The sequence below is a fragment of the Aristolochia californica genome, unplaced genomic scaffold (assembly GCF_029961685.1).
Source record: "Aristolochia californica isolate CCGP_79_NKW_82.1479 unplaced genomic scaffold, dmAriCali1.0.hap1 SCAF_9, whole genome shotgun sequence".
NCBI classification, from domain to species: domain Eukaryota; kingdom Viridiplantae; phylum Streptophyta; class Magnoliopsida; order Piperales; family Aristolochiaceae; genus Aristolochia; species Aristolochia californica.
Window position 1 is genome coordinate 24,434,954 of NW_027182290.1, and position 72,089 is coordinate 24,507,042.

Sequence of the window (72,089 nt, forward strand, 5' to 3'; positions counted from 1 at the left end):
AAAACTTTGAATGAGCATGCTAAGAGCATGAGTTTACATGCAAGATTGACAAAGATGTTCTACTCTGAGGCTATTGGCACCACTGCCTATTTGATTAATAGAGGTCCCTCAACACCATTGGATTGCAAAATACCAGAAGAGGTCTGGAGTGTCAAAGCGGTAAACCTTTCTTTCTTGAAAGTTTTTGGTTGTGTTTCTCATATTAATACTGATTATGTTGTTAGAAATAAACTTGATGCTAAATCTAAGATATGTTTCTTTATTGGCTATGGTGGTACCGAGTTTGGTTATAGCTTCTTGGATGACCAAAGTTGTAAGGTTATCAGGAGAAAGAATGTGATCTTCAATGAAGGTGCCATGTATAAAGATATGTTGAGAGTCTGATAGTACACGCGATGAAGCCAAGACTTCTAAAGTGATTTAGTTTAGAGATCTTCTATTTATTGAGATGGAGAATATCGCTCAGAAAGACTAGGAAAACATACCCCCTGAAGTAAATCAGGACATTCTTGTGACTGAACTTAGGAGATCTGCCAAAACTAGCAAACCACAATAAAGGTATTCCCATGCACTGAATTATATTTTATTGACTGATAAAGGTGAACTAGAAAATTTTGAGGAAGCTGTGGAAGTTGATGAATCAACCAAGTGGTAGTTGGCCATGAAGGATGAGATGGATTCACTGCTATCTAATCAAACATGGCAGCTGACCGAGTTACCAAAAAGGAAGAAGGTCTTGCAAAATAAATGGGTGTACTGAATAAAAGATGCACATGATGGTATCAACTGGTACAAGGCAAGACTAATGATAAAGGGCTTTCAACAAAAAGAAGGCATTGAGTACACTGAGATTTTCTCTCCAATAATGAAATTGATTACTATTAGACCAGTGCTTGACCTAGTGGCAAATGAAGACCTGCACTTAGAGCAGTTGGATGTAAAGACAACCTTTCTTCATGGTGATTTGGAGGAAGAAATTTACATGATCCAGTCACAAGGTTTCAAAGCACAAGGAAAGGATAAAATAGTGTGAAAACTTCTAAAGAGCTTGTATGGTCTTAAACAAGCTCTAAGACAGTGCTATAAGAAGTTTGACACCTTTATGAGTAAAAATGGTTTCTTGAGGTGCTAGGCAAATCATTGTTATTATGTGAAGAAGCTTGATGACTCCTATATCATTCTTTTACTATATGTTGATGACATGTTGATAGCATGTGCTTGCAAATGTGAAATAGAAAAGTTGAAAAGGGAGTTGTCCAAGAAGTTCGCACTGAAGGATTTGGTGATAAGGATGGCAACTCGTGATAATCAAGGTGGGTCCTAGGTAGTAGAGTCCAATTAAAATAAAACTACCTTTGTCCCAATTACACCCAAAGTCTAACACTTAAAGATAAGTCCTAGCATAATTAAATAACTCAATATAAATAGAAGACAAACATAACTCAAACTAGAACTCTTCTATGACATGACCATAAGATAAAGATGCCAGGTCATGGCTATCTCTGTGAGTCCTTGATCTTTCAACTAGCTCGTGGTTATCTTTATGAGTCCTTCTTGATTTTGCAACTTATGTGATAAGGATGCCAACTCGTGGTAATCATGGTGGGTAATACTTCTTATGTGCTTGGGCCCATCTTGTGAGCCTTCCTTGTTCGTGTGACCCATCTTATAATACTCTTAGATATGTGGGCCTTCCTTGGTCATGTGGGCTGGAACCCATCTTCCAACACTCCCCCTCAAGCTGGGGGTGAGAGAACATCATGAACTCCCAACTTGATACAAATGATGTATATAAACTTTTTGTGTAAAATGGCAGCCCTCCCATCTTCCAACACTCCCCTCACGCTGGTGTTCTCTTCCATGAGGCCCAAATGGCCAATTCAAGGGAGGGGGGGGGGGGGGGGGGGGGGGGGGGGGAGAGTTCCTCCGTCATGGGTTTCCAACCATGATATTTTTTGACAGGGTATCCTTCATCATGGTTTCTCGACCATGATATTTTTTTGACAAGGCCCGTCATAGTTTCCCATTCGTGATATTTTTAGACAGGGTATTAAGTTCCTCTATCATGGTTTCCCAACCGTGATATTTTTTTACGGGGTATCCTCTGTCATGGTTTCCCAACCGTGATATTTCTTTTGATAGGGCCCATCATGGTTTTCGAACCGTGATACTTTTTTACGGGGTGAAATAAATGATGATATGAGAAAGGATATCGAGGCTACCTCTTTTTCAATAATAATGTCCCCAAAGAGATGTAATAGTTGCAGTTGAATATAGCACGACCATCTTCCAACACATATAACACGAACCAAAATAATAAACCTTGTAGAAGGACCTATGAAATAATCATAATCCGATATAAATATTTTTTATTAGATGCAGAAGTTTCATCTTTTGTGCTCCCCCTTTCTTAAATATTTTGATCACATAAACTTATCCACAACATATGGAATAAAATACTTCTTGTACTTGTTCTACTTCTCCCCTTCAAGCTTGGAAGTAATGCCAGTGATCCCAGCTTGAACAAAATATCATAGATGTAGCAATAAGCCAAAATTATAGAGAATAAGCGCTTAAACCAAGGAAAAGTGAGATATTTTTCTGAAATATCAACTCAAAAAGTGACGCAAAACAATGGGCTTAAATTCGGATTTTTCAATACTACAGAATACCAACATGACCTTTGATTATTCCAATGTGAATATATCTTAAACTATAAATCAGATTGACATGAAATTTTTCCTTATGAAACTAGACTTAAAATAAATTTCATCCAAGTATAACTTATTTTCATAAAATATAATTATCAGAAGATAAATAATCTGATAAATTTCAGTCTCTGTCATCTGGCCAAACTAAGTAATGTTTCTTTTTTTTTTCTAGCATGACCATTGACTCTTCCAAGATCAATATATCCTTATAAAAAACTAAGATTGAGAATTGGTTGAATAAGTAAGAAAATAGACTTACATATATTTATTTTGATATATAATTATCCATATTAAATTTCGTTCTTGATATCATAAAATACCCCAAAAGTTGAAGCTTTCTGTTGTAGCTTGAACCTTTTTTTCAATCTAACCTTCGCTGCTTCAAATATCGATTTCTCTTTGTAGATAAATCCGATTGAAAATTGGCTCAATATGTAAGAGAATAGACTTAGATATATATATATATATCAATATAAAGTCTCGTTATTGATAGCATAAAGTACCTCAGAAGTTGAAGCTTTCTGCTGCTGCTCGAACTTCTTTTCCAATTTGACCTTCGCTCATTCAAATATCGATTTCTCTTTGTAGATAACTCCGATTGGAAAAAATTGTTTTTCATTGGAAAGAAAACTAAAATATATTTTTATAAATATATAATTTGTTATATGAAAAAAATCTATTTATAGAGGTGAAAAATGCAAAGCAAACTAAACGTGTAGGAACTGACAAAAAATAATTACGAACCTAGACTTAGGGTTTAGAGAAAAGGATCTCATTATCTATGTGGGTTGACCAAGTCAAGTCACAAAACCTGCTTTGATACCATGTTGAATTTATGGAAAAGAGAAATACTTCATTGACTTCATTAACTTATTATAATCAGAGTACATGAACCTCTATTTATAATAGAGGAAGGTAGTAGAGTCCAATTAATAAAACTACCTTTGTCCCAATTACACCCAAACTCTAACACTTAAAGATAAGTCCTAGTATAATTAAATAACTTAATATAAAGAGAATTTAAACAAAACTCAAACTAGAACTCTTCTAGGACGTGACCATAAGATAAAAATGCTAGCTCGTGGTTAGTTTTGTGAGGCCTTCTTGATCTTCCAACCAGCTCGTGGGTATCTTTATGAGTCCTTCTTGATCTTCCAACTTATGTGATAAGGATGCAACCTTGTAGTAATCATGGTGGACCCTATTTCTTATGTGCTTGGGCCCATCTTGTGGGCCTTTCTTGGTCGTGTGACCCATTTTATAATACTCTTAGATATGTGGGTCTTCCTTGGTCATGTGGGCTGGAACCCATCTTCCAACGGAAACCTAATCAACACCCTACACCAAGTTGGTCCACGATATATTAACTATTGTTTCATTAAGAACAGTTTTGGAAATTTACTCTTGTATTGTGGTTGCCCTAATTTTCTCTTTATAATTGAGGGGCGCCACTATTAGGCTTTTATCGTCACCAACAAGGCGTCAAAGTTGCATCCCGAGAAAGGTTAGAGAAAACACCTGTAAGTGTGTGCGATTTCTCTTGTAAATTATTTCATCATTATAGTAGATTACTATAGAGGCAGAAGATAGGACGTAGTCTCACCTTGAGGAGCATTGGAATATGGGCTCAAGCCCACAAGTTTAAGGCTAGTCAGCCCACACATCTAAGTGGTGGCATATGAGTAAAATAGGATGTTTTTCATAAAGATGGCAGAAAGGTGTAAATACTTGTTCTTTTTATGTCTCTTCTTTGATAAAGTTGTAGCCCTAAGGGTTTTTTAAAGTTATAAATAAAGGCATTGGCTAAGAGGTAGAGCATTGAAGCTCTCCCCTCCTTTCTCCAAAATTCGTCCAGCCTCTCTCTTTCACTTGGTCGGCGCACCTCTCCTTCCCCTTAATCCAAACTCTCTCCTTCGTTGGTTCATCTCTTCTCTCTCTCTTCTTCTTTCTCTTCTTCTTCTTAGTTAATCTAAGTCCCCAGATGGAATCCTAAATTCTACATGGTATCAGAGCAAGAAATTTAGGATCCCACTTGATGAAGTACACAAGCAAATATTTATGAAGTCTGTCCAGAATTTATTCATGCAAGGAGTCCAGCCATGAAGAGATATATCAATTCTAGTTATTATTTACATATTCTTCTTCTATTTGATGAATTCTTGATTTTTGGATTACATCAAGTCAAGATAATCTTCAAATGATAAGTTGTGAAGATTTATCTCTTGTGACTAAGAAGATGGTATAATCTTGATCTTCTTGTAGCTAAATTACATGCTTGATCAAGATTAGTTGTTACTATTGTCTTATCAAGATTGATAACTTGATGATATACGATTCGGGTACCTTTCTGTAACTTGGATCAAGTTTTTATGAGTTGGAATTCCAGTACATGTTGCTGTAAGTTCTATCACTTGGCGATGCTCATGGGTCTTGTTATTTTTCAGGACGACTGTCATATGGTTAAAATTCCAGCATCTACTTACCTCTACTATTTTGCTGCAATTTCCACTCTCTTGAACTCCAACGATTATTTTTATTTAAGTTGGATTGTTTCCATGAGCTGAGAAGTTTTAAGCGTCCTAACTTGCTTCTAAGACTCTCAAAGAAGATTATGGGTCTTAAGTGTTAGACCATGGTTCATTTTGATGTTTGAATTAAGGCATAAGGGTTTAAATCTACTCTCTCTCTCTCTCTCTCTCTCTCTCTCTCTCTTTCGTTAAAAGGATATAAGAAGAATTGATTGATGTTTGGATCCTGTCTCCACTTGACATAAGCACAAATATTTTGATGATTTAGTGCTTTCTCTTGTGGATAAAATTCTATATCTCCCTTTGAAATTGCACGATTTTGTCCATGGTTTCTTCAAATTGCATGAAGTGGAATTTTTTAGAGACACCCCTTGAAATAGATCTCGACAATTGATTTACTTCATGATGGAGATTGGACATACAAGTAGTAAGAGCAACACACTTCGCATTACTACTATCCCATTGAGGGAAATCTCCAATTACCTTAGCTGGTCCCAATCAGTAGGGCGGGTTCTCATTACTTGTGACCTCTCGGTCACTTAAACAAACCCTCTTCTCCAATTGATGAAGAAGAAATCACCTACCTCAAGTGGGTTAAAAATGGTAACCTGGTTATTAGTTGGTTCATCAATAGCATGGAAGAACATGTTGCTAACAATGTGGTCCACTTGGAAACAACCAAGGATATTTGGGATACATGTGCTAAGCTATACTCTTGCATGGCTTCCTTGCAAAAATTATTTGATGTCTTACAAAATATGTTGAATACTAAACAAGGAGATAACATTCATGAGTTCTTGGCCCGACAATGGGAGGCCTTGGCAGCATCCATTTGCTTGACATATATCAAACCCCACCTTGAGGTTGCTAAGACCCACCTTCTTAGCTCCTCCGCTCTTTCATGCTTTGATGACCACGTTGCTATAGATCCCTGATCCATCTCCTACTTTCCCTATTGATGCTCCATTTGCTATGTACTCTGGAAATAGAGGGTACATCATCCTACAACCAAGGACGCCATAGAAATATTAGAGGGGGCCGCACTAGAGGTGGTAAAACGGATCTGACCCATTCACGCACTGAGCCTTGCCTTTCCACCTACAGTGGTGCAAAGAATCACCTTGAGGAAACATGCTGGAAACTTCATGGCAAGCCTAATTGGGCCATGGTTAACTTAGCTTCAGTTAATGTTGATAAAATGGAAGAAAAGGTTGACTCCCAATCCGGAAAAATGACTCTCACTACTGACGACTATGCCACATTTTAGAAGATGAAGTCTCTTATGGAATCTTCCCTTCCACCGTTACCTACTACTGCTACCACCATTGCCTCTGGTATGTTTCTTCCTCTTCCTATTGGATCATCAACTTCGGGGCCTTCGAACATCTATTAGGTAACAAACACATGCTTCATTCCTTATCTCCATGTCTTTCCCATAAATTTTTTACTATTGCTAATGGTACCCAAACCAAGGTGATTGAAAAGGGTTCCTCGTCTCTTACATCTTCTATCCTTCTTCAAGATGTTTTATTTGTCCCTCAATTTCCTTTAAACTTGCTTTCAGTTAGTAAATAACAAAAAAATTTGAATTGCTCTATCACTTTCTCACCCTTGTCTTCTACATTTCAGGATTTAACGATGAAATGGGTGATTGGTGGCGGCCATGACAAAGGGGGTTAGTACTACTTGAATCTTCCTCCATTAGTTGCCCTATCAACCATTGCATCCGAGGTACAACTTTGGCACAACCGTCTTGGCCATCCATCTATACCTTCCTGTTGAATTTATGGAAAAGAGAAATACTTCATTGACATCAATAACTTGTTGTAATCAGAGTACATGAACCTCTATTTATAATAGAGGAAGGTAGTAGAGTCCAATTACAATAGAACTACTCTTGTCCCAATTACACCCAAACTCTAACACTTAAAGATAAGTCCTAACATAATTAAATAACTCAATATAGATAAAAGACAAACATAACTCAAACTAAAACTCTTCTTTGACGTGACCATATGATAAGATATTTTTGTGAGTTCTTGATCATCCAACTGATGTGATAAGGATGACAGCTCATGGTAATCGTTGTGGGTCCTACTTCTTATTGGTTTGGGCCCATCTTGTGGGCTTGAGCTTATCTTCCAACACTTCCCTTTGCTATTTACTTCATTCGTTAAAATCACTCTCTACTTTTAATTGTGAGGTTTGTCAATTAAGTAAACACTATAGAGTACATATTCCCCTTGCTTTACAACTACCAGTGTTGCTCCTTTTGCTTTAGTACACTTTGATGTAAGGGGACCTTTGTGTGTCTCTAATATTTCTCAAGTTAAATACTTTGTTACGTTTGTTGATAATTTTACTCGAGTCAATTGGTTATATCTCTTTAAAGAACGATCTGAAATCTTTACTATCTTTAAAACCTTTCATGCTATGGTGTTAACTGAATTTGGAAACATAATTCAAATCCTTAGGTCTGATAATGCAAAGGAATACTTATCTAGTGAGTTTCAATATTTTTTGTGAGGGTAAGGGGTTTATCCATCAAACATTGTGTGCCTATACCCTCAACGAAAAGATGCTGCTGAAAGGAAGAATCATCATCTTCTTGAAGTTGTGGTTAGGGGCAACAAAACATATTTGCATATACAGTTTGTTTTGTTTTTTAACGATTCAAAACGTTCGGGTAGAAGAGAAGAGGGGAGGAAAAAAAGTATGTTTTTGTTTTATTTTTCCGTTATTAATGCAATTCGGTTCAGCTCTTCAACACGGATGGTGAATGTTTTATTGTTTAATTGAACGACATAGCTCTCCTTTTTAATTTTTTATATCTCAATTTTTTCATAAGATTTTAATTTTTTTAATTTTAATTGATGTAGGGAATGTGGAAAAGATTGACAGAACATGGGGGAAGAGTGCTAGGGAAGGGATTGGTAGGACGGAGAGGGTAACACAAATGGGTGCATCATACCAGCACTAATGCACTGAATCCCATCAGAACTCTGAAGTTAAGCGCGCTTGGGCGAGAGTAGTACTAAGATGGATGACCTCCTGAGAAGTTTTCATGTTTGCACCCCTTTTTTGCGCTTTGTTCCTCTACCACTAGCTAATTTCTCCCTCACAATGCTGCGGTTAGGGGCAGCACAACATATTTGCATATACAGTTTGTTTTCCTTTTTAACGGTTTCAAAACATTTCGGTAGAAGAGAAGAGGCGAGGAAAAAAAAGTAGGTGTTTTGTTTTGTTTTCCGTTATTAATATAGTTCAGTTCAGCTCTTCGACACAGACGGTGAATGTTTTATTGTTTAATCGAATGACATAGCGCTCCTTTTTAATTTTTTATTTCTCGATTTTTGTCTAAGATTTAATTTTTTAAATTTTATTTGATGTAGGGATTGTGGAAAAGATTGACAAAACACGGGGGGAGAGTGAAGTTGGGGAAGGGATTGGTAGGACAGAGAGGGTAACACAAATAGGTGTGATCATACTAGCATTAAAGCACCAGATCCCATCAGAACTTCAAAGTTAAGCACGCATTGGAGAGAGTAGTACTAGGATGGGTGACCTCCTGGGAAGTCCTTGTGTTGCACCCCCTTTTGGCAATTTGTTTCTCTGCCACCAGCTAATTTCTCCCTCATAATGCTACGGTTAGGGGCGGCAAAACATATTTGCATATATTGTTTTTTTTCTTTTTGTTGGAAGACAGGGCCCAAACCCAAACAACCAAAGAAGGCCCACATATCAAAGTGTATTAGAAGATGAGCCCAAACCCATAAGACCAAGGAATACCCATGGATCCAAGAGAAATAGAAGACAAGCTCAACAAATCAAGGAGAAGGCCCATGACCCACATACAGTGATGGCATGATGGTAAAAAAGGGTCATCTCATAGAGATGGCATTGATATAATTATGTTAAAGTTTCAGGGTTAAAACCTTAAACCCGAAGTTCAGGGGTATTATTGTAATATTGTAGTTTTATTAATCTATAAATAGAGCTTCAAGGGGAGGTTAGGAATAATCAATTCCATAACCCTACCTTTCTTCCTCCAGTTTTCTCCCAATAGGTTTCTTTCCCTTTTTTCTCCATGAACTAAATCCATGGACTCCTGAAAATCAACATGGTATCAGAGCTTTGATTTTTAGGATTCCCATCTATGGTTTTCAGATTCAAAGAAACCTGTTATTCTTTTTCTTTTCTTTACTCATATTTTTTTCAGTATGGTTGATTATTCTCTGTTATATGGATTATTCTCGTCTCCTCTAATAACTCGTGATCCCAACAACTATGGTAGCTCTGATCCTCATCATTGGAGCCTCCTCCATCCTATGTTTTTTTTCCTTTCATCGGAAACTCCTGCCTGACGCCGATTTTTTCTTGATTGTGGATCACTTCATTGCAAGTTGTTCTTGTTGCAGAATTTGATCATTGGGTGTAACTAGCTCTTCACCCAGAAAGCACATTACTGTTGCTTCTTCATAAAATCACAGTTTTTCATGTGCGAGCAAGCCAGTAGTCTGAACGCCAACACCGCAGAGATCCCTCTCCTGCCTGAGAACTGCCCCGTTTGCGACTCCAAGGCTTTAGAGGAGGCGTTCACTGTCTTCGACGCCAAGTCAGCGGAGGAAATCCAGCAGGAGGCGCCCAAGGTCGAAGAATTCAAAGCCGAGGGAGGTGACGATGGACGAAGAAAGTTTTTTTCCAAATCTCTGTTTCCGCACTGTTCGGCCGAGAGGGAGATATTGTTGCCGTTTCTCGAAAGCATCTCTCTTTTTTATTTCGGAAAGTTAACCGTTGCTGATCCATCGCTGGCGTGAGAAATTCTCTGCTAGAAGTTACTGTTTCTGCTGCTTGGTTTCCTTCGGAGGATGACGATGCCGTGATTGCCGTTTCTGGACGAGAAAATAGCAAAACCAGTCGGCGTCGGGGAAGAAGACGTTCTGCTGCCACTACTGCTGCTGGCTATCTTTGGAAAGTCCTCTCTTTCCTGAGTTTTTGTTTGGAAGGTTTCCTCCTGAAGATCTAGTTTTCCGTCTCGTCCGCACGGGGAAGAAGGCAGTTTCCCAATTAAAGGTTGTCTGAAGTTAAGAAATTTTAATTGATCAGCCAGCCCAACCCGGACCGGGCCGAGAGCAACTCAGCAAACCGCTGTTCTGTTCCAGACCGAGTCAACTCAGACCAACTCGGGTATGGCTCACCCTAACTCAAGCCACTTAATTTCTGCTTTGGTAAATGTGTCCAATATTTCATCGTGACACACTAATTTTTTTTCCTAGCTGGATTATTATTTTTAAAGAATTGATAGATTATTCCTCAGTTAGTTTATTATTTGGTCTAGATATGTGTATTGGACTATTTGATGGGTTATTTTACAAGGATTATTTCGAGTCGTGTTAAATGGGCCCAAGCCAAACCCATTTATATATCTGCTATTGTGTCTCTTTTGATGAGACATAATTATGGAAGAAGAGGTAGCCTCATACCATTATTTATTTATGTCCCCATCAAAAATATCAAATTTATTTATGGTTGGGAGTCTATGATGGAGGAACTTCATCCCTATAAAAAATATCAAATTTATTTGTGGTGGGGAGTCCATGACGGAGGAACTTCATCCTCGTCAAAAATATCAAATTTATTTGTGGTTGGGAGTCCTTGACGGAGGAATTTCATCCCCATCAAAATTATCAAATTTTTGTGGTTGGGAGTCCATGACGGAGGAACTTTATCCCCGTCAAAAATATAAATTTATTTGTGTGGTTGGGAGTCCAAGACGGAGGAACTTCATCCCCGTCAAAAATATTAAATTTATTTGTGGTTGGGATTCCATGATGGAGGAACTTCATTCCCGTCAAAAATATCAAATTTATTTGTGGTTGGGAGTCCATGATAGAGGAACTTCATCCTCGTCAAAAATATCAATTTTTTTATGGTTGGAAGTCCATGACGGAGGAACTTCATCCCCATAAAAAATATTAAATTTTTGTGGTTGGAAGTCCATGACGGAGGAATTTATTATTATATTTATGTTACTTCCCCCCATTAATATCATATATTACTCTACCACTTGAGAGTCGTTGTCCTGTGGAGGGACATGGTGGTGGAGGTGGACACTTCAAAGAAATGTCTTAGCGGCTAGGGGTAATTTACTTTCACTGATATTATACCAACTAGGCCTCATGAACAAGAGCACCAGCGTGAGGGGGAGTGTTAGAAGATGAAGGAACATTATATAAAAAATATTTTATACATTATTTGCAACAAGCTAGGAGTTCATACTGTTCTCCCCAACTTGAGGGGGAGTGTTGGAAGACAGGGCCCAAGCTCACACAACCAAGTAAGGCCCACATATCAAAGTGTATTAGAAGATGGGCTCAAACCCATAAAACCAAGGAAGACCCATGGATCCAAGAGAATAGAAGACGGGCTCAAGGCCCATAGGCCCACGTATAGTGATGGCAGGATGGTAAATAAAGGATCATCTCATAGAAATGACATTTATGTAATTATATTAAAGTCCCAGGGTTAAAACCCTAAACCTAAACCCTAAGTTTAGGGTTATTATTGTAATATTGTAGTTTCATAAATCTATAAATAAAGCTTTATTTGGAGGCTTAGGAATAATCAATTCCATAACCCTTCTTCCTCCAGTTTTCTCCCAATGGGTGTCTTTCCCTTTTTCTCTATGAACTAAATCCATGGAGTAGTGAAAATCAACATTTTTTTAACAGTTCAAAACATTCGGGTAGAAGAGAAGAGGGGAGGAAAAAAAGTATGTTTTTTGTTTTGTTTTCCGTTATTAATGCAGTTCGGTTTAGCTTCGACACTGACTTTGAATGTTTTATTGTTTAATCGAATGACATAGCGCTCCTTTTTAATTTTTTATATATCAATTTTTGCGTAAGATTTTATTTTATTTTATTTTATTTGATGTAGGGAATGTGGAAAAGTCGAACGGCACACGGGGGGAGAGTGATGTCGGGGAAGGGATTGGTAGGATGGAGAGGGTAATACAATCGGGTGAGACCTTACCATGACTAATGCATTGGATCCCATCAGAACTCCGTAGTTAAGCGTGCTTGGGCGAGAGTTGTACTAGGATGGGTTACCTCTTGCGAAGTCCTCATGTTGCACCTGTTTTTTGCCTTTTGTTCCTCTGCCTCCAGCAAATTTCTCCCTCGCAATGTTGTGTTATGAGCGGAAAAATATATTTGCATATATAGTTTATTTTCTTTTTTAATGGTTCGAAACGTTCAGGTAGAAGAGAAGAGGAGAGGAATAAAAAAGTATGATTTTGTTTTGTTTTCCGTTATTAATGTTGTTCGGATCCACTTCAACACAGCCAGTGAATGTTTTATTGTTTCATCAAACAACATAAGAGTTCTTTTTTAATTTTTTATCTCTCAATTTTAGCATAAGATTTTAATTTTTTTTATTTGAAGTAGGGAATGTGGAAAAGACCAACAGAAAACCGGGGGAGTGTGAAGCCGGGGAAGAGATTGGTGTGACGGAGAGTATAACACAAATTGGTGCCATCATACCAACACTAATGCACGGGATCTCATTAGAACTTCAAAGTTAAGCGCGTTTGGACGAGAGTAGTACTAGGATGGGTGACCTCCTGGGAAGTCCTTGTGTTACACCCTCTTTTGGCCCTTTGTTCCTCTGCTACCAGCTAATTTCACCCTCGCATTGCTGTAGTTAGGGGCAGCAAAACATATTTGCATATACTGTTTGTTTTCTTTGTTATCGGTTTGAAACGTTCGGGTAGAAGAGAAGAGGGGAGGAAAAAAAGTACGGATTTCATAATTTTTCCGTTATGAATGCAGTTCAGTTCAGGTTCGACACGGACGGTGAATTTTTTATTGTTTAATCAAACGACATAGTGCTCCTTTTTAAATTTTGTATATCTTGATTTTTGCATAATATTTTAATTTTTTTTAATTTAGGGAATGTGGAAAAGACCAAAAGAACATGGGCACAGAGTGAAGCCGGGGAAGGGATTGGAGGGATAGAGAGGGTAACACAAATGGTTGTGATCATACTAGCACTAATGCATCGGGTCCCATCAAAACTCCGAAGTTAAGCACGCTTGGGCGACAATAGTACTAGGATGGGTGACCTCCTACGATGTTCTAGTGTTGCACCCCCTTTTTGCCCTTTGTTCCATTGTCACCTGTTAATTTCTCCTTCTTAATGCTGCGGTTAGGGCTGACAAAACATATTTGCATATACAGTTTGTTTTCTTTTTTAATGGTTTGAAACGTTCGGGTAGAAGAGAATAGGGGAGGGAAAAAAGTATGATTTTGTTTTGTTTTCCATTATTAATGCAGCTTAGTTCAGCTTCCTCACGAATGGTGAATGTTTTATTGTTTAATCGAACGCCATAGCGCTCCTTTTTAATTTTTTATGTCTCAATTTTTGCGTAAGATTTTAATTTTTTATTTTATTTGATGTAGGGAATGTGGAAAAGACCGACAGAATACAGGGGGAGAGTGAAGCCGGAGAAGGGATTGGTTGGATGGAGAGGGTTACACAAACAGGTGCGATCATACCAACACTGATACCCTGAATCCCATTGGAACTCCAAAGTCAAGCGTACTTGGGTGAGAGTAGTACTAGGATGGGTGACTTCCTGGGAAGTCCTCGTGTTGCACCCCCTTTTAGCCCTTTGTTCCTCTGCCACCTGCTAATTTCTCCCTCACATTGTTGCGGTTCGGGCGGTAAAACATATTTGCATATATACTTTTTTTATTTTTTAACGGTTTGAAACGTTTGGGTAGAAGAGAAGAGGGGAGGAAAAAAAGTATGATTTTGTTTTTTTTCTGTTATTAAAGTAGTTTCGTTCAGCTTCGACACTGATGGTGAATGTTTTATTGTTTAATTGAATGACATAACGCTTGTTTTAATTTTTTATATTTCAATTTTTGCGTAAGATTTTAATTTTTTATTTTACATTATGTAGGGAATGTGAAAAAATCCGACAGAACACGGGGGGAGAGTGAAATCGGGGAAGGGATTGGTAGGATAACACAAACAGGTGCGATCATACCAGCACTAATGCACCGGATCCCATCAAAACTCCGAAGTCAAGTGTGCTTGGGCGAGTGTAGTACTGGGATGGGTGACCTCTTGGCCTTTTTGCCCTTCTTTCAACTTCCACCAACTAATTTCTCCCTCACAATGATGCGGTTAGGGGTGACAAAACATATTTGAATATATAGTTTATTTTCTTTTTTAACGGTTTGAAACGTTTGAGTAGAAGAGAAGAGGGAAAAAAAGAAAAAAAGTACTATTTTGTTTAGTTTTCCTTTAGTAATGCAGTTCTCTACATTTTTGACAAGGATGGTGAATGTTTTATTCTTTAATCCGACATAAAGCTTCCTTTTTAATTTTTTCTGTTGGAAGATAAGATCAAGCCCAAATGACCAAGGAAGGCCCACATATGTAAGATTATTATAAAATGGGCCACATGACCAAGGAAGGCCCACAATATGGGCCCAAGCCCATAATAAGTAGGACCTACAATGATTACCAAGAGTTGACGTCCTAATCACATCAGTTGGAAGATCAAGAAGGACTCACAAAAGTATCTTTATCTTAGGGTCACGACCAAGAAGAGTTCTAGTTTAAGTTATATTTGTCTTTTATCAATATTGAGTTACCTAATTATGTTAGGACTTACCTTAAGTGTTAGAGTTTGGGTGAAATTGGGACAAGGGTAGTTTTATTGTAATTGGACTTTACTACCTTCATCTATTATAAATAGAGGTTCATGTACTCTGATTACAACAAGTTATCGATGTCAATGAAGTATTTCACTTTTCCATAAATTCAATATGGTATCAATGCAGGTTCTGTGAGTTGACTTGGTCAACTCACAGAGGTAATGGGATCGTTTTCTCTAAACCCTAAACCCTAAGTCTAGGTAAGTAGTTTTTTTTTTCCAGTCCCTACACCTATAGATTTCTTTGCTTTCGTTACCTCTATACGTAGTTTTTTTTTATTGAAAATTATATATTGACGGAAAGATATTTGAGTCTACTTTCCAAAGAAAACCTATTTTTTTCAGTCCATAAACCCATAGTTTTCGTAGCGATTTTTCACCTCTATACGTAGTTTTTCATATTTCCAGTTATATATTTACGAAAAGATATTTGAGTCTACTTTCTAAAAAATAACTATTTGTTCCAATCGGAGTTATCTACAGAGAAATATCGATATTTGAATGAGAGAAGGTCAGATTTCAAAAAGGTTCGAGCAGCAACAGCAATCTTCCGATTCTGAGGTATTGTTTGCTATCAAGAGCTAGAATTTATATGGATAAATATATATATCAAAAGAAATATATGTAAGTCTATTCTTTTACTTATTCAAACTATTTTTTATCTGAGTTATCTACAAAGATAAATCGATATTTGAACCAGCAAAGGTCAGATTTAAAAAGAGGTTCGAGCAGGCAACAGAAAACCTCAACTTACGAGGTATTTTATACTATCAAGAAGGAGACTTTATATAGAGAATTATATATCAAAAGAAATATATGTAATTCTATTTTCTTAAATATTCAACCAATTATCAGTATGATTTTTTTATAAGGATTTATTGATCTTGGAAGGGTCAATGGTCTTTCTAAAAAAATAGGAGAAACAATACTTAGTTCAGCCAGATGAGAGAGACCGAAACCTATCAGATTATTTATCTTCTTATAATTATATTTATGATGAGATTTTATACATGTATGAAAGGTATTTAAGTCTAGTTTCAGACGAAGAAAATGTCATGTCAATCTGATCTATATTTAAAGATATATTCACATTGGAAGAATCAAAGGTCATTTTGGTATTCTGTTGTATTGAAAAATCCGAATTTATGCATAGTGTTTTGAGTCACTTTTTGAGTTGATATATCAAGAAAATATCTCACTTCTCCCTGGTTTGTGGGCTTATTTATACATCTCTATTATTTGGGATTATTTTTATATCTATGATATTTGGTTCAAGCTGGGATCACTGCCATTACCTCCCAGCTTGAGGGGGAGAAGTACAAGAAAGAGATATTTTATTCCTTATGTTGGAGATAAGTTTATGTGACCAAAATATTCAAGAAGGTGGAGCACAAAAGATGAACCTTGTGCATCAATGAAGAAAATTTTATATCGGATTATTTCATGGGTTCTTTTACAAAATTTATTATTTGGGTCATGTTATATATGTTGGAAGATGGTCGTGTTATATTCAGCTGCAGCTATTATGTATCTTTGGGATCATTATTATTGAAGAAGATGTGGCCTCATATCATCATTTAATTTACCCCGTAAAAAAGATCAAAATTGTTTGTGGTTGGGAGTCCACGACGGAGGAACTTCATCCCCGTAAAAAAGATGAAAATTAATTGTGGTTGGGAGTCCATGACGGTGGAACTTCATCCCCGTCAAAAAGATGAAAATTATTTGTTGTTGGAAAGTCCATGACGAAGGAACTTCATCCTCGTAAAAAAGATGAAAATTATTTGTGGATGAGAATCCACAACGGAGGAACTTCATCCTCGTGAAAAAGATGAAAATTATTTGTGGTTGGAAGTCCATGACGGAGGAACTTCATCCCCGTCAAAAAGATGAAAATTATTTGTGGTTAGGAGTCCACAACGGAGGAACTTCATCCCCGTCAAAAACATAAAAAATATTTGTGGTTGGAAGTCCATGAAAGAGGAACTTATGATTACATCAATGGTATCCCCCCCCCCCCCCCCCCCCCCCCCCCCCCCCCCCCTCCCCCTGCCCCCGTAATGGCTTTTATGTCTCCTACAACTTGAGAGTCGTTGTCCCATGGAGGGACACGGTGGTGGACACTTCAGAGCAATACAGATAGACACACTACCAATAGCAGTGGAGTGTGCCCTACATCTAGCATTAAGACTGGAGTATGAAGCAAAGGCTTACTGGCTAGGAGTGATTTTTACTAACTTATAATGCCGCATGGCCTCATGGAAGGATGCAACAATGTGAGGGGGAATGTTGGAAGATGAAGGCATATTGGAAGATGTGATAATACTAGAACTAATGCACCGAATCCCATCAGACCCCCGAAGTTAAGGGTGCTTGGGCAGGACTAGTACTAGGATGAATTACCTCCTGGGAAGTCCTAGTGTAGCACCCCTTTTTTGACACGGAGGAGAGGGAAGCCACGGAAAGGATTGGTAGGATGGAGAGGAAAACACAAACGGGTGCGATCAATACAATTTGGCATTTAGACAAACGTGGTAAAAATAAAAAATTCTGAATAAGATATGCAAGCTAAAACATTCTGCAATTTCAGTTGATGTAATAAAAATCAGTTTAGCTATTCTCTTTCTCCATTGAACTAACCCATCAGGTCAGAAAATAGTTTTAAGACATGAAGAAGATGGAATTTTGAGCATAAAGGATGCTAATGCTGATAGATTTCAGATCACCTTTATGCTCATTCTAGGAAAACAACACACAAAGTAATTGACTGTAATTCTAATAGGGGGGTTAGTCAACTTGATGCATGAGATGAACTTCAGTTCATCTCTTGATGTCATTAGTGGAGCACCAACACATTATTCATGTTGATAAATCAAATTAACCCAAAAATCATCTCCACAGTTTAATTTCGGGAATCCAGAGTCCGCAGTATATTGCAAATCATCTGGATGAAGCGGATGGGATGTCTTGATCCCTGTTGAATTTTTTTTCAGTCTCTCTCTTGCACTCTTCCCTCTCTCGATCTCCTTCTTCTCTCATCTCTTCTTCCTCCGAAAATTTTTCCTCCCTCTCAGCCTTCCTCTCTCTCTCTCTAGCGCTCACTCTCCCTCTCGGCCTCCCCCTTGCTTCTCCCTCTCTTCTTCCTCTCTACTCCCTTTCGGCCTCCCACTCCCTTCCCCTTGTAGCTATTCTCTCTTCCCCGAAAATGCCTCTCGATTTTGTTCGATTGCCGCCATTTCAATTTTGAAGGTATGCCTAATCCCTAATTTTTTTCGATTAATTTAGTGTTGTATTTTATTTAATTTTAATTTATGTTCATAATTTGTATTTGATTGTTGCATAATTATGGTATTTATGGTTCAATTTCGTCTTTATAGGGTTTAATTTCAGGATTAGGGTTTGGTGCTTGGTATTTTAGGGTTTAAGGTGTAGGGATTTTAGGGATTTTAAGGTCTAGAGTTTAGGTTATGGTTTTGAAATTAGGGTTTAGGGTATTTTTAAAGTTTTTATTGGTTAGGGTTTAGAGTTTGGGGTGTTTAGTCCAGTTCAAACAGGGTTGAGTCGCCTACACAAGCGTCCATTACACAATGAAACCCGACCCCTAGAACTGATAAGATGCAGTTCGTAGTGACTGCGAAGTCATATGGGGATCTACCAGGAATGTTCAGTGTATTTGGACTTAATATGTGTTTTTGCCGTGTTTAGTATATATAAAATGGAAATAGTTTGATTAAGGGGGGGGGGGGTGGTCAACTTGACACAGGAGATGAACTTTAGCCACATTACTCAGATCATCTCTTGAGGTAATTAGTGGAGCACCAGAATTCAAGTCATCTAGATGACTAAGATGATTTCAAAAATCATCTCCACAACTTAAGCGACGGAATTTGGTTTCTGTCCATATTTGCCATTCATCCGGATGAAGCGATTGCCGAGTTTCAAACCCTTGACGATTTCCTCAACTCACTCCCCCCCCCCCCCCCCCCCCCCCCCTCTCGCTCTCTTTATTTCATTTTTTTCCGCTCTATCTCCCACACCCCCTCTCTCTTCTCCACCGTCTCTCTATGGCCTCCATCTCCTTATCCCTCTCGCTGTGAACGTCCTTTCGGCATCCTTCTCTCTATCTCGAACTTGCTCTCCCTCTAGACCTCCCGCTCACTTCTCCCTCTCTCTTATCCCTCTCGGCCTCCTTCTCTTCTCTCTCTCTCTCCCTTCTCCCTCTCGGTCTCCCTCTCTTCTCTCTCTCTCTCTTATCCCTCTCTTCTTCCTTTCGGCCTATCACTATTCTCTTTTCCCCCAGAATACCTTCCAATTTCGTTTGATTTCCCCTAATTCGGTTTCGATTTTCTTCAATTTTGACATTTGGGCTTCGATTTCTTAATTTATACTTCAATTTAGCATCAATTTACCCTTTCAGCTTCAATTTCACCTTTCGCCTTCGGTTTTCTCCTAATTTTAGAAGGTATGACTAAACCCTAATTTTTTCGATTAAATTAGTGATGTATTTGATTTAATTTTAGTTTTAGTGCCTAATTTGGGGTTATTTTTGCATAATTGTGGCATTTAGGGTTACGATCTAGGGTCTAAATTCTTGATTAGGGTTAGGGTTTAGTGTTTTTAGGGTTTGGTGCTCTGTATATAAGGGTTAAGTGTTTAGGGTTAAGGATTTATGGTATTGTTAGGGTTTAGGTTCTGGAATTTGAATTTAGGTTTTTTTTCAATTTTGTTTCATTTTTGGTTTATTGGGTGATAGGGTTTAGGGCTTAGGGATTTTAGGGCTTTTAAGGTCTAGGGTTTTTTGTTTGAGTTCAAAAATTAAGGTTTAGGGTTTATTAGGGTCTTTTTAAGGTTCTCGATAAGGGTTTAGAGTTTACGGTGTTTAGTCAAGTTCAAACAAGGCTGAGTCACCAACATGGGCATCCATTGCCCAACAAAACCCGACCCCCATCACTGGCGAGGTACAATTCGTAGTGACTGTGAACTCATATGGGGCTCTACCTAGGGTGTTCGGACAATTTGGACTTGATGTGTGTGTGTTTGCATTGTTTAGTGCATCAGCAATGGAAACAGTTAATTAATTTTGGAATGTTTTAGAATGTTGTTCAAAAAATTTGAAGTGCTATGGAATATTTTTACCATGTGGTGAGGAGATTCGGGTGTTATAAATATCCACCACATGGTATTTTCTTATTTGTGGTTTTTGTTTCCGTGATGGGTAATGGTTGTGTGATAAAGTTTTCTCCATGAGGACGATCTCTGATTTAGATTGTAAATGGTTGTAAGAAGACAACCAAGTGCTCAATCATATGACATTTAGAGCTTCGAAGAAGACAGCAAAATGCCTGATCTCCTAGTCGATCAGGTAAATATAGGGAACAAGTTGCCCAATGGGGTTTGGAAGCATGAGGTATATATGGAATGTGTCAATAAGTTCAATGAAGATGCAGTCAATAAAAAAACTGTTGAACAGCTGAAATAAAATCCTAAACCACAAGGGAAAATCAATATTTGTGGTTGTTCAAAATGCTGTCAACCTAGCTCTTGTTGCCACTCCATTGCTACATTCTAAAAATTTTTGGCTACAAAAATACCACATTCTATAAGACTAGTAAAAACTGGGATGACAAGCCCCTTCCTTGTTTTGTAAAAATGCATTTGCCAAGCACTTACTGTAGGAGCATTGTCACTAGAAACACCTGATCAACCCATGAGTTGGCTATTTTTGAGGATAAATTTGTGAGTCATTGGGACACATTTTTATGGAGTTAATCCAATAGACCTGTTGAATTTATGGAAAAGTGAAATACTTCATTGACTTCAATAACTTGTTGTAATCAGAGTAGAACCTCTATTTATAATAGAGGAAGGTAGTCGAGTCCAATTACAATAAAACTATCCTTGTACCAATTACACCCAAACTCTAACACTTAAAGATAAGTCCTAACATAATTAAATAACTCAATATAGATAAAAGACAAACATAACTCAAACTAAAACTCTTCTTGGTCGTGACCCTAAGATAAAGATACTTTTATGAGTCCTTCTTGATCTTCCAACTGATGTGATAATGATGCTAGCTCATGGTAATCATTGTGGGTCCTACTTCTTATGGGCTTGGGCCCATCTTGTGGCCTTCCTTGGTCGTGTGGCCCATCTTATAATAATCTTACATATGTTGGCCTTCCTTGGTCATTTGGGCTTGATCTTATTTTCCAATGTAAAAATTTCTTCTTTGATGCACAAGCTTCATCTTTTGTGGTCTCCCTTTCTTGAATATTTTGGTCACATAAATCTATCCACAACATAACGAATAAAATACCTCTTTCTTGTTCTTGTTCTACTTCTCCCCTTCAAGCTAGGAGGTAATGGCAATGATCCCAGCTTGAACCAAATATCAAAGATGTAGCAATAAACCCAAATAATAGAGATTTATAAATAAGACGTCAAACCACGGATAAGTGAGATATTTTCCTGATCAACTCAAAAAGTGACACAAAACAATTGGCATAAATTCGGATTTTTCAATACAACAGAATACCAGCATGACCTTTGATTCTTCCAATTCGAATATATCTTTCAATATAGATCAGATTGACATGAAATTTTTTCCTTCTGAAAGTAGACTTAAATAAATTTCATCCGAGTATAACATTTATTCATAAAATATAATTATCAGAAGATAAATAATCTGATAGGTTTTAGTCTCTGTCATTTGGATGAACTAAGTTATGTTTCTCCTATTTTTCCAGAACGACCATTGACTCTTCCAAGATCAATACCTCCTTATAAAAAAATCATACCGAGAATTGGTTGAATTGGTCAGAAAATAAACTTACATACACTTCTCTTGATATATAATTATCCATATAAAGTCTCTTGCTTGATAGCTTAAAATACCTCGGAAGTTGAGGCTTTCTGCTTCCGCTCGAACCTCTTTTTTAATTTGACCTTTGCTGTTTCAAATATCGATTTCTCTTTGTACATAACTCAGATAAAAAATTGGTTGAATAGGTAAAAGAATAGACTTACAGATATTTTGTTTGATACGTTTTTCTCCACATAAATTCTTGGTCTTGATAACAAAAAATACCTCAGAATCGAAAGCTTTCTGCTGCTGCTAGAACCTTTTTGCAATTTGATATTCGCTCATTCATATATCGATATCTCTCTGTAGATAACTCAGATTGGAAAAAATAGGTTTTCTATGGAAAGTAGACTCAAATATATTTCTGTGAATATATAATTTTCAATATCAAAAACTACTTATAGAGGTAAAAAATGCCAAGCAATCTAACGTTGGTGCTCTAGTTCATGAGGCTCAGCGAGTAACGCCAAAATCTTAGGCCTGTTTACCGAGGCAGAAAATAAGTGGCCCAACTCAGGTTGACCCGAACCCGAGTTGATCCAGTCCCAGTTGACCCGGATTGACTCGATAAGGAGCATAAGGTAGCAATGCTTGGGTTGCTGGGTTAACTCGGCCCAGGTTCGGTTGGGCTGGAACATGCGCGGAACCGGCTTGGCGTTGATTAATTCAATTTTCCTAAGTTAGGAAACTTAAATTTTGCTACAATGTCTTCTTCCCCAACCGACAACAACGTTTGGACAGTAATTACGTCAAGATTAATGAAAAGACTTTCTGTCCAGAGAAGAGAAGTTTCCGAAAAAATATTTTCGAAGATAGCTAGCATCAAAAGTAAACTTTCCAATGACAACAATGAGTCCTTCACGGTGCTAAAAGACTCTCGGCGGAAACAGTCCAAAAACTCCAACTCAGTTTTGGCGCTCAGGAAACTTGACGAGAACAATATATTCACCATGGTAATGTGCTGGATTCAATTCAGTTTCTAAACTTAGGCATCAGTGGATCATCTCCCCCTCGGCCAAACAGAACGAAACAACTACGTAGCCGAGAAATCAGTAGCTTCTGAAAAAAATCACTGGCAGATCAAAACGAGATAAATCAAGAAGCTTCCGAAACAAGCAACGGATTGTGATTAACAACTTCCGGAAACAGAATATCCGATAGAATAACTAGGTGGAACCAGCAAAGAGACAACTACCGAACCGAAGTCATCTTCTCCAGCAACAAATATTGTTGCTATTCCAGTTGGAGGTTTTCCCAAAACCAGAAACTCTCAATGGAGAGAAATTAACGCCGGTCGTCAAAGAGGGAAGATGAAGTTCATGTAGATGAATGAAATGAATTTGAATCAGGAGATGAAGATGAACTTCAAATTTTCATTTTGTTGACTAACTGCCCCTAAATTTGAAATGTTTTATAATGTTGTTGAAATTTTTTGAAGTGCTATGGAATGATTTTACCATGTGGAGAGGAGATTCGGGTGTTATAAATATCCACCACATGGTATTTTATTCTTTGTGGTTTGTGTTTATGTGATGAGTAATGGTTGTCTAATAAAGTTTTTTCCATGAGGTCTATCTCAGATTTAGATTATAAATGGCTGTAAGAAGACCACAAATTGCTCGATCTTAAGACATTTGGACCTTCGAAGAAGATAACAAATTGCTCAATTTATTGGTCGAGCAGGTCAATATACGGAACAAGTCGACCGACAAGGTTTGGAAGCATGAGGTATATATGGATTGTGTCCATAAGTTCAATATGGACTATGTCAATAAGATCAATGAAGACACAGTCAACAAAAAAATGGTTCAACAACTCATGAATCGAACAAAATCATGGAAGAAAACATACCAAACGGTAACGAGTTGTCTCAACACTAGTGGGTTCGGGTTAAACACCCAGCCAATACTACCCAAAAGACCAGCCTATTAGGAGTGAAAGACATAGGTACTTAATGCCCATGACCCTAACATTACACCCCCCTTCGCGAGCCGACGTCCACAGTGGCCCACTCAAGCGGCTGCCCCACTCCTAGTGCCCCATCGCAGTTCTCCAGGTTGGCCCCTTCCACTTGGTCGCCCCTTCCACTTCGGTAGCACACACCGGGATTCAAACTCGCAACCGAACGCTAGGTCTGATACCAAATGTTAAGCACCTACCCAATACTACCCAAAAGACCGGCCTATTAGGAGTGGAAGACATAGGTACTTAACGCCCAGGACCCTAACAATTCGGTTGGGATGCAACCACACAACAAATGTCATTCTGTATGATAAGATTGCATAAAGGTCAGTAAATCATGATGTATTGTAAAACATTTTGTATGTTTTTCACATTACTAAAAATCTATTCCAAGACGTCTAAAGGATGTTTTATTCTTGTAGGAGCATAGAGATGCTGAAAAGTATAGATGTGAAGGTTGCCCCCTTTACGACAAATTGGTTAAGGTAGTGGGAAGCTCAATAGCCATGGGGAGAACAAGTATAACTCTTGTAGATCTGGGCGATGAACTCCTTCGTGAGTCAGAAGATGTCCCGATGGACGAGCTCAAGGATGTCAATGTAGTTAGGGAAACTCCATAGCCATTCATTAGCAGAAATGAGGTGACAACTGAGCAACCTCGAAGAAGTAACCCGTCATCTTCAAGTCATCGTAGAAAGAGAAGTGAATTATCCGTTGATGACACTAGTAGATTCATTGATGCAATTAAGGACATCGCTCAGGCATTGAATAATGTTATCAAGCCTAAAGAGGGTGATGTCAAAAGAGATTGGGTCAAAGCCCTCAGGGAAATCCCGGAACTGCCGGCCGACATGAGGTATTGCATTCATGAATGGTTGGATATGCCAAGTAAGAAGGTCATGTTTATGGAGATGACAGTGGAAGAGCGGGTTAAGTGGCTTAAATATTGTGCACCAAATTTTTTGCAATGCGTTTAAGTACACTATCTTCTTTGGGAAGATTATTATGTATTAATGATGATGTTTGAATTATTACATTGCAAGACTTATCACTATGGTTAATATTTTTATTTTATATGATTGTTGTGTTAATATATTGTGTGGATGGATATGGTGGATGAGTATGGATGTGGACAATTAAATGGATATGGTTGTGTAGGGCTCTGATTGAAGGTAGGATGTGTGAGCGAAGGTATGAATATGTGGGAATGTGGATGAATATGGTTGTGTAGAGGTGTGATTGAAAATAGGTTATGATTAAAGATTGATGTTTATTTGTGTTTATGACTTTTAGGCAATTGAATTTTCAGATTTCCATGGATATTATGATAGACGAAGAAAAGGTTACAACTATTATTGGATTCACATGTATTCTTATCGCCATAGGAAGATACTATCTCTGCCATTGCGATAGATGTGTACCATATTCTTTTGGGTTTAATGGTCCGTTGCATTTTCAAAAGGCACTAGACAATTCACCTTTTAAATTTTGAAAAGTTTATAGGATGAATCAAATTGTATTTTGCAAATTGTATTTTAAAGTACTGATATTTTTCAAACAGGTAAATAACAACTAATTTGAGTTGGGGAAGGTATAAATACCCCATCAAACCCTGTGTAGAGAAGTAAATGAGCATTAATTGGCAAATCTTCAAGACACTAGTTTCTATCTTGCAATTATCCCTTAAAAGTGCCTTAGAGTGAAAGAGAGCATCACACTTTGAAAATTCCTTTTTTCTTTTTCAAACAATCCATATATTCATATAGTCCAAGCACCTTGATCATTTCACATTGTGATATAAAGGAGGAGGAAGCTTGAATCTCTAGGGGAGAAGTATCTCTCCAAGGGTGCAATTTTTACCTTTCTTATTTGTATTTTTAAAAGGTTCATCTAGAACCTAATTCATCTAGATAGCAAGGCCTAACTAGAGCTAGAATCTAGCAACAATCTCTTGGGGAGATTGGGATTGTAAAAATCGTGTATTGAATTACACGTGGAAAAAGAAAACTGAAATCTCTTTTGTAATTTCTAGCTATTAGAGCATATAGTAGAAATTTCCCAAGAACGGGTTCTTGGGCAATGACTACCACTAGGGCAACATTGATAACAAAAAATCTATTTGTCCTTGTGGTGTGTGCATGTTATATTTAACTTGAATTACTTGTATTCGTGATTTTTTTTTATTTACACATGCAACTCACTTTTAATTTGATTATCTCAACTCCACCCCCCTTGAGAAGCCACCTGGGCCAACAAGGTTCATCTAGAACCTACTTGAATCTAGATAGAAAGGTCCTAGCTAGAGCTATAATCTAGCCAATCTCTCAAGGAGATTATTTGTAAATCTTGTATTTTAGCTACTTATGGCTTGAAGAGAGTCAGAATCTCTTATATGTAAATTCCAGCTAATAGAGCTAGATTAGTAGAATTTCCCAAGCACGGGTTCTTGGGCAGTGAATACCAATAGGGGAACATTGATAACAAAATGTCTTGTCCTCTATTGTGGTGTGTTTTATGGTTTAATTTGCATGTTTGCATGATTTTTATTTTCACCCCTTAAAGAATTTTAAACTTCAAATTCTCAATCTACTACCCCATCTCCCCCCCCCCCCCCCCCCCCCACCTTCTCCCTTGAGAAGCCAACTAGGACAACAGAAGGTTCTCTCTCCAAGTTTAAAAATGGTTTAAGCTTTCTATTCTTTTCTTGATAGATTCATCTACAACCTTTGAATCTAGATAGAAGGCTTGCTAGAGCTATAATCTAGCCAAATCTAAGGGGAGATTTATGTTAATTGTGTATTTGAGCATACCATGGATTAAAAGACAACCATAATATCTTTTGTGTAAAATTCTAGCTAATAGAGCTAAGATTAGTGGAATTTTTCAAACATGGGTTCTTGAGTGGTGAATACCAATAGGGGAACATAAATAACAAAATATTTGGTGTTATTTGTGGGGTATGCTTATTTTTTTAACTACTTTCATTATCTTCAATTTGTCGATACCCAATTTTTTATTGTAATAACTCAATTCATCCCCCACTTCGGCCAACAATTGGTATCAGAGTAGGAATAAGCAAATTTCAAAATAAAAAATCAATTCAAATCGAAATGAACTTAAAAAAAATGTCATATCAAAATAAATTGCTCCTTCTTGAATGATCCCTCTCTATTCAATGGTGTAAACTATGGATGTTCGAAGGTAAGACTTGAATTCTTCCTCCAGTCCATGGACTGGGAATTTGGCATGTGACAAAAAATAGGCCATTTCAGCCACAAAAATTTTAAAAAAGGACATCTTGTCACAAAGTCCTTTAATGAGTTGACTAGGGAAGATAGAAGCTCACAAAAAATTCTAAGGCCAAGTTATGTGTCATAGGTCCTGGTAAGTTCTACCGGGTTTCCATATGTAAAACCATAAAATAAATTTGGGAAAATTTGAGGTGACACATAAAGGAACCATTAGTGTCAATGACTCTATAAATAGCTTGTTCATAGCTCAATATGAGGAGTTTAAGATGAAAATGGATGAATCAATAGCTTAGATCAACTCTAGGTTCACTCATATAATTAATTAATTGAACATTCTAATAGAAGAGATCTCCCAATATAGACAAAACGATATGTTTTTCAAGGCACTTCCAAAGTCATGTGACATTAGGAAGACAACCATTCGTTAGAATGCAAACTTTAGGACAATGACCTTGGAAGAGCTTCTAGGGATTCTTCTAGCCTACGAGATGGAACTTGAAGAGAAAGAGGAAGACCAACCATAAGTAGAAAACTCTTGGTCTAAATGCCAAAACTAGTGCTGAAAATGACGCTAGTGAAGAAAGATCTGTTGATTTGCACTTCATCACTAGACATTTACAAAAGATGTACCAAAAAAAGAAATTTTTTAGAAGAAGCCAATTATAAACTCAAAATGACATATCATTCAAGAGGACTGATGTTGATTTTAAGTGTGGCAAACCCCATCCTCAAGCAATAAGTGCCCTAACCTAGAATGAAAACTCCATCCTCAAGCAAAGATCCAAAGAATAAGAAGAAGAAAGTTTTGATCTCCTTGGGATGCTATAAAAGAGGACCCTAGCCATTCTAAGAAAGAAGAAAGTGATGTGGGTCTGGTGGTTATTGAAGATGATAACGAATCCACCACTTTGAATGAGGTAAGCGAGCCAGACTTTGAAAATGAATAAGAATTAATTTTGGAAAAATCAATTCATAGTCTTAACAAATATAAAGAAAAAAACAATGCTCAAAGACATGAGGTTGTAAAGCTCAAGACTGAGTTTGTTGTCTTGAAGGAAGCAAATGAAACTCATGCGATTAATGCTTCAAGACAATGTGGCATGATAGATAAGCTATCATGTGATTGACTTGCCTTTGAGAAGAAAAGCATTGAAATAGAACAAAAATTCAAAACTCTATCACAAAGGACGACACCTAGAAGGAAAATTAAGAAGAGCAAGAAAAGCAAAAGAAGAAGTTCACTCCTATTCATCACATTCGATACCACTATAGCAATGGAGTGGGACACTATGCCCACATTTGCCAAATTAAGAATAGAAAGGGCATCAAACAAAGCTGGGTACCCAAAGCACCCAATAGGGTTGCGATAACCTACAAACCTTGGGCAAACAAGTTTGAATGCCCAAATCTTCAAGCACTTCAAACGTTATCCCAAAGGACCCAACTTAAAGGGGATCTCTAAGGGTTAATTTTTTTGTGATTCAGGTTTGTCTTCGAGCCAAGGCACCAAAAATGTCAAGGCACAAAACTTTTGATATTAAGAAGTTCATTGAACTCAAACTAAAAAACGGTGGTCATGTAACATTTGGAGAAAATTGTAAAAGTCAATCTAAGGAATTGATAAAATAGATACCTCAAGCTCTTTCATATATGATGTCTATTATATAGAAGGGTTGAAGCATGATTTACTATGCATTAGTCAATTTTTGTAATAAAGGAAACAAAGTCACATTTGAAATAGACAAATTCTTAGTAAATAATGAAAATGATGAACTAGTTCTAGAGGGACATAGAAATAAGTTGATGTACCCTTAACAAGTGTCTTCTGTTTGAGTTTAATTATCAACGAGTCTTGGTTATGTCATAAGAGGCTAGGACACATAGGAATAGATTCCTTCAATAAACTAGTTAAGAAAAACCTAGTGAGAGGACTACCAACCAAAAATTTGTAAGAGAGAAACCTTGTGATTCTTGCCAGCTTGGAAAGTAACACGCAAACTCCCTCAAAGCTAAAAATGAACTTCCAACTTCTCGACTACATTAATTAAACCACATGGATTTAGTTGGACCTACTCGAAACTTGAGCTTAAGAGAAAAATATCTCCCCTTAGTGGTTGTAGATGATTATTCCAAGTTCACATGGGTAGATTTCTTAGATTACAAGGATGATGCTATTTCGATTGTGAGAAAGGTAAAAAAGAGCAAGATTGTAGCATAATCAAAATGAGGAGAGACCATGGAGGAGAATTTAAAAATTCACACTTCAAGGAATATTGTACAAACCATGATATAACTACATTTTCCACCTCTCAAACTCCTCAACAAAATTGTGTTGTTGAGAGAATGTTGAATTTATGAAAAAGTGAAATACTTCATTGACATCAGTAACTTGTTGTAATCAAAGTACACAAACCTCTATTTATAATAGAGGAAGGTAGTAGAGTCCAATTACAATAAAACTACCCTTGTCCCAATTACACCCAAACTCTAACACTTAAGGTAAGTCCTAACATAATTAGGTAACTCAATATTGATAAAAGACAAATATAACTTAAACTAAAAATCTTCTTGGTCGTGACCCTAAGATAAAGATACTTTTGTGAGTCCTTCTTGATCTTCCAACTGATATGATAAGGATCCCAACTCTTGGTAATCATTGTGGGACCTACTTCTTATGGGCTTGGGCCCATCTTGTGGGCCTTCCTTGGTCGTTTGGGCTTGATCTTATCTTCCAACACTCCCCCTCAAGCTTGGGGTGGGAGAACAACACAAACTCCCAGCTTGCTGCAAATAAAGTATAAAATGACATATCTTCCAATATGCCTTCATCTTCCAACATTCCCCCTCATGTTATTGCGTCCTTCCATGAGGCCCAGCGGCATTATAACTGAGAGTAAAAATCACTCCTAGCCAGTAACCATTGCTTCATACTCCAGTCTTAATGTTGGATGTAGGGCACACTCCACTGCTGTTGGTAGTGTGTGTATTGGCATTGCTCTGAAGTGTCCACCACTATGTCCCTCCACAGGACAACGACTCTCAAGTGGTAGGAGACATTAAAGCCATTACAAGGGGAGGGGGGGGGGGGGGGGGGGGGGGGGGGGTGTTGGTAACAATGATGTTATCATAAGTTCCTCCGTCATGGACTTCCAACCACAAATAATTTTTATCTTTCTTACTGGGATGAAGTTCCTCCATCGTGGAATCCCAACAACAAATAATTTTCATCTTTTTTACAGGGATGAAGTTCCTCCGTCATGGACTTCCAACCACAAATAATTTTCATCTTTTTGACGGGGATGAAGTTCCTCCGTCGTGGACTCCAAACCACAAATAATTTTCATCTTTTTGACGGGGATGAAGTTCCTCCGTCATGGGCTTCCAATCACAAATAATTTTCATCTTTTTTGACAAGGATGAAGTTCCTCCGTCGTGGACTCCCAACCATAAATAATTTTCCTCTTTTTTACGGGATGAAGGTCCTCCGTCGTGGACTCCCAACCACAAACAATTTTGATCTTTTTGATGGGGTAAAATAAATGATGACATGAGGTCACCTCTTATTCAATAATAATGTCTCCAAAAAGACATAATAGCTGCAGCTGAATATAACACAACCATCTTCCAACACATATAACAAGAACCAAATAGTAAACTTTGTTAAAAAACCCATGAAATAATTTGTTATAAAAATTTCTTCTTTGATGCACAAGCTTCATCTTTTGTGCTCCCCCTTTCTTGAATATTTTGGTCACATAAATTTATCCACAACATAAGGAATAAAATACCTCTTTCTTGTTCTTCTTCTACTTCTCCCCCTCAAGTTGGGAGGTAATGGCAATGATCCCAGCTTGAACCAGATATCATAGATGTAGCAATAAACCCAAATAACAAAGATTTATCAATAATCCCTCAAACCATGGATAAGTGAGATATTTTACTGATCAACTCAAAAATTAACGCAAAACAATTGGCTTAAATTCGGATTTTTCAATACAACAGAATACCAGCATGACCTTTGATTCTTCCAATTCGAATATATCTTTCAATATAGATCAGATTGACATGAAATTTTTTCATTATGAAAGTAGACTTAAATAAATTTCATCCAATTCTAACATCTCTTCATAAAATATAATTCTCAGAAGATAAATAATCTTATAGGTTTTTGTTTTTGTCATCTGGCCGAACTAAGTTCTGTTTCTCCTGTTTTTCCAGAACGACCATTGACTCTTCCAAGTTCAATATCTCCTTATAAAAAATTCATACTGAGAATTGGTTGAATAGTTAAGAAAATAGACTTACATAAATTTATCTTGATATATAATTATCCACATAAAGTCTCTTTATTGATAGCTTAAAATACCTCAAAAGTTGAGGCTTTTTGCTTCCACTCAAACTTCTTTTTTAATCTGACTTGTGCTGTTTCAAATATCGATATCTCTTTGTAAATAACTCAGATAAAAAATTGGTTTAATAGGTAAGAGAATATACTTACATATATTTCTCTTGATATATATTTATCCATATAAATTCTAGTTCTTGATAGCAAAAAATACCTCAAAATCTGAAGATTGCTGCTGCTGCTCGAACCTTTTCTAAATCTGACATTCGCTCATTCAAATATTGATATCTCTCTGTAGATAACTCCGATTGGAACAAATATCTCTTCTTTGGAAAGTATACTCAAATATATTTCCATAAATATATAACTTAAAATATGAAAAACTACGTATAGAGGTGAAAATTGCAACAAAAACTATGGGTGTAGGGACTGAAAAAAAATAACTATGAACCTAGACTTAGGGTTTAGGGTTTAGAGAAAAGGATCACATTACCTTCGTGAGTTGACCAAGTCAACTCACGAAACCTGCTCTGTTACCATGTTGAATTTATGGAAAAGTGAAATACTTCATTGACATCAATAACTTGTTGTAATCAGAGTACATGAACCTCTATTTATAATAGAGGAAGGTAGTAGAGTCCAATTACAATAAAACTACCCTAGTCCCAATTACACCCAAACTCTAACACTTAAGGTAAGTCATAACATAATTAGGTAACTCAATATTGATAAAAGACAAATATAACTTAAACTAAAACTCTTCTTGGTCGTGACCCAAAGATAAAGATACTTTTGTGAGTCCTTCTTGATCTTCCAACTGATGTGATAAAGATGCCAACTCTTGGTAATCATTGTGGGTCCTACTTCTTCTTTGCTCGGGCCCATCTTGTGGGCCTTCCTTGGTCATGTGGCCCATCTTATAATAATCTTACATATGTGGGCCTTCCTTGGTCGTTTGGGCTTGATATTATCTTCCAATAGAGAATAAATAAAACTTTAATTGAGAAGGCAAGAGCTATGCTACGTGTATACAATTTTCCACATAGATTTATGGTCAAAGCAATAAATATGCATGCTAGATCATTTACTGGGTAAGCATTAGGCCCCTTCTCAACAAAACCCCTTATGAGTTGTATACGGGCACCCATCTCAACATAACCTATTTTTGAACCTTTGGATTCAAAGTATGTGTATTAAAAGAACAAAAGGAGAAGTTAGGGAAGTTTGACACTAGGGCTGATATAGGAATTTTCTTCAGTTATTCATCTCATAGCAAGTCATATAAAGTTGAGGAGTTGATACATGTTAAATTTGTTGAGTCCAATTCGCCAAATCCAACCCTAACTCCAATTTTTTATAATGATGAAGGATGTTGATTTTTCAGGACTGCATGGATTTAGCTCCAGGAGAAAAAAAAAGAGGACATATTGGGGAGAAAATAGGAGGAAGAAAAGGGTTATGGACTTGTGTCCTATCCCTCCCCCTGAAACTAAATTTATAGATGAATAAGATTATAAAATAATAATAATACCCCTGAAACTTAAACTCATTACATCAATGCCATCTTTATGAGATGACTCTTTATTTACCATCATGCCACCACTATGTGGGCCTATGGGCCTTCTCATTAGTATGTGGGCTTGAGCCTATCCTCCACCTCTCTTCGATGTGTAGGCCTTCCTTGGTCATAAGGGCTTGAGGCTATTAGAAGGTGGGCTCAAGCCCACACGTCCAAGGAAGAAAGCCCACACATCCAAGAGGTTGCATATTGGTAAATAAGAAGACTTCTCATAAAGATGGCATGAAGATGTAGTTACATGTCTATTTATGTCTCTTCTCTTGTAATGTTGTAGCCCTAAGGGCATTGTAAAAACTATAAATAGAGGCCCTTGGCTAAGAGGGTGAGAGAACATCATGAACACTCAGTTTGTTGTAAATGGTGTATAGGATCTTCCCATATAAAAAAAATAATCCATCATATCTTCCAACATTTCCCCCTTAAGCTGGTGATCTGTTTGTTCTTTACCAAGAAACCCAACTGGCATAATATAAGAGATAATAAAATCACTCCTAGCTATAAGACAAAGCTCCATACTCCAGTTAAATATTCATAGTCAAAAATATTTTTCGCTCAATTTCATAGGCGAAAAAGTAGCCCTACTATGGGCCACAAAGTCTACCCACTTTCTCAGGGTAGTTGAAAAACCCTCTTGCATGACTAATAGACTTGACTCACACTGGATGTTGGGCACACTCGTATCCTCTATAGGTAGTGGGTCTATAAGCATTGCTCAGAAGTATAGTAATAAACTCCTCCTTCACGATGTCCCAACATAGGGCACCGACTCTAAAATTGTGGGAGTACAACTACAAAATAAGGAGCTAAAGGACAATCACCGAAAGATAAAATTTGAGGGCCACAATGTGCTTTCTTCTTCTTCAAAATAACCAATGTTGATAACAACTAACAACTGAGAAGTATTGGAAGACAGGGCTCAAGGCCCACAAATCAAGGAGAAGGCCCTGTTATGGTCCCGGATCTGACACGTGGATTCTTTGGGAGGATCTGAAATCTACCACGGGTTACGGGTCTTCCAGGCATTACCGTAGGGGTAGTAGGAAGACATGGGGAAGACAAAAAAGAAAGATCAAGCCTAAGGGAAGCTTGAAAATCCTAGAGCTCGTTGAGGAGAACTCTAGCCTCTTTACTCTAGATTTAACCTAATTCTTAATACTTCAATGCTTCCTTTTCTCATTACTCTTACCCCTTAAATAGGGTTCACCCTGTTAGGGTTTAATAAAATATTACAGAAATATCCCTATGAATAAAATATTCCAAAAATATCCCTATTAATAAATAATTCCAAAAATACCCCTATGGCCTAAAACTGAAATAAAATAAAGTAAATTAAATAAAACAACTAAAATAATAATGTTATTGCGTGCATAACATTACACCCCCCTTGGAAGACGAGCTTGTCCTCAAGCTCGGAAGTAGTGTCGGTATGCCGACTCGCCACCAGTGTCGAAGTAGCATCCGCAATAGCTATGACCCCCTTCAAGACGCTATTTTTTTTATTTTTTACTTTTTTATTTTTTGTCCCAGTCCAAGTTAACCTGGGTTGACTCGGTTCAGGAACCCGGTCCGGTGCACGACCCCTCTTCTGGACGCCAACTTTTTTTTTTTTTTTGGGCTGGTCTGAGTTAACCTGGTTCACTCGGTTCAGGAACCCGGTCCGGCGTGCGTATTAGCAAACCGGGCCGATTAAATTTTCCTAAGTTAGGAAAATTTAATCGGGAGTCGTCTTCTTCCTTCGGCTCCCGAACTCTGCGGCCGACAGTTCCGTTCCTCATGGCACCGACGAAGTCCAGCGACGGTCGTCTCCTTCCTCTCTCCCGGCACCTATGGAATCGCCTAATGTTCTGGTGGCGAATTGCAGCCCGTCGGGGATTCGCCACCTGGATAGTTTCCGAGACAGAGGGGTCTCGGAAACTTGTGAATCGTCGTTGCTCAGCCTCCCGGAATCGAGATCCCTTGCGAAAAAGTTGCTTACGGTGCCGACGAACTATCCTGCTTCGCCGGTGGCGACGAGAAGCCCGTTGGGGCTTCGCCGTTGGGAGCATTGCCGAGACAGAGAACCTCTGTTTCTCATCCCCACGGAACAGAGCCCAGAAGAAATTCCGTCGGAAATTTCGCCTACGGCGCCGACGAAATTTTCTATTCCCCTCCGATTTCAAATTTTCGGTCATCCCAAAATCCTCTGGTGCCAATGATTTTGGGATTTCCTCTGTTAGGAAATCCCCTCCCCGCTGCAGCTTCGGTGTGGAGATACGCACGGCGTCCATTGGGAAAGGGTGAGCCTCTGCTATTTTTGAAATTCCGGTGCGTCCACCGTCGGATTTTGGATTTTTGGAGAGCTTTCTCGAGACAGTCTTCTGTTCGTCTGAGAGAGCTTTTGTGTCTTCTGTGCCTTCTGTGCGGGTGTCGTGCTCGGCGAATTCAGGTCGTGTGACCTGTTTTGCGTCAGCGCGTGGCTCCCTTGTCCAGCATTCCATGAAAATTTCATATAATGCTCGTGCTTCTCCAAATTCTTTGCAAAGTTTGTCTGCGGAATTGTATACCTTCTCCATGCGAGCTTGTGTTCCATAATTCATTGTGTTCCCGCTCTGATACCAGTTGTTATGGTCCCGGATCTGACACGTGGATTCTTTGGGAGGATCTGGAATCTGCCACGGGTTACGAGTCTTCCAGGCATTACCGTAGGGGTAGTAGGAAGACATGGGGAAGACGAAAACGAAAGATCAAGCCTAAGGGAAGCTTGAAAACCCTAGAGCTCGTTGAGGAGAGCTCTAAGTCTCTTTACTCTAGATTTAACCTAATTCTTAATACTTCAATGCTTCCTTTTCTCATTACTCTTACCCCTTAAATAGGGTTCACCCTGTTAGGGTTTAATAAAATATTACAGAAATATCCCTATGAATAAAATATTCCAAAAATATCCCTATTAAGAAATAATTCCAAAAATACCCCTATGGCCTAAAACTGAAATAAAATAAAGTAAATTAAATAAAACAACTAAAATAATAATGTTATTGCGTGCATAACAGGCCCATTGGCCAACATACAAGATGACAGGATGGTAAATAAAGGGTCATCTCATAGAGATGGCATTGATGTAATTAAGCTAAAGTTCCAGGGATAAAACCCTAAAATCTAAACCCTAAGTTCAGGGGTATTATTGTAATATAGTAGTTTCATAAATCTATAAATAGAGCTTTAGGGGGTGGGTTAGGATCAATCAAGTCCATAACCCTTCTTCCTCCAGTTTTCTCCTAATGGGTTTCTCTCCCTTTTTCTCCATGAGCTAAAATCCATGGAGTCTTGAAAATCAATATGGTATCAGAGCATTGATTTTCAGGACTCACATCTATGGTTTTTTAGGATACAAAACCCTTCAATTTCTTTCTTTTGCTCTTATTATTGCTTAGTTTTTTGTTCATATTGTTGTTATTTTTTTCTCTAGTAAACTTGCTCTAGCAGATTGCTCAGCGGCAAGTTGAGCCAGCATACAGCCTCTCATGTGTTTTCCTTTCAACAATCTTCCTTGGTCTGCTATTCTGCTACTCATCAGTACGAGTAGAATGAAAATAATTTTGTTACTGCTCCTCTATTCGTTGCTTTTTTCACGCCTTTTGTCAAGATCAGCTCTCTAAAGACAACCGGAACCACACTACTTTGGGGCAAAATGTGAGAATGTAAGGAGGAGCTTTGCACCTAAAAGTGCTCATCTTATCATTGTAAGCATAGCAGTAAGCCATAGGGCAGGTTTGCTTGAATACGATCAAGTACTTGTTGGGATTGCATGTGTCTGGACCACCACAAGCTCCTTTGAAGTAGTACTCGTCGGTGTTAAATGCCTCACAGGCGCTCTTGCAAGCAATGATGGCGCCACCTTCTGTAAACCGTTTTTATGAGAAACGATTTTCTCATTACGTGGTTTCAAACTTCTGGCAGTTGCAACTTCCAGCAGTTGCAACTCCCTCGGTAACACGAAACCATGAACCTTGATGGGAGGTTGGTTTTCAGTTAAGAATGGTTTTCGGTCCCCTATCTCGTCGCTCTCATTCCCTTCAGTTCAGTGCCATCGCCGTTGAGTGCCAAGAGATCGGAAGCACCGAGAAAACAGAAGCGAAGGAATTTGAAGCGTATGGAAGGAGGTATGATTTATCTTCCGTTTAATTTATAATGAATTTCATATTGTATTAGAAATGCATGTTTAAGACTTACAGTTGGTATCAGAGTAGACCTCTGATCCAGCGTTTCGATTCCGAGAGACTCGTTTTGTTTTCGGTCTCTGTTTCAGTGTCTCTGTTTTTGTTTTTTTAAAAAAAAAAAAAAAACAAATTCCGCGCTCAGGCTTGCGGGTGCCCAGACTCTAGCATCGGCGACAGCCAGCGTCGAGCATGACACCGGCGCCGGCAACCATTCCGCACGGTTGCTGGCGCTGACCGCCGGCGGAGGCTGTCGCAGTACACTCTCTGTGAGCTCACTGCGGCGGCTATCTCGTGACGCCTGAGAGCGTCGGAGACACAGCGCCAACGCCGGAAACAATTTCTAACTGTTTTCCGGCGTCGACGACTTGAAAGAACACCGGCGAACTTCTCTTCTGCGCGCGGCTGGAGGTTGAAGACGACCTCTAGCACGCAGAAAGATTTAATTAAAATCATAAGGTATTTCTGTAAATTCCGAACGAGTTGGCTCGGGACGAGTTTTCTTCGACTCACCATTCCTACTCGGCAACCGCGACTCAGGTCGGGTTGACTCGAAGAAAAATAAAATCGAGTCGACTCGGACGAGTTGGCTCGCCGTTCCTGGGCCAAACCGACTCGGTGCATAAATTGAATTTGCACTGGCGGGATTCGAACCCGCGCGCTGGGGAAATTATTTGCGCCAGCGACCATTAGGCCACTGGCCGTCTGCTGTTGTGTGTATAGGAAATTATAAATTTATTTCCTCATACAGTTATGCATTTTTTGGCTTATATGTAAATGCATGAAATTAAAGTTATGCATAATATTATAGTTTTTAATTATGCATATCTTATGAGCATATTTGGTGCATAATGATAACATGTTAGTGTAAGTTACAATTATGCAATTCATGCTATTCTCATATATTTATGAGATTTAATGTCTAGTGATCCATATAATTTTTATTAATTAGAGAGTAACCACAACATCTTTAACTTAATAAAAATTATATATTATGATTAGGATCACATAAAGAATATTAGATATTAATTTTAACTAATTTTACTTGATATAATAAATTTTATCCCACAAGAATTTTTATTATATTTGAGTTTATTAGTTAGGATAAAGTATCAAGTTATTCATAATTTACCCACAAGGATTATGAATTCATAAATAATTTGATAGTTTTATCATAAAGAAAAATTAAAAATTAATTGTAATTAATTATACTTAATATAATAAATTTTATCCCACATGAATTTTTTATTATATTTGAGTATATTAATTAGGATAAAATATCAAATTATTCATAATTTACCCACAGGAATTATGAATTCATAAATAATTTGATAGTTTTATCATCAAGTTTACTCATAAAGAATCTTGAATCTACTTGAATTAAAAACATTTAGCCCACAGGCAATGTTTTTTATGTCAGTTGATTTGATTTTTAAGCATGATTTACATTGGTAAAGCATGATATTTTATTCAGGCCTCAATTTTAACATCGGCATGTAATTTGTACTTTTATGCAGTTGTACAACCTGCACATTTCTCTGATTTTCTTTGTGATATCCCTGATCTTAAGGGAGATAACTATAAGGTCTGGAAAACGAGAATACTTCTTCATTTAGGGTGGATGGACATAGATTATGCTATTAGGAAAGACGGATCACCCGTAATTACTGATACCAGCACTCCTACTGCAATTACACTTTATGAACGATGGGAGCGATCTAACGCCTTAGTGTAATGTTCATTAAGACTAAAATTACTACTGGTATTCGTGGTTCTGTTGAGCAGTATGAAAATGTCAAAGACTTGCTAAAAGCCATTGATGCTCAATTTGTCACTTCAGATAAGGCATTAGCAAGCACCCTAATCATGAAGTTCTCATCCATCAAGCACACCAATATGAGAGGTGTGCATGAGCACATCATGCAAATAAGGGATATTGCGGCTCAATTGAAAAATCTTGAGGTTGATATGTCAGAATCTTTCGTGGTGCATTACATTCTGAATTCCCTTCCGCACCAATATGGACCCTTCAAAATCTCATACAACACACATAAAGATAAATGGTCAGTTAATGAACTTTTGACCATGTGTGTTCAAGAAGAAGGGTGACTGGTGATGGAACAAGGAGAAAATGTCATGATGGCAACACATGGAAAGGGCAAGTATCAAGCCAAACAAAAAGGGAAGGGTAAAATATCCCCCCAAGCTGGTATTAAGAAAGATTCCAAGTATTTTTTTCTGTAAAAAGAAGGGACACATGAAGAAGGAATGTGCTAAGTTTCAGAAATGGCTTGCTGACAAAGGTACACCAACCTCATTTGTTTGTTATGAATCTAATATGGTTAATGTCAATAATTACACTTGGTGGATTGATTCTGGATCAACAATCCACATCTCGAATTCCTTGCAGGGTTTGCAAAACCTAAGGAACCCAGTGGGAAGTGAGCATCAAATATTCTCAGGAGATCAGATGAGCTCACATGTGGAAGTTATAGGAACTAGCTATTTAACTTTACGTAATGGCTTTGTTTTAAAATTAGAAAAGACCTTTTATGTTCCAAGTTTCTCCAGAAACTTGATTTCAGTTTCAAGGCTTGTACCTTATGGATATTCTTTTAACTTTTCAGACTCATCTTTCAGTTTATATTATAAGTCTGATTGTGTTGGGAATGGTACATTGTTTGATGGTCTTTATAGCATTAATTTACAAAACAATGCCACTTACGGTTCAATGCATGTTCACACTGGTAATAAAAGAGGTGTTATTAATGAGGATTCCTCTACATTATGGCACCGGAAATTAGGTCATATCTCCATAGATAGAATTAAAAGATTAGTGAATGAAGGGGTACTTAATACTCTGGATTTTACTGATTTTGAGACTTGTGTAGACTGCATTAAGGGAAAGCAGACTAACAAGTCAAAGAAAGGTGCCAATAGGTGTTCAACCATATTAGAGATCATACATACTGATATATGTAGTCCAGACATGGACTCACATGGTCAGAAATACTTCATCTCTTTTATAGATGATTCCTCACGATACATGTATCTCTACATGCTTTATAACAAGTATGAAACTTTAGATGCCTTTAAGATCTTTAAGGTTGAAGTAGAGACACAATGCGGTAAGCAAATTAAGATCGTGACATAAGATAGAGGTGGAGAATACTATGGTAGATACACTGAGAATGGACAAGCACCTGGGCCATTTGCAAAGTTTCTTCAGGAACATGGGATTGTTGCCCAATATACCATGCCTGGTTCTCCGGACATAAATGGTGTAGTAGAAAGAAGAAACCGAACATTATTAGGCATGGTGCGGAGTATGCTTAGCAACTCCAATCTTCCTAGATCCTTGTGGCCTGAAGCACTTAAGACGGCAGTGTATATATTAAACCGAGTTCCAACCAAGGCTGTTCCAAAAACGCCATTTGAATTATGGAAAGGTTGGAACCAAGTTTGCAACATATGCGCGTTTGGGGATGCCCGTCTGAAGTGAGAATTTATAATCCACAAGAGAAGAAGCTGGACTCAAGGACCATTAGTGGGTATTTCATTGGATATGCTGAAAGGTCTAAAGGTTACAGATTTTACTGTCCATCTCACAACACTAAGATAGTGGAATCAAGAAATGCCAAATTTCTTGAAAATGACTTGATCAGTGGGAGGAATCCAACTCGGAACATAGTTTTTGAGAAGGATTATTCAGAATCTCAACCTTTCACCTCAAGTGATAGATTGGTTATTGTTCACAACACCCCTAAAGTACAAACTGGTGTTGAACAACTAATCATTGAAGTTCCCCAAATTGTTGACAACATTCCAGTAGATCAAGTTCTTCAAGAGTTGCCAAACACTTTTGACCAACTAGTTGAACCACTTACTTCTCAGGAAAATGATGGTTCTACATTAAGATGATCTACTAGACTCAGGAGATCAGCAATTCGTGATGATTATATAGTGTATCTACGAGAATCTGACATTGGAACCGCAAATGATCCCATGTATTTTTTCGAAGCCATGAGTTGCAAAGAATCAGAATTATGGTACAATGCCATGAAGGAAGAGATGAATTCTATGAAGAGTAATGACGTCTGGGATCTTGTTGAGTTGCCTAGTGGATTTAAAGCCATTGGATGTAAATGGGTCTTTAAAACAAAGAAAGACTCATTAGGCAACATTGAGCGATACAAGGCAAGACTCGTTGCTAAGGGATTCACTCAAAAAGAAGGAATCGATTACAAGGAAACTTTTTCTCCTGTATCTAAGAAAGATTCCTTGCGCATTATTTTGGCATTAGTAGCCCATTTTGACTTAGAGATGCAACAAATGGATGTAAAAACGGCATTTCTCAATGGAGATCTAGAGGAGGAGGTTTACATGAAACAACCTGAAGGGTTCCCCTCTAGTGCTGGTGACCAATTGGTTTGCAAGTTAAAAAAGTCAATATATGGATTAAAACAAGCATCCCGCCAATGGTATTTGAAATTCCATAATGTAATTTCTTCATTCGGGTTTGTCGAAAACATTATGGATCAATGTATATACCAGAAGGTCAGTGGGATTAAAATCTGTTTTCTTGTTTTATATGTGGATGACATTTTGCTAGCAACCAATGATAAGGGTTTTCTACATGAGGTGAAACAATTTCTCTCTAACAATTTTGATATGAAGGATATGGGTGAAGCATCTTATGTCATTGGCATTAAGATTCATCGAGACAAATTTTGAGGTATCTTAGGTCTGTCTCAAGAAACCTGTATCAATACAGTGTTAGAGAGATTTCAGATGAAAAGTTTTTCCCCAAGTATAGCTCCCATTGTGAAGGGTGATAGGTTCAATTTGAACCAATGCCCAAAGAACGACCTTGAAAGGGAACAAATGAAGGATATTCCATATGCTTCTACTGTTGGAAGCCTAATGTATGTTCAAGTCTGTACAAGACCTGATATTGCATTTGCTGTTGGGATGTTGGGGCGATATCAGAGTAATCCTAGGTTAGATCACTGGAGAGCTGCAAAGAAAGTCATGTGGTACCTTCAAGGAACCAAAGACTACATGCTGATGTATAGGCGGACAGACAATTTAGAAGTCATTGGTTACTCAGATTCTGAGTTTGCTGGCTGTGTTGATTCCGTAAATCAACATCAAGATACATTTTCTTGTTGGCCAGTGGAGCAATATCATGGAGGAGTGCCTAACAGACTTTGACCGCCACGTCGACTATGGAAGCCGAGTTAGTTTCCTGTTTTGAAGCTACTTCACATGGTGTATGGCTTAAGAGTTTCATTTCTGGGCTTAGAATTATGGATTCTATCTCTAGGACATTAAGAATATATTGCAATAATTCAGCTGCTGTTTTTATGGCCAAGAACAACAAAAGTGGAAGTCGAAGTAAACACATCGACATTAAGTATTTGGCCATAAGAGAACATGTTAAAGAAAAGAAAGTCGTCATTGAACACGTCAGCACTAACTTAATGATCGCAGATCCTTTGACTAAGGGCATGCCACCGTTTAAATTCAAGGATCATGTTGTGAATATGGGACTTGGTTCCATTATGTAAATTTTTTCATTGTATGAACAATGTTATTTAAGTGAAATTCTTAATTAATGTGATGTTTTTTCTCATATTTATGTGCACTTTAATTGTGAGAAAATTCATCTGTGTTGGACCAAGAGTAAACATAGGGTTTATTCATAAAGTATAAGTAATACATACATAGCAATACATGGAAGATAATACTCATCGTTAGAGGACCTATCGCCATGATTCATGTATTTATTACTTAAATTCAAATTATCGATGGGTTTAAGATTATATTAGAAGTTTGGACCAAGTGGGAGAATGTAAACCGTTTTTATGAGAAACGGTTTTCTCATTACGTGGTCTCAAACTTTCGGCAGTTGCAACTCCCTCGGTAACACGAAACCATGAACCTTGATGGGAGGTTGGTTTTCGGTTAAAAATGGTTTTCGGTCCCCTATCTCGTCGCTCTCATTCCCCTTCAGTTTAGTGCCATCGCCACCGAGAAAACAGAAGCCAAGGAATTTGAAGCATATGGAAGGAGGTATGATTTATCTTCCGTTTAATTTATAATGAATTTCATATTGTATTAGAAATTCATGTTTAAGACTTACACCTTCATCTATCACCTTAAATTCCGATAGGCACACCGCGATGATATTTGCACCACAGGCACTCACACCGTAGCTTCCGCTACCTGCCTGTGGGTTCACCGAGAAGGGCACGTTGTAATTGTCGACAAAGCTTGTGTCATAGAAATCTTGGCCACCAACTCCGTCGAGGGTGAAGTCTATGAGAGTCGCCAGGGGAATCTAGAGGCAAACCGTCAGGAACTCAAATGATGAAGTGCTTGTTGACGAGCCTGCGAGATCATTCGGCGTCGGGGAAGAAGACGTTTCTGCTGCTCCATTAACAGGGGAAAGTTTCCCTTCCTGACTACTTCTCGTGGATCCTCGACCCAAATGTTGCTGCTATCGGAAAGTTTCCTCCTAAAGAGAAGGTTTTTTTCGCTCTGTTCAATGATACTTCTTTCCGTTTTTCATTTTCAGAATCTGGAAAAAACAATTTCAGCCATTCTTTCCGGTGCCAAGAGGAGGAAGAAGGTATTGTGGCCTTATTCAAGCTTCCTAAGTTAGGAAACTTGAATTAAATGAATGCCCTGGCCCGCTCTTGTTTTGCCAACCCGAATTGGCCGAGTTCCCAGCTCCGGTTCAGCACTTGAGCTATGTTCTGATCCAGACTGAGTCAACTCGGTGCGGGTCAACCTGATATTTCTAGCCTCAGTATACATGCCCAAGTTTATACATATTTTGGCGTGACTCAAATTTTTTTTTCTCTGGCTGGATTATTATTTTTGAAGAATTGACAGATTATTCCTTGGTCAGCATATTATTTGGTACAGATATGTGCACTGGATTATTTCAAGTGTCATTTTACAAGGATTAATTTGGGTTATTTCAGTTGCTGCTATTGTGTCTCTTTTGATGGGTCATTATTATTGAAGAAGAGGTAGCCTCATACCATTATTTATTTATGTCCCCATAAAAAAATATCAATTTTTTGTGGTTGGGAGTCCATGACGGAGGAACTTCATCCCCGTCAAAAATATCAAATTTATTTGTGGTTGAGACTCCATGACGGAGGAACTTCATCCTCGTTAAAAATATCAAATTTTTGTGGTTGGGTGTCCATGACGGAGGAACTTCATCCCCATTGAAAATATCAAAATTATTTTTGGTTGGGAGTCCTTGACAGAGGAACTTCATCCCCTTAGAAAATATCAAATTTTTGTGGTTGGAAGTCCATGACGGAGGAACTTATTATTATATTTATGTTACTTCCCCCCATTAATATCATATATTACTCTACCACTTGAGAGTCATTATCCTATGGAGGAACACGGTAGTGGAGGTGGACACTTCAAAGCAATGTTTTAGGGACTAGGAGTGATTTTCTCTCACTGACATTATACCAGTTAGGCCTCATAAACGAGAGCACCAGCATGAGGGGGAGTGTTGGAAGATGAAGGCAATAAAAAAAAATTTATACATCATTTGCAGCAAGCTGGGAGTTCATTTTGTTATCTCACCCCCAACTTGAGGGGGGAGTGTTGGAAGACAGGGCCCAGGCCCACACAACCAAGGAAGGCTCACATATCCAAGTGTATCAGAAGAGGGCCCAAGCCCATAAGACCAAGGAAGACCCATACATCCAAGAGAAATAGAAGATGGGCTCAAGGCCCACAAATCAAGGAGAAGGCCCATAGGCCCACATACAAGATGGCAGGATGGTAAATAAATGGTCATCTCATAGAGATGGCATTGATGTAATTAAGTTAAAGTTTTAGGGTTAAAACCTTAAAATCTAAACCTTAAGTTCAGGGGTATTATTGTAATATAGTAGTTTCATAAATCTATGAATAGAGCTTCAAGGGGAGGGTTAGGATCATTCAAGTCCATAACCCTTCTTCCTCCAATTTTATCCCAATCAGTTTCTCTCCCTTTTTCTCCATGAGCTAAAATCCATGGAGTCCTGAAAATCAACAAGAAGTTCTTCTTCAATAATAATTGTTGGAAGACAAGGCCTAAACCCATACGACAAAGGAAGGCCCACATATCCAAGTGTATTAGAATATAGGCGTAAGCCCATAAGACCAAAGAAGACCCATGCAACCAAGAGATAGAAGATGGGCTCAAGGCCCACAGATCAAGGAGAAGGCCCACATACAAGATGGCATGATGGTAAATAAAGGGTCATCTCATAGAGATGGGATTGATGTAATTAAGTTAAAGTTTCAGGGTTAAAACCCTAAATTCTAAATCCTAAGTTTATGGGTATTATTGTGATATAGTAGTTTCATAAATCTATAAATACAACTTTAGGGGGAGGGTTAAAAAATCAAGTCTATAACCCTTCTTCCTCCAGTTTTCTCCCAATGGGTTTCTCTCCCTTTTTCTCCATCAGCTAAATTCATGGAGTCCTGAAAATCAACATGATATCAGAACTTTTATTTTCAAGACTCATAGCTATGGTTTTCAAAATTCAAGAAACCCCAACTTTTTCCTAATTTTCTTCATGGCCTTTTATTGCATATAGTTTAGTTTAGCCTTCTTTCTGAGTCTCCCCATTGTCAATTCCTTTGAAGTCTTTTTTGTTAAGGTCCAGCAATCAGAATCGATCTCGGTACCACCTACTCGTCCGCTGGTGTATGGCAGCACGATCGTGTTGAGGTCATTGCTGATAATCAAGGCAATCAGACGACACCTTCTTATGTTTCTTTCACTGATACCGAGCGTTTGATCAGAGACGCCGCCAAGAATCAGGTTATTGCTGGACCAGGTGACAAGCCTATGATAATTGATGCTTACAAGGGCGAGGAAAAGCAATTTTCTGCCGAGGAGATTTCTTCCATGGTCCTCATGAAGATGAGGGAGATTGCAGAAGCTTTCCTCGGCTTTCATGTAAAGAACATCGTTGTCACAGTACCTGCATACCTCAACGATTCTCAGCATGTTCGAAACGGTCGTCACATCAAAGCAAGGCTGGCCCGCAGCACCTTGACGTATGCATGAGCACTTCTGAGTCCGGGTTTTCCACTCTGTTCGGAACCAGAGATGATGACTTGTTGTTCAACATCGTGAAGAAGACGAAGGCATTCCAAGAGTCCATCGGCGTTGTGTGTCTCTAGACTGTTTCCGCCGAGAGTCCTTCGGTGCCGAGATGGACTCACTGTAACTTGTGGAAAGTTCACTTCAGCTGGCTTCATTGCTGCTATTTTTTTGGAAATCACAGAGTTGTCTCTGCATCTCATCCCACACAGCTCGGCCATCACTGGGTTGCCGTTTAGGGAGGACGAAGATGCCAACCAAAGTAATCTTTCTATTTCTGTTTCTGGATCGTATCTTCGCTGTTGTTATCCATCCGAACATCTCTTGTACGCTGTTCGGTCGGGGAAGAAGGCATTGTTGCCTTATTCAAGTTTCGTAACTTAGGAAACTTGTATTAAATCAGCGCCAAGCTGGCCCGCTCCTATTCTGCCAACCCGGACCGGCCGAGCTCCCGGAGCCGGTTTAGCGCTTGAGCTCTGTTCTAATCCAGACCGAGTCAACCTGACTTGGGCCACTTATTTTCTACCTCGGTATACATGCCCAAGGTTTTTCGGCCCGACTCGATAAATTTTTTCTTAGGCTGAATTATTATTTTGAAGAATTGACAGATTATTCCTTGATTAGCAGATTATTTGGTACAGATATATGCATTGGATTATTTCATGAGTCATTTTACTAGGATTATTTTGGGTCGTGTTAAATGGGACCAAACCCATTTTAGTTGCTGCTATTGTGTCTCTTTGAAGGAGACATTATTGAAGAAGAGGTAGCCTCATACCTTTATTTATATGTTCTCATAAAAAATATCAAAATTATTTATTGTTGGGAGTCCATGACGGAGGAACTTCATCCCCGTCAAAAAATATCAAAATTATTTGTGGTTGGGAGTCCATGAGGGAGGAACTTCGGCCATATAAAAAATATCGAAATTATTTGTGGTTGGGAGTCCATGACAGAGGAATTTCATCCCCGTCAAAAATATATAAATTAGTTATGGTTGGGAGTCCAAGATGAGGAATTCCATCTTGGTCAAAAATATCAAAATTATTTGTGGTTGGGAGTCCATGACGAAGGAACTTCATCCCCGTAAAAAATATCAAAATTATTTGTGGTTGGGACTCATGACGGAGGAACTTCATCCCCGTAAAAAATATCAAAATTATTTGTGGTTCGGAGTCCATGACGGAGGAACTTCATCCCCGTAAAAAATATCAAAAATATTTGTGGTTGGGAGTCCATGATGGAGGAATTTCATCCCCGTAAAAAATATCAAAAATATTTGTGGTTAGAAGTCCATGACGGAGGAACTTCACCCTCGTCAAAAATATCAAAAATATTTGTGGTTTGAAGTCCATGACGGAGGAACTTATTATTATATTTATGTTACTTTCCCCCATTAATGTCATACATAACTCTACCACTTGAGAGTCGTTGTCCTATGGAGGGACATGATGGTGGAGGTGGATACTTTAGAGCAATGCCGATAGATACACTACCTACACAAAACGGAGTGTGCCCTACATCCAGCATGAGTTATGACTGGAGTATGGAGCAATGTCTTAGTGGCTAGGAGTGATTTATTCTCACTGATATTATGCCAGTTGGGCCTCATGAACGAGAGCATCAGTGTGAGGGGGGTGTTGGAAGATGAAGGCATATTGGAAGATGTGTCATTTTATACAAAGATTTTATACATCATTTGCAACAAGCTGGGAGTTCATGTTGTTCTCTCACCCCCAACTTGAGGGGGAGTGTTGGAAGACCAAGGAAGGCCCACATATCCAAGTGTATTAGAATATAGGACCAAACCCATAAGACCAAGGAAGACTCATTCAACCAATAGATATAGAAGACGGGCACAAGGCCCATAGGCCATTATATAAGATGGCAGGATGGTAAATAAAGGGTCACCTAATAGAGATAGCATTGATGTAATTATGTTAAAGTTCCAGGGTTAAAACCCTAAACCCTAAGTGCAAGGGTATTATTATAATACAGTAGTTTCATAAATCTATACATAGAGCTTCAGGGTGAGGGTTAGAAAATCAATTTCATAACCGTTCTTCTTCTCCGAATAGGTTTCTCTCCTTTTTTTCTCCTTGAGCTAAATTCATGCAATCCTGAAAATCAACAATAATGTCTCAATCAGATAGAGACAATAACAACTGTAGAAATGGGTCTAGGCCCAAATAACACGTATCAAATAAAGAAAATCTTAAAAAGTGTCCTATAATATAATCCGTAGATAGTAAATCACTAAATAAGGAAGTTGCACCAAATAATATGCTAGAACCAAGTAATAAGCTAACAATACGTCAAGATAATAATCCAACCGGAGATAAGGGACTGAGTTAGGTATCCGACCAATATAGCCAAGTCGTGGGAGAAATAGGTATAGAACTTGAGACTAAGACCCATATAACCGAAGCAGGAAACAAGTGAGTTGGGCAGTGTTGAACTAGATCAAGTTGACCCGAAATAGGTTGACCCAGACCAAGTTTACTCGGTTTTAGTTGGCTCGAGTTAACCCAAGCAGGACAAAAGCAATAAGTGATGCTCGGTCGCTCGTTCGCTAGGTTGACCCAGAAAGATCTGGTCCGTGTTGGGCCGAATCGGCGCTCAATTAAAAACAATGTACCGAACTTGGCGGAATAAATCTGAAAATATTCCTTGGTCTTCCTCCCTGTGACATTGGCTTCCGAATAGTGCTGAACAACAGTAATTTGAGGTAAAGTTGGATTCAGTAAGCCAGATCTGCTCGAAATGTAATCCCGTGATACCAAACGTAAACCCAGCAAGTTATGATAATCCTGCACAAAGATATACCAATGAAGAACAGTGAGATTGACACATCAATCAAAGAAAACTAGTGACGAACGACAACCTCTGGAAGGTAACTTCCAATCGAATACAAGGTTGATTGGAGGCAACTACTATAATTAGACTTGATAAGATTATGAGAAGGATGAATGTACCAGGTTGGACGAGATACTGTCTGGCGAGATTAAATAGCAGAGTTATCTTGTTCGGCAATAGCAACTACTCCGACTCTGCAACGGAGATTGATTTTGTGAAGACGATATGTCCGAGTGGGGAAGGAGACAGACTTGAAATCTGTTAGGCTTCACTGATTTTCTTACTGATAGCAGCAACAAGGCCTGGTTCTCTCGATTTTTGGCAGGAGAAAAACCAGAATCAATTGTCTGAGTTGCATAAACCCTCCACCAGAGAAGAGCAATGTCTAGTCAAACAATTCTACACTAGCGCATCAAACAATTCTTTCCTCTTAATAGAACCATCCTCCCATCAAATGTCAACAAGAGCTTAGATAGAATCTCATAGCCTTGTAGATACCAGAATTACTCAAAGATGCAAAAGTACTCGTCAAAACAACCCTCCTTCAAATCGGGTTGGATAGTCACAAAATTTAGCTCACATATGCCCACAAAATCTCAAGCTACAAGAGTGACACATCGGCTAATTTACTAGCTTCCACAAACAATTGACAATCTTTCTCATTGTATTTTCTTTCAAGAAGCCAACAAAGGATTTCGATCAATTCCCAGATAACAATCCATGAAAACTAGATAAAATACTAGCTCATATTAATCTTCTACCTGAAAGAAAAATCACGAAGAACCCACACAAGAGACCACTAAGTAGCATCAGAGAAGGCAATTCACAAAAAAAAAAAAAAATTAATATATTGGTGGCAATTACTGAAGTAGCAATATGAGCAAAAGAAAGAAACAAAAAAAATGGTTTCTAGAATTCTGAAAATCATACCACGACATATTGGGGGAAAAATAGGAGGAAAAAAAGGGTTGTGGACTTGTATTCTAACCCTCCCCCTGAAGCTCAATTTATAAATTAATAAGATTATAATATTACAATAATACCCCTAAAACTTAAACTATTACATCAATGTTATCTTTATGAGAAAACTTTATTTACTGTCACGCCACCACTGTATGGGCCTGTGGGCCTTCTCCTTGTTCTATCGGCTTGAACCCATCTTCCACATCTCTTGGATGTGTTGGCCTTCCTTGCTTGTATGGGCTTGAGGTTGTTAGAAGGTGGGTTCAAGCCCACACGTCCAAGGAATAAAGGCCACAGATCCAAGAAGTTGCATATTGGTAAACAAGAAGACTTCTCATAAAGATAGCATGAAGATGTAATTATTTGTCTATTTATGTTTGTTCTCTTGTAATGTTGTAGCCCTAAGGGCATTGTAAAAGTAATAAATAGAGGCACTTGGCTAAGAGGTAGAGCATTAAGTTCTCTCCTCTCTTCCCAAATTCGTCCAAACTCTCCTCACCCTTCTCTTGGAAGTCGATCTCTAATCTCTCTCCTTTCACTCTTCTTCTCTTCTTCTTCTTCTTCTTCCTCTTCTTTCTCTTCTTCTTCTTCTTCTTCTTCTTCTTCTTCTTCTTCTTCTTCTTCTTCTTCTTCTTCTTCTTCTTCTCATCTACCTCTTTGGCTCGATTTCATTATGAAGGAGTCCTAAATTCTACATGGTATTAGAGCTAAGGATTTAGAACTCCCACGTTGAAGTGATGCTTAAGTACCTTTGAAGGTTTCATGCAAGGTGCTCTTGAAGAAAGAGATTCAACCATGGAAAGATAAGTGATTTCTAGTTATATTTTTCCTTACATTCATACTATGTATCGAGTCCTTAATCTCTATATTACATCAAGAAACAAATGGCTTTCATATGAGAAGTTATGAAAGCTAATACTTTGTGTTTAAAGGATATTACGACCTTGATCTTCTTGCACTCAAATATTTCCAAGTTTGATCAACATCGATTGCCTACAAGGTTATGAAGACCTATTGATTATGAATTTGATGGTAATATGTTGGAATAATGAAATTACACTTGCATGAGACTTAGTTTGATCTCTCATTATTCAAGACCAAAAGTTTGCTTTATTTTTTTGGATTAAATCAAGTTGGTTTATGATTTATGGCACTCAGATTCTCCAAACATATAGAAATTGTTTGAGGAACTTTGTCAAGCTCAAAGATCAGTTGATTTTTGGTGATTTATGATTTTTTTGGAATTTCTAATGCCTTCTCCAACACTTTAAAACTTATGAGCAATTTCATTACCTAAAGGAATTTTGGAAATGAGTAAGGGAAAGGTGTCTTTTTAAGAGATAAATATAACACCTATCATAAGGAAAAGTTAAGCCATGCTTCGGTTAAGAACCAGCCACGAGTTCTTGAGTTTTTGAAGACCAAAAGGAAGATTTGAATTTGTATTGAATGAGTAATTGATCTACTCCACTTAAGATATTATTTTTGGTTTATTTGGAGTCTCATTTAGTGGCTAATGTAGTGGATAAGAACTTGTCATTATTTGAAAGTGGCTGGTATATGAAAGAAGGTTGTTCAAATTTGATTAAGTGGATAATTTGAACAATGGGTATTTTTGGAAAACATGAGCCTCCCAAGATTGGGTTTCAGTTTGAATACAAGTTTGAATTCTTTGGACTCTTATGGTCCTTCTTGAGTTTAAAATTCGGATTGAGAGGAAGGCAGCCATCTCACTCAGGTTACCTCTTTTTTTGGACAGCATATTATTGCTTTAATTGCTTCTCAAGCTTGATTATTGGATTATATCAGTTCTAATTTAGTCCATATCAGTTCTTCAATATTGGACTATAGCAATTGTACCATCTTAATTAGAGTTTTAGTTTGATTGGATCTTCATCATATCCTTCTCATGTTTGTGATTTACTAAGCATTGGTTGACTTAAGATGGTTGAAGCAAATACAAGTAGTAAGAGTGATGATGAGAATGCAAAATGTCATATTTTTCTCCGTTAATGCTGAGGTTTTTATAATTAATTTATCTTAAATATACTCATTATTCTTATATTTTGATTTCAGGATGCAAATGGAGGCGTTAAGTGCAAAACGAAGATAATTGGGAGATTTTGGACAGTTTCAACATTGCTTCGTAATCTTGGCATACCTCTATCATCCGAGCTCTGATTAGGATGATTCAAGACCCTATGGAACGCCAAGAAAAAGTTATACAACTTTAATTTTTTGAATTTTGAGAGACACGGGCTGAAACCAGATCTAAATTGGGCTTGAAATCGCGACACGTGCACTGTCCAGACCTGGTGCATGAAAAGTCAAAAACCCTAATTATAAAAGGAGACACAAGGAGAGTTCGGGAGGATGCCCTCTCTTGGTCTCTTCTCCAGATTTTCATCCTATTTTCTCTAGTTTTTCCCTCAGCTTTCTTCATGGCCCAGCGTGGCTAAACTTTCAGACTTGGTCAAAGGAAACTAAAGCCATCGGAATCAATACAACCATGAGATCTTATTTGTTTCCATTGTCCAATTTATGTTTTGAGTATCTGATGTTCTTCTATAATTTTCTTTCATGATTGTCTCGTTTAATCACTAGGAGGCCTACTAGTTTATTACTCATTGCAATCTACTACTATGTTAGATATCAAATCCGTAATTGTTTGATCCCTCTAACCTATATAGCAATCGAGATTTGATGATTTGTTGCATAAGGTATTATTAGATCTTGAGAGGAACACTGGACTAAATTCAATGTAGCCGCATGTGCTTGTGTAGTTTAACTTCATGGATCTATCTAATTCTTAAGGCTGCATCTAGATTAAATTGTCTGTGCTTGTCCTGGGTTGTTTAGTAGTTAGGGTTAATTGGATAGCTTGTTTTCTAATTAACTACGAAAAGAGAGATAGGAAGATAGGAAGATAGTTCCAACGGTGAATACTCAAGTACGAATTGATATATGCTTGCATCGTGATCAGTTGTGAAATTCCGATGGTGGATATTGACTTAGACGAAAGTTTGTTCCTTGGATTGATTTCGATTCTTTTAATTTGAATTGTTTCTAAGTTGTTTTTCTTAAAAGTGTTTTTGTTATACTCAAACCCCCCATCCTTGTTCACCGAGCATTAAAGTAGACTGATCACTCTTCGTGGGATTGATCCTTACTCCCACTACTACATATATTTTTAGGAATATAGGTTTCATTTTTGGTTGCCTATGACAGCACACCAAATTTTGGCGCCGTTTATGGGGAGTGATTCTAGTTGATTTTTGTGCTTCTTGCGATCATTATTTCGTTCTTGAAATTTAAAAAAAAAATCGTTAGTTTTTCCTTGTTACAGTTTTGGTAGAATTCTGATTCTACAACCAAATTCCAATGTCTCTAGGGTTTTTAGAATTTTTATTTATTTTTGTTATTCTATATTTTCCTGATTTTTTTTTCATGTTTTATGAGAGTTCCCTTGACTGTATATGACTGTAAATCAATCTTCTAATCAAGGTGATTTGCAATGCGATCCAAAAATAGAGAGAACTTTGTGCAGGTTAAGGAGAGAAGCTCAGAGGAATTCTGAAGAGAACAATCTAGCTCTTGATTCCCCATTTGATAGCGAACCTGATTTAGATAAGAAGAAAAGCATGTGTAGGATGAACTTCATTTGTAGGAAACCTTCCCTGATGAGCTTTAAACCTTAAAAAAAAAAACCTTTACCTCAGCCTTAGAGCTAGTGGAGCATTGTTCATCATTAGGGTTCGTATGGGTGTGCAAGAAATAACTGTGGGGGTGTCTAGATTTGTGGTATGGCTATGACTGGTGAAATGGAACATGTTTTCATCCTCAATTCATGAGTTCCATTGTTGAGTAAAAAAGAAAGAGAAGATAAAAAGAAAATAAGAAAGGAAGTGATGGAGGGAATGGCTTTTAAAGTTGCAAACTGTTCGTGTTCATAATTCCTCCTAAAATTCCAAGAAAAAGATCTGTTTATACGAGATAGATACAAATTGAAGAAGCTACTGAGTGGAGAGATTGGTTTTACATATCTTATATATTCGATCTTGAGTTGATTCATTTTTGCTTCACTAGTTTCCATGGCTTTTGAGCTACATTCCCAAATATTTCCCACCTTGATCCTAAACCTCGTTACAACCCTAGAAAATTCCTTGTGATTTGTGTTATGCATGTAATCTGAGTGGTGGAGAATGAGAAGATATGAAAGCCTATGGTAGATCATTTTCATCGGAATGAATTTGAGACAAACACATACCCTTCAAACACATGGAAGTCAAGTGTTTATTTTTGTGACGGTCTACTTATTTAGTTTACTCCATCTTTGAATGAAAATGGTTACTAAGTAATTGCAATTTGTTTAAGAACTTTTTTCATGATATTTTATGAGTTTTTGAAGAGCTTGTTTGTTCTTTGTTGATGGCGTTACAACCTTGGTGTTTTTGGGAAAGTGAATTTGAGTTTTTGCCCAAGGACGAGCAAAAGCTAACTGTGGGAATTTGATGAGAATGCAAAATGTTATATTTTTCTCCTTAATGCTTAGGATTTTATAATTTTTTGGGGGCTAAATATACCTATTGATTTTATATTTTGATTTAGGATGCAAATGGAGGCGTTAAGTGCAAAACGAAATTAATTGGACGATTCTGGACAGTTTCAACATTCCTTCATAATCTGGGCATAACTCTCTCATCCAAGCTCTGATTTCGATGATTTAAGATCCTATGGAACGCCAAGAAAACCTTACACAACTTTATTGTTTTTAATGTTGAGAGATACGAACTGAATATAGGTCGAAATCTGGCTTGAATTTGCGGCACGTGCTTTGTCCAGACCTGATGCACGAAAAAGTCAAAAACCCTAATTATAAAAGGAGACAGAGTTTGGGAGGACGCCCCCTCTTGGTCTCTTCTCCAGCTTTTCATCCTATTTTCTCCATTTTTTTCCTTTGCTTTCTTCATGGCCCTGCATGGCTAAACTTTTAGACTTGGTCAAAGGAAACCGAAGCCCTCAGAATCAATACAATTGTGAGATTTGATTTGTTTTTATCGTTCAATTTATCTTTTGAGTATCTGATGTTCTTTTTTAATTTTATTTTATGATTGTCTCATTTAATCATTAGAAGGTCGACTAGTTTATTACTCGTTGTAATCTTCTACTAGGTTAGATACCAAATCCGTAATTGTTTGATCGCTCTTACTAGTGAAACAATAGAGATTTGATGATTTGTTTTGTTAGGAATTATTAGATCTTGAGAAGAACGCTGGACTATATTAAATGCAGCCGCTTGTGCTTGTGTTGTTTAACTTCATCGATCTCTCTAATTCTTAAGGCTGCTGCTATATTAAATCGTTAGCGCTTGTCTTGGGTTGTTTAGTAGTTAGGGTTAATTTGATCTCTTATTTTCTAATTAACTACGAAATGAGAGATAGGAAGATAGTTCCAACGGTGAATACTCACATGCAAATTGATATATGCTTGCATCGATTATCAGTTGTGAAATTCTGATGGTGGATGTTGACTTTAACCAAAGTTTGTTCTTTTGATTGATTTCGATTCTTTTAATTTGAATTGTTTCTAGGTTGTTTGTTTTTATTAAAAGTTTTTTCGTTATACTCAAACCCCCCCCCCCCATCCTTGTTCACCGAGCATAAAAGTAGACTAATCACTCTTCGTGGAATCGATCCGTACTCGCACTACTACATATATTTTTAGGAGTATAGGTTTTATTTTTGGTTGCCTGCGACAGCACACCAAATTTGGGCGTCGTTGCTGGGGACTGATTCTAGTTGATTTTTGTGCTTCTTTTGATCATTATTTCATTCTTGAAATTTTTGAAAACAAAAATCGTTAGTTTTTCCTTGTTACGGTTTGGTGGGAATTTTGACTCCAAAGCCAAATTCCACTGTTTTCTAGGATTTTTAGAATTTTTATTTTTTTTTGTTATTCTAGATTTTTCCTAATTTGTTTTTCATGTTTTATTAGAGTTTCCTTGATTGTTTATGACTGTACATCAGTCTTCTAATCAAGGTGATTTGCAGTGCAATCTAGAAATAGAGAGAACTTTGTGTAGGTAAAGGAGAGAAGCTAAGAGGAATTCTGAAGAGAACGATCTAGATCTTAATTCCCCATTTGATAGTGAACCTGATTTAGCGAAGAAGAAAAGCATGTGTAGGATGAACTTCATTTGCAGGAAGCATTCCCTCATTGAGCATTAAACTTGAAAAAAAAGAAAAACCTTTACCCATGTTGTAGAGTTAGTGGAGCATTGTTCATCCTTATGGTTCGTATGGTTGTGCAAGAAATAAGTGTGGGGGTGTCAGGATTTGTGGTATGTCTATGAATAGTGAAATGGAACATTTTTTCATCCTCAATTCTTGAGTTCCATTGTTGAGTAAAAAAACAAAAAAAGAGAGAAGAGCAAAAGAAAAGAAGAAAAGAAGTGATGGAGAGAATGGCTTTAAAGTTGCAAACTGTCTGTGTTCATAGTTCCTCCTAAAATTCCAAGAAAGAGGTCTATTTATATGAGATAGATACAAATTGAAGAAGCTGCTGAGTGGAGTGATTGGTTTTACATATCTTATATATTCGATCTTGAGTTGATTCATTTTTGTTCCACTAGTTTTGATAGCTTTTGAGCTACATTCCCAAATATTTCCCACCTTGATCCTAAACCCCATTACAATCCTTGAAAATCCTTATGATTTGTGTTAGGCATGTGATTTGAGTGGTGGAGAATGAGAAGATATTCAAGCCTACGGTAGATCATTTTCATTGGTAAGAATTTGAGAGAAACACATACCCTTCAAACACATGAGAGTCAAGTGTTTATTTCTATGAGGGTCTACTTATTTAGTTTACTCCATCTTTGAATGAAAATACTTACTAAGTAATTGTATGTTGTTTAAGAATGTTTTTTCATGATATGTTATGAGTTTTTAAGAGCTTGGTTGTCCTTTGTTGATGGCATTACAACCTAGGTGTTTTTTGGAAATTGAATTTGAGTTTTGCTCGAGGACGAGCAAAAACTGTGTGGGGGGATTTGATGAGAATGCAAAATGTTATATTTTTCTCCATTAATGCTTAGACATTGATAATTATTTTGGGCCTAAATATACTCATTATTCTTATATTTTTATTTGGGATGCAAATGGAGGCGTTAAGTGCAAAATGAAGTTAATTGGGCGATTTTGGACAGTTTCAACATTGCTTCATAATCTAGGCATAACTCTCTCATCCGAGCTCTGATTGTGATGATTAAAGATCCTATGGAACGCCAAGAAAAATTTATACAACTTTAAGTTTATGAATGTTGAGATATACGGACTGAATTCAGGTCTAAATCGGGCTTGAAAATGTGGTACGTGTACTGTCTAGACCTGATGAACAAAAAAGTCAAAAACCCTAATTATAAAAGGAGACACAAGGAGAGTTCGGGAGGATGCCCCCTCTTGGTCGCTTCTCCAGATTTTCATCCTCTTTTCTCTAGTTTTTCCCTCAGCTTTCTTTATGGCTCTGCGTGGCTAAACTTTCAGACTTGGTTAAAGGAAATTGAAGCCATCATAATCAATACAACTGTCAGATCTGATTTGTTTTCATCATTCAATTTATGTTTTGAGTATTTGATGTTCTTCTATAATTTTCTTTCATGATTGTCTCATTAAATCACTAGGAGGCCTACTATTTTATTACTCATTTCAATCTACTGCTAGGTTAGATATCAAATTCATAATTGTTTGATCGCTCTACCCTATGAAGCAATCGAGATTTGATGGTTTGCTGCATCAGGAATTATTAGATCTTGAGAAGAACACTGGACTAAATTAAATGCAGCCGCTTGTGCTTATATTTTTTAGCTTCGTTGATCTCTCTAACGCTTAAGGTTGTTGCTAGATTAAATCGTTAGCGCTTGAATTGGGTTGTTTAGTAGTTAGAGTTAATTGGATAGCTTGTTTTCTAATTAACTAAGAAAGGAGAGATAGGAAGATAGTTCCAATGGTAAATACTCAAGTGTGAATTGATATATGCTTGCATCGATTATTAGTTGTGAAATTCTGATGGTGGATGTTGACTTAGACCAAGGTTTGTTCCTTTGGTTGATTTCGATTCTTTTAATTTGAATTGTTTCTAAGTTGTTTTTTCTTAAAAGTGTTTTGTTATACTCAATGTTCATCGAGCATAAAAGTAGACTAATCACTCTTCATGGGATCGATCCTTACTCGCACTATTACATATATTTTTAGGAGTATAGCTTTTATTTTTGGTCTCCTGCGACAACACACCAAGTGACATACTCAAAATTAGTACTATTCCCATAAGGGGATTATCCAATTATCTTAGTTGGTCTCAATTGGTAAGAAGGTTTCTTATTACTCGAGATCTTCTCAGTCACTTAACCAAGGCTTCTCCATCGATTGATAAAGAAAGTCAATCTTATCTAAAGTGGGTTAAGGATGACAATTTGTTAATTAGTTTGCTTATTAATAGTATCGAAGAGCATGTAGCCAACAATGTTGTCCACTAAGAATCAGCCAAACAGAGTTGGCACACTTGTACTAAATTATATTCTTGTATGGCTTCTTTACAAAAGTTATTTGATGTATTGCAAAACATGCTCAATACTAACTAAGGACACAATATTCATGAATTTTTGGCTCGGTTTTGGGGTACACTTCAAGTGTAGAAGATCACTCAACCATACTCCACCAATATTTCTGTTCAAGAGAGGCAAAGGGAAGTTTTAGCAGCAGTAATTTTTTTGACAAATATTAAGCCATACCTTGAAGTTGTTAAGACTCAACTTCTTAGCTCTTCTGCACTACCGACCTTTGATGAAATATGGGCCACATTGTTGTGAATCCATGATCCATCTCATAATTCAAATAATGATGCTTCTTCTTCTATGTATTCAGGTAATAGAGGTACATCATCCTTCAACTGATGCCATGGTAGAAATTCTAGAGGTGGTAGAACCACCAATCCTAGCTAATCTTGCTTAGAGCCTCGAATATGCACTTATTGTGGAAATCAAAACCACCTTGTGGAAGCTTGTTTGAAGCTTCATGGAAAATCGGAAAGGGCCATGGCTACTCCAGCCTCCTTTACTAATGATAAATAGGAAAACAATACTGAATCACAAACTAGGAAGATGACTCTCACTCATGAAGACTATCACTCATAGAGCCTTCCCTTACATCTTTACCTATGGCTGCTACAACTAATGCTTCAGGTATGCTTTCTTCCACTTCCTCCTCTTCATCTTGGATAATAGACTCTGGGGCCTCTGAACATCTCTCAGGTAACAAACATATGCTAAATTATTTATCTCCATGTATTCCCAATAAGTTTGTTACTATAGCTAATGGTACCCAAGCCAAACTACTTGGCAAGGGATTATCTTCTATTATACCCTCTATCCCACTTCCAAATGTCCTATTTTTTCCTCAATTCCCTTTAAATATACTCTTGATAAGTCAGGTCACAAAATATCTAAATTGCTCTATCACCTTTTCACCCTCTTCTTGTGTATTTCAGGATCTAACCATAAAGCGGGTGATTGGTGGAGGCCATCAAAAGGGGGATTTGTGTTACTTTGACCTGCCTCCATTAGCTGCATTTTTATCCTCTCCATTTGAGGCGCAACTTTGGCACAACCGGCTTGGCCATCTTTCTACATCTTCTCTTCGACATTTATTTCATTCTTTGAAGTCTTTGTCTACTTTAAGGTTGTCCAGAATGGTGTTGCCAAAAGAAATAATCGTCATCCTACTCCATGAAGGTACCCTACTTTTACTAGCCTCATGCCATACTTATGACATGTTTCCTAGTGAATTTTAGTCCTTATGTGAAAGTAATGGCCTTATCCATCAAACATCATGTGCCTACACACCTCAACAGAATGGTGTTGCAAAAAGAAATAATCGTCATCTCCTTGAGGTTGTCTAGGGCCTCCTCTACTCCATAAAGGTACCCTACTTTTATTGGCCTCATGCCGTACTTACGACATGTTTCCTTATCAATAGATTACCTTCATTTGTACTTGGTCATAAGACTCCATATTATGTATTATTTCCTAGTGAAGACCCATTTTCTCTTCTTGAAAAGGTCTTTGGGTGCGCTTGTTTTGTCCATATCACATCTCCTAAAAAAATTAAACTTGCTTCTCACTCTATGAAGTGCATTTTCATGGGTGGCTCTCACACAAAAAAGGTTATGTATGTTACAATTCTACCCTTCGGCGGTTACTTGTGTCTTTGAATGTGACCTTTTTCCAGTTTGAATTGTGAAGATTGTCGAGTAAGTAAACACCAGCACAATACTACTCTCCTCATGGTGAAACTAAAGGTGTTGGTCCTTCTCTTTAATTCATACTGATGTGTGGGCACCCCTTAAGCATCTCTAATTTTTCCCATTCAAAGTAATTTATTATATTTGTTGATGATTTTTTTAAGGTTACATGGTTATTCTTACTTAAAGATAGATCAAAGGTATTACCTACTTTCAAATTTTTTTGTGCAATGGCTCAATTCAATACTACCTTGAAGATCCTTCACTCAGATAATGCCAAGGAATATATGTCAAAAGACTTTCAATCGTTTTGCAGAGACAAAAGAATCTTGCACCAAACTTCTTGTGTCCATACACCAAAAAAAATTGATGTGGCTAAAAGGAAGAATATACACCTTCTTGAGGTTGCACATGCTCTTATGCACCATATGCATGTGCCTCACTTCTACTGGCCACTTGCCTTACAACCTGGTTTCTCATTAACAAGCTACCTTCCTTGATACTTGGTAATAAGACACCTAGTGATGATTTGTTTTCTCTTCCTTTCAAAGTCTTTGGATGTAGTTTATTTTTTCATTTTACATCCTCACCTACAACTAAATTGGATCCCAGGGCAATTAAATGTTTTTTTGGGCTACTCTCGTACTCAAAAAGGATACATGTGTTACAATCTTTCTCTCAAGAAGATGTTTGTTTCTAGTGATGTGACAATCTTTGAAGAGCAACCCTTTAATTCATCCACCAGTGCCCCCATTTTGTTTTTCTGCAACAAATGAGTTTCCTAAGTCTATTGTGTTGATTAATGACTTAGCAAGTCATCGTCGTGATGATGTACCTGTTCCACCCCCTGATGCATTGGCCAACACTACACTTGTGGAGTCTCCAAACCCCTTTGAAGTAAATTCTCCTTTTCCACCTCATATTTTTGGTCCTCCATTTGATATTCAACCAATCAATCTTCAAAAATAGCCTAGTTCAAGCACACGACATCTATGTCTCATCCCATCTCTCACTTTTTATCAACCCATCGGTTATCCTCATCTTGTTGTCAAATTATTTTCTCTATTTCTTTTATCTCTTTTCCTCAGTCTTATCAAGAAGCCCTACAACAACCAGGATGGAAAGCAACAATGGATGAAGAGATGGTAGCCCTCTAAGAGAATCAGACTTGGCAACTTGTTCCCATTCCATCTGATAAAAATCTTGTGGGTTGTAAATGGATATTCATTTTAAAACATAATTTGGATGGCTTTTTGGCCTACCTTAAAGCCTAACTCGTGGCTAAAGGTTATACTCAGTGCTATGGAACTGACTAGGAGGAAATATTTTTACCTATCGCGAAGCTCAACTCAATGTCTTTTATTATCTCTTACGGCTAACTCTTGATGGCCTATTTTTCAGCTAAATGTGAAGAATGTCTTCCTCAATGGTGATATTGAGGAGGAAATTTATATGCAGTAATCACCTGATATGTGGTTGAAAGGGAGATGGTATGTTGCTTACAAAAATTATTATATGGTTTAAAGCAATCTCCACAAGCCTGGTTTGACAAGTTTAGTCAAGCTATGCTCCAATTCGGGTTCACAAGGTGCTCTATGGACAATTCTATATTTTTTAAGCATACCGAGAAAGGTGTGCTACTACTTGTTGTGTACATGGATGATGTTATTTTTACAGGTAGTGCTATCAATAGCATATGTCAAGTCAAACACAAGATATGCAGTGACTTCAAGACAAAGGACTTGGGACTCCTTAAATACTCTTTGGTATTGAGGTTCTTCAGTCCAGGCATGGGATTATCTTATTACAGTGAAAATATGTGCTTGACTTACATAAAGAAACAAGAATGATGGGATGTCTTCCTTCTAACACCCCTATGGAGTCAAATAAAAAATGTTGTGCTGAATTTTGGAGAAGAAGGTTGATGTGGGCAAGTACCAAAGGCTAATGCATAAACCACATACTTCTCATTGGCATGCATTGAAGAGAATACATAGGTACTTGAAATAGGAACTAGAACAAGGGCTTCCATATAAATGTCATGGTCATTTCAATATTGAAAACTTTGTCGGTGTGGATTGGGCCGGATCCCTAGATAAAAGAAAATCCACTTCAAGATAGTGCACTGTAGTTGGTGGCAATCTTGTTACATGGATGAAAAATCAAAATGTAGTTGTAAGATCCAGTGTAGAAGCAAAATATAGAGCTATGACACATGCGGTAACTTGTATGGATCAAATCCTTTCTAGTAGAGTTGGGATTCAATAAAGAAGGACTAATGGAAATTCACTATGACAGTCAAGCTGAAATCCACATTACCACCAACCCAGTCTTTCATTAGAGAACTAAGCATACCAAAGTCGATTACCACTTCATGCGAGAAAAACTAAAAGTATGTAGTATAGGTCTTAAACATGTCTCATCTCATAAACTTGTTGATATATTCACAAAATTAGTTAATTCAAAAATTCTCTCCATTTTATGCACCAAGCTGGGGATATATGATGTCTTCTCACCACCAGCTTGAGGAGGAGTGTTAGAAGATATAGACAAGCTTGGGTGTCATTTATGTAATTATCTTATGATCTTTGCCCCTTATTCACTCCTACTAGGTTGAAGGATACACTTATAAGTTTTGTATTATTGTCATCTATAATAAAGCTTAAGGGTATGGGTTATGACATAAGTCCACAACCCTAATTCTTCGTTCCCTCTCTCTTCAATGTGTGCTCTCATCTCACTCCATCTCTTAGCCGTCCTCTTTTCTTTCTTCTCTCTTCTCTTCTCTCTACTTCTCTTTATTCCTCCTCTCTTTTATTATCTTAATTTGCAGACAATATATTATGGAATACTGAAATCAATAAGCACACAAGAACCCATGCTTTGGAAATTCCACTAATATAAGCTTTATTACCTTGGAAGTTACACAAACGAGATTTTAGCTCTCTTTTAAGCCACAAGTATGCTCAAATACACGATTACAAGCAATATTTCATAAGATAAAGATGGATTCTAGATCTAACCAGCTCTTCAATCTAGATTCAAGGTTCTAGATGAACCTTCAAATAAAAATTAAAATAAAAAAAAGAAGAAAACTTATACCTTTGATTTTAGGAGAGATGGCCTTCTCCTTTGGATTTCACCAAGCCTCTAGCTAGGGGTGGCATCGAGCCGAACCGAGCCCTAACCCACCTATTTTCGAGCCAAGATTGATTTAAATATTTCGAGTAGAGCTTTGAGCCGAACCTTGTCTCGAGCCTAAAATTTTTATCTAGCTCGAGCCCAAAAATTTTAATCGAGTTCGATCCGAGCTTCGAGTCGAGTTCGAGCTTCAACATACATTTAAAACTTTTCAAAAAATATATATAAAATAAATTGTATATAAAATTATGCATATATTTTACATAAAATTGGGTATGACCTCTACATAAAATTGGGCATAACCTATATATATAATACATGTATAAGATTGGGTATGACCTCTACTTAAAATTGAGCATAATCTATGTATATAATACTTATATAAAATTCGGCATGACCTCTACTTAAAATTGGGCACAATCTATATACATAATACCTGCATAAACACTCCATAAAATTGTCTATTCATTCCATAAACACTCCATGAAATTGTTTATACACTCCATATATTCCATAAAATAGTCTAAACACTCCATACAATGCATAACATTATGAATAAACTCCATACAATAATCAAACACAACAAAATTAAATGAAATATCACTATCAATTTACAATCACCCAAATAAAAACTATAAATCATTTAAATAAAATCCTATTATTATTAGAGACTTACTAGAAAATTACAAGAAATATTTTAAATTTTTCTTAGGAAAGTTAAATGGACCTCTTATTACCTTTTTTAAGGAAATAAATAAAAATTAATAATTAATCTAATATATTATTATACTTATCGATAATTTTTTATTCAAATAAAATGTCAAACACAAAATTGCTATGAGAATTTCCTCATGCTAAAAGGATTATATCATCAACTGTCAAATACTTATTCAAAATTTTTTTATACAGTTTTCTAGCCCATCTTGGCAAGAAAATCTTACTCAGAAAATTAAATGATTTTTTAAAAAGAATTTATAATTAGAAAAATAATTTCAAAAAAATGAGGCACTAATTGCCCCTATATTTATATTAAAAATTTATTTTCAACATTTATTGAAAAAACCACTAATAGTCTCTAGAAACGTATTTCTACTCAAATATCTTTTCAACTCCAAGAGCCATGAGGAAGGGACAAAGAGTTTTTTTTTTCCTTGTTTATGATCTCGCACGTAGGGGTGGCTTCGAATAAATTAAATATAAAATTATGCATACATTTAAAAAAAATAATGATATGGGAGGTTCAGGATTGAATTTCAATAATGGATTAAAATGCACCAATATTAATCTTTTTTACTTCAATTGTTGTCTAGCTTGTTTTGTAATTTTTGAATCTGGCCATAAATTCACTATAGCCTCCTTAGTGCCCCTAGATGAAAATTTATATTATAGGAAAAAATAGAAATATTTTTCCTATGATACATATTCCCAAAAAAAACCTTTAAATAAAATCCTATTACTATTAGTGACTTATAAGAAAATTACAAGAAATATTTTAAAATTTTCTTAGGAAAGTTAAATGGGCCTTTTATTGCCTCTTCTAGGGAAATAAATCAAAATTAATAATCAATCTAATATATTATTATACTTATCGATAAATTTTTAATAAAATAAAATATCAAACACAAAATTGCAATGAAAATTGCTTCATGCTAAAAGTATTACAGCATCAACTGTTAAATGCTTATTCAAAAATTTTCTATAAAGCTTTCTACCCCATCTTGGTAGGAAAATCTTACTTATAAAATTATATGATTTTTAATAAGAATTTTCAATTAGAAAAATGTCTAAAAAGAACAGGAGACACTAATAGTTCATAAAAAACTTATTTCTATAAAATGTATTTTTAAATTTTTTCAAGAGCTATGAGGAAGTAGAGTTTAAGGAAAAAGTTTTTTTTTTTACTTTATGATCTCTCACGTGTGAAATCATCTTCGCGCTGGGGAGGGAGAAGATTATTTCTCCCCTAAACTCACTGGTTCAGGTTTTCCACCGAGACGATATGAAGGGAAGGGGGTTACGACACTGGGGAGGACCTGTCGTTGGGGATGACAGCTACGACAGCGGCGATAGAAGTGGCGGTGATGGAAGACGACGACGGAAACATAGGCGACGGCGAGGAGAGGAAGAAATTGAAAGGACGGCCACAGAGGCGGCTGGCGAGCAACTGTCGACGGCGGTAGAGGCGGCAACAACAGCCGACGGGAAGGGCTCAGTGGTGATGAGGGGAGGAAATCCCATCCCCCCCCCCCCCCCCCCCCCCCCTTGCTCTTGCTCTCGATCACGCTCCCGCTTCTGACCCGATACCGATCCCAACTCACTTCGATCCGGCTCGCGAGCCGACGAACCGAACCTGACTTCGTTGGAACTCGGCTCGTTAAGGTAAATGAGCCGATTTCAGAGATCTGACCCGATACCGATCCCAACTCACTTCGATCTGGCTCGCGAGCCGACGAACCGAACCTGACTTCGTTGGAACTCGGCTCGTTAAGGTAAATGAGCCGATTTCAGAGATTGAGCTCGGCTTGAGCTCGATAGATAACGAATCGAACCGAGCCTAACTCGAGCCACTCGTGAGCCAACTCGGTTCGAAGCCACCCCTACGTTTAGCCTTAGTGCTCAATGAGAATAAATTTGGAGCTTGTCTAATTGAATGTGAGTAGGATTGAGAAAGGATGAAGTAATTTTCAAATAAGGCTTTTTCTTTCTCAAGACATGGGAAAATAATTTCAAGATTAAGAATGTTGATTGCAATGGGTATGCTAATAAACGCTCATTAACTTCTCAAAATAAAATTTGGTGGGCTATTTATAAGTTCCCCAAGCTAAACTATATTTTTTCGGTTTCCAAAAAGTTGAATACTTTACATTGATCAATTAATGCAAAGTATCGATCAATCAATTAAGTGAATATGTTTTTCAAAAAATGACATTGATTGATGCAATGATCAATCAAAATCATTTCATTGGGCCAGACAAGTTAATGTTGACCGAGTGTGGACTCTCTTCTTGATTTTGATAATAAAAAAACTTAATTGATCTAACAATTGGAATTTAGGCATTTCGGATGTGTTTCCTTCAAGAGACACAAAAGTCAAAGGTGTATGCAACGAACCAACACAAGCTTCTCAAAGACTTTGAGCTTCACAATAATGTCAGTGTTCTTGAAGAAGAGTCCTCAGAAAGAAGAAGCAAAACATTGAAGACTATGGTTTAGGAAGTAATGACTATCTCAAAACTTAGTCTACATGAGAGATCAGCCCCAAACCTTCCAAACATGAGGTACAATGGAAAGTTTTTTGGCTTTAGGTTATATTTGAATTTCTACATGTTTTATCGTAGCATACGCATTTAAAATATGTCAAAGTCGCTTAGGATAACAATTATTCATACTTCAAAAATCCAAATAGTAAACTAACACTAGATTGATCAATCAACATCTTCCAATGAACGATCAACCAAAAGTGCACTTGTAAAAAATATAAAGCATGATGGAACAACCCAAGTGCATTGATCTATCAATACTATCCAAGTAATGTAAATTCATATTGATTGATCAATCAACCTCTAGAGACTAATCGATCTTACAGAACTTTGCCAACCAGGGACATAAAGCGTGATCGATCTTAGAAAAGTCATTACTTGATCATACTTATTATGTACAATGATTGATCAACTTAAATTACCAGACACAATAGTAGGAATTGGATTCGATCATACCATCGATCAATAAGTCATTTTTTGACAAAAAAAAATTGTTACACACAATTGATTGATCTACATTTTACATTAATGGATCAATAACACATTGCTGATTATTCATCAAATCTTCAACACGTTGTGACCTTGGTTTTTTTAATTCCAGCATGTTGTTGATTATTCAGCAAAGCTACAAAAAGTTGTCACCTTTGTTTTTTGAATTCCACAATGATGTGTTCTTGTTGTTCTTGATTGTTCTATCCAATAGGTGAATCAGCAACTGGTCATGTTGGTGCTTCCATTGATGACTGAGCAACATCAGCTAACAATTCAGAAAATGTAGACTAGACCAAATAGATCAAGGTTTTATACTTGGCAGCATAATCAGGTCCAGTGATGTCAGAGTAGTACTTCTTGAAGAATTCGTAGAAACCAAACTTGCAAGCCCCTTGTGCATTGTTCTGGTATTATACTGTTGTCCAAGATGTTGCTGATATTATACTATTGGTATACATGTGTTTGCTACTGATAATTCTATCAACTGGCTTCTTTACATCTGCTTCATCGCCCTTGTTGCCTTTGAATGAGTTAAATTCCACCTGTTGAGCCAGCCTTGATATAGGAAGTAGCTATTGTTGGTAATTCATTTACAATAGCTGCCTCACTGGATCATTCACTGCTCGGTTTCCAAACTTGTTTAGTTCTAGAGGTATACCATAACTTATTATTCAGTTCTATCTTATTACTTTGAGAACAACTTCCTTATTCAAGGATGGACTTGCTATAAATTATTTCAAGTGTCCATATTACTCTAAAGGACTTTCATTATTTACCAGTTATCCGCTGCTATACAACTACACATTTGGTACGAGTTATTTGGGCATTGGATCATTACCGCAACTTGAGACATTATTATTGAAGAAGAACTCCACGATTTTATTGGAAGATAAGATCAAGCCCAAACAACCAAGGAAGGCTCACATATGTAAGATTATTATAAGATGGGCCACATGACCAAAGAAGGCCCACAAGCTGGGCCCATGCCCACAAGAAGTAAGACCCACAATGATTACCAAGAGCTGGCATCCTTATCACATCAGTTGGAAGATCAAGAAGGACTCGCAAAAGTATATTTATCTTAGGGTCACGTCCAAGAAGAGTTTTAGTTTAAGTTATATTTGTCTTTTATCAATATTGAGTTACCTAATTATGTTAGGACTTACCTTAAGTGTTAGAGTTTGGGTGTAATTGGGACAAAGGTAGTTTTATTGTAATTGGACTCTATTACCTTCCTCTATTATAAATAGAGGTTTGTGTACTTTGATTACAACAAGTTATTGATGTCAATGAAGTATTTCACTTTTTCATAAATTCAACAAATTTCTTGCCTTGGTTCATTATTTGTTGACTATTATCGGCATTGGTTCATATGATAAATAATTTGAATTACTTCAAAAAAATAAAGCACATAATAGACCCGGCCACTTCATCTTATCTTCCTTTGATTCCCCATTACCCTTTTATTATTTGGTACCCTTTCTCCTACCATCCTTTATTTGACTCTCCAGGCGAACCCTTTTGGTGTGTTGATTTGGTTGGTCCTTTATATATAGGTGTATTTTTAAGTCCAGTGTGACTTTTTATTTAGAACCCTTGGGCTTTTTATTGACGTCTTGTGAATGGAAAACATTACCCACTTTAGTGATGATTATCACTGTATTTGTTTGAAATCATTTGGGGTTGGTTTCAATTTATGTTTTATCACCCATTTCTACCTTTTGAGAGTTTGTGCCCGATTTTGTACTTATCCATGGGACACCATGATGGAGAAGATTATTATTACATCTATGTTATTTGTTTCAAGTTATGATCACTACCATTACCTCCTAGCTTGAGGGGGAGTGTTGTAAAATATGAATAAGTTGGAGTGTCATTGATGTAATTAGTTTATGTTTTTTGTCTCTTCTTCACTCTAACTAGGGCAAAGGATATAATTATAATATTGGTACATTTAGCATCTATAAATAAAGCTTAAGGGGGAGGGTTTAGACTAAGTTCATAACCCTATTCTTCCTACTCTTTTCTCCCCAATGTGTGATATCTTATCTCCTCTTCTCCTCTCTTTTTATTCCTTCTTCCTCTTCCTTCTCTTCTTTACCCAAGATGTAATCTATGGAATCCTGAAAATCAATAGAAAGAAGACCATTGAATTAGAACAACAACTCCAGGATCTATCCCAAAAATTTGCACCAAGGAAGAAAATTAGGGAGAACAAGAAAGTCAAAACAAGAGTTTCGCTCCCATTGGCCACATTTGATGCCACTATTGAATTGCAGTGAGACATTATGCTCACATTTTCCAAATAAAAAATGCAAAGAGCATCAAACAATGATGGGTACCCTAGGCAACCGATAGTGTTGTCGTCATCCACAAAACTTAGGCAAACAAATTTGGATGCCCAAATCACCTAGCACTTCAAATTTCACCCCAAAGGGACCCAACTTAAAATTGATCTCCATTGAATTTATGGAAAAGAGACCAATTTGTTGTAATCTGAGTACATGAGCCCCTATGTATAATAGAGGAAAGTAGTAGTCCCATTACAATTAAACTACCCTAATTCCAATTATTCCCAAAGTCTAACACTTAAAGATAAGTCCTAGCATAATTAAATAATTGAACATAAATAGAAGACTAACATAACTAAAACATCTTCAAATTTCCTTCCATAATAATTTTGGCTCTAGAAGACTTCTTATTGTGAGAGTCAAGTAAAACTCTTTCATATCTTCTCTTCAACACTCCCCCTCAAGCTGGAGTTTATAACTTCAGCTTGCAATGAAAAGGATTGTTGGTCTTCAATTTTATTTGCTGAGAAAACTTCTTCACATATGCAATTCTTCATAGATGCAAATACTTCATCTTTGGTACTCTCCCTTTCTTGAATATTTTGATCACATAAAAATTACCACAACATGTGGAATAAAATACCTCTTTCTTGGACATCTTCTACTTCTCCTCCTCAAGCTAGAAGGTATCAATGTAATACCAGCTTGAAACAAAAAAAAATTGTATTTATTATCTCCTCTATCAAGGTGTTCAAGGATAAGAACTCAATCAGACATAGACTCTCAAAAATAAGTTGGGTGATGTATATATAAAAAAGGTCAAAACCAACCTCATATGGTTTCAAACAATAGTGAAAATAAGCAATAAAAAGGATAACGCCTATTACTCAAAAAACGACGATAAAAATCCACTTAAGGGTATTCATAAAAAAAGTTTCAACGGACTTAAAACACCCACATGTATACAAAAAGAGAAACCAACCGAAGCAACACACAAGAGGTTGGCCCAAAGGGGTATGGGAGAGTAAAAAAAGGATGGTAGTGTTAGGAATTAGACACCCTAATTCCAAACTAGCGAGAGCAATAATAATAAACGCAGAAGAAGGAACAAGCAAGTGTGAAAAAGAAAATAAGATTTATATAGGTTCACCTCAAAGTGAGACTACGTCCTGTCTTTCGTCGTTGCAGTAATTCACTATGAAGATGAAATAGTTTACTAGAGAAATCTCACACACTAACAGGGGTTGTTTTTCTCTAACCTCTATAAGCCGTAACAGATGCTCCTCGGATGATAAAACCCTAATAGTGGTGCCCCAATTATAAAGAAGAAACTAGGGAAACTGTGACACAAGAGTAAAATTCCTAAACTAGCCTTAATGAAACAAAAATTAATATATTGTGGACCAAGCAGGTGATCCACCCCCACACCCCTAGGAGGGGGACACCTTGTCCCCCTTCCAACTCCCACAACGACCGTACCAGTGTAGGGCATTGATTAAGCTCCACAACATAACAATCTCCCACAGGGAAACTTATCCATCATCAAAATCTCCTCTGCAGTGGTAGAAGCTTCTCAATTCTCAAAGAGAAGTCCAACTGAAGTTGCACACAACTTCAGTTTCTCAATCGTAACAGTCTTTTTCAACGTATCAATCAGATTTTGACTTCCTTGAATCTTCTCAAGTGCTAAGACTCCATCCTCCAGAGTTGATCTGATAAAGTGATAACGCACCTGTATATGCTTTTATTTTGACATGATAAACATGATTATTTGATAAATTAATAGCACTCTGACAGTCACAATGCAACACATTATTTACATGCATGAGACCTAATTCTTCCCAAAAAGATTGTAATCATACCATCTCTTTTCTGGCTTTGGTCATGGCGACATATTGTGCCTCAATAGTGGAAAGATAAACTATCTTCTTCAACTTAGAGATCGAGCTGACTTTTGTACCACCCAATATGTATACATATCTAGTGGTACTATCTTCCTGCCATCAATATCTCCAGCCATGTCAGCATCTACATAACCCTGTAATCCCAATTCTGACTTTCTAAAACATAAGGCTGAATCTTCAATGCATCTCAAATACTTGAGAATCCACTTCACTATTTCCCAATGTTGTTTACCCCGATTACTCATATATCTGCTCACAACTCCCACTACATGAGCTATGTCTGGTCTAGTACAACCCATGGCATACATGAGACTACCAATAGCAAAAACATAAGGCACATTAGCCATGTGGGCTCACTCCTGCACTATAGAAGGTGACTACTCCTTAGATAGCCGAAAGTAACTACCTAAAGGAGTTCTCACTGATTTTGCATTGTTGAATTTAGGATCCCTTTTCCATGATCAAGAACATTAGAAAGAACAAAGAAAAATGAGAAAAGGGAGAAAAGCTCTCGGTAGAGAAGAGAAAAAATAAAAAAGAAAAGGGTGAGCTGCGTCAAGGAGAGGGAGAGAGAGAACCAACTCGG

The 72,089-nt window shown here is 37.3% G+C and overlaps 7 pseudogenes; all 7 read left to right on the top strand.

Moving 5' to 3' along the window:
- The first annotated feature begins 8,197 nt into the window (after positions 1-8,197).
- On the top strand, positions 8,198-8,316 carry LOC137942282 (5S ribosomal RNA; annotated as a pseudogene).
- A 397-nt stretch (positions 8,317-8,713) lies between these two features.
- Positions 8,714-8,832, top strand: LOC137942246 (5S ribosomal RNA; annotated as a pseudogene).
- Positions 8,833-12,257: 3,425 nt separating this feature from the next.
- On the top strand, positions 12,258-12,376 carry LOC137942283 (5S ribosomal RNA; annotated as a pseudogene).
- Positions 12,377-12,766: 390 nt separating this feature from the next.
- Positions 12,767-12,885, top strand: LOC137942279 (5S ribosomal RNA; annotated as a pseudogene).
- Positions 12,886-13,270: 385 nt separating this feature from the next.
- On the top strand, positions 13,271-13,389 carry LOC137942249 (5S ribosomal RNA; annotated as a pseudogene).
- A 391-nt stretch (positions 13,390-13,780) lies between these two features.
- Positions 13,781-13,899, top strand: LOC137942280 (5S ribosomal RNA; annotated as a pseudogene).
- Positions 13,900-17,278: 3,379 nt separating this feature from the next.
- Positions 17,279-17,397, top strand: LOC137942260 (5S ribosomal RNA; annotated as a pseudogene).
- Positions 17,398-72,089: the final 54,692 nt, after the last annotated feature.